This window comes from Symphalangus syndactylus, chromosome 23 (assembly GCF_028878055.3).
Source record: "Symphalangus syndactylus isolate Jambi chromosome 23, NHGRI_mSymSyn1-v2.1_pri, whole genome shotgun sequence".
Taxonomy (NCBI): Eukaryota; Metazoa; Chordata; class Mammalia; order Primates; family Hylobatidae; genus Symphalangus; species Symphalangus syndactylus.
The window spans coordinates 25478809-25550521 of NC_072445.2; the positions used below are offsets into that span (position 1 = coordinate 25478809).

The window sequence follows — 71713 nt, forward strand, 5'->3', positions numbered from 1 at the left end:
GCTTAAAACTGCACACATTTCTCTTACAGTTCACTGGGCCAAAATCAAAGTGTCAGCCAGAATTTGCATCCTCTGGAGGCTCTAGGAGAGAATCACGGTTTGCCTTTTCCAGCTTCCAAAGCTGCAGTCTTTGCATTCCTTGGCTTGTAGTCCCTTCCTCCATCTTCAAAGCCACCTCTGTAGCACCTGTTTCCATCCTCACATTGCCTTATGTCTCTGTAGTCAAATCTCTCCTGCCTCCCTCTCATGCAGAATCTAGTGATTACATTCAGGGCCCACCCACATAATTCAGAATAATCTTCCCATCTCAAAATCCTTGATTAATTACATCTGCAAAGTCTCTCTGGCCATATAAGGAAATATTCGCAGGTTCCAAAGACTAGGACATAAATATCTTTGGTGAACGTTATTCAGCCTAGCACATCATGCAGGAAAGATTTTTATTTTTTTATTTTTTTTGAGACAGAGTCTTGCTCTGTCGCCCAGGCTGGAGTGCAGTGGCGCGATGATCTCAACTCACTGCAAGCTCTGCCTCCTGGGTTCACACCATTCTCCTGCCTCAGCCTATCAAGTAGCTAGGACTACAGGCACCTGCCACCATGCCTGGCTAACTTTTTGTATTTTTAGTAGAGACGGGGTTTCACCGTGTTAGCCAGGATGGTCTCGATCTCCTGACCTCATGATCCGCCCACCTCAGCCTCCCAAAGTGCTGGGATTACAGGCTTGAGCCACCATGCTCAGCCAAAAAATTTTCAAAGAAGAAAATCAGATACACCTGGGGCTGTAACACAACCGAACATTCTCTTGATTATGTAGAGAACGGTATCTAAGGTTATCATTATGAACATCAATTCATCACCATATTCTAACATAAATTCATGACCATATTCTATTCATATTCTATTCTAACACAGCAATGCTTGTTAATACAGAGTGCTGATAAATAACTGAAACCAGAGGCTCAGCTCTATTTTACTTCAGAATAAATTATGAAGTGTGGGCTTGTTTTTCATTCAGTATCTTGGGGCAAACAGTAGAATCTGAAAATCTGCATTTCCAGGAGGCAAGCATTTTTCTGCCTTGCATAAAATATGTCTTGAAGCTCCTTATTTTTTTCTGAAAAATGCATGTATGTGGGCCCTTTAATTATGCAGATGTAAAGAGACACTTGAAAAGCCATGGTTCCTGGGGACTAAATTGCTCTTTGTAAAAGGTGATATAAAAGGTCATATATACTGTAGGCAGAGTTGCATTTCTTCAGACTATGCCCTTTGTAGAAAAGTGTCTTTCTAACTAATGATATATACTGGGCTGTTGTGTACTGTTGCTGCTTATTATATAGAGGTGTATATTTTCATGCTTTTCATTTTAGTTGTTGAGATAGCCAAAATTGCAGCAAAGATATAAAGGCACAACTTTGAACTCCTGCTGGATGATAAAACAAAAAATACAATTGGGTTAGATATAATCCAGCTTCCTTAGACACAAATATCAAGCTAAGTGAACATTTAGAAAATGTAGGCCAGGTGTGGTGGCTCATGCCTGTAATCCCAACACTTTGGGAGGCCAAGCTAGGAAGAATGTACAAGGCCAGGAGTTCAAGACCAGCCTAAGCCAAATAGTGAGACTTTGTCTCTACGAAAATAAATAATCAACCCATTGTGGTGGTGCACACCTGTAATCCTATCTACTCAGGCTGAAGCAGGAAGATCGCTAGAGCCCAGGAGCTCAAGGCTGCTGTGAGCTGTGATTGGGCCACTGCATTCCAGCCTGGGCAATAGGGCAAGACTTTGTCTCTAGAACAAAAAGAAAGAAAAGAAAATGTAATAATATTGGGCTATGGCAGTCTAAAATAATTGTTCTTGGAACCTCATGTGATTACTAGTGCCATGTAATAAATCATCCCAAAATTATATTATGTAAAACCAAAGCCATTTTATTTTGATCACAAAAATTCAGGAAGAGTTCAGCTGGGCAATTCTCTTCAGATCACGTAAGCAGGCAAGCATCATAGGCATGTAGGCTGTGTAGTAGTAGCACAGGGTCCTGCACTTAAAAGGGCCCCACAGTTGTTTTAATGTTCTGCTTGACAGTCTTAATTTTTTTAACAATAGGACCCACACTTTAAGTTTTGCACCGGAATCCACAGATGATGTAGCTTGGCCTACTCATGATGTTGCATTCAGATATTGGCTGGAGTTTCATCAGCTGAAGTCTCAGCTAGGCTGGATGTCCAAGATGGACTCTTCACATGGCTGGCAATGGATAGGGGCTATTGGCTGGGAGCTCCTATGAGACTGCCAACCAGAGCACCTACAAGTGGCCTTTCCTGGAGGGAAAAGGTAGTTGGACTTCTTGCATGGCAGTTGGCTTCCCGACAGTGAACATTTGAAGGGAATAACGTGGAAGCCACATAGACTTTTATGACTTCGGCTTGGAAATCATGGAGCCTGACAGATGTTACCAGGCCTCTATCTGCAGGTGGCTGAGTGGGGCAGGAATTGATGTCTAAAACCAGACAGTTGGTCAAAGTGGTGAACAATTTCAGGAAAAGTTTAGAGGAAATGAGGATGTTGCTTAAAGCTTCCCAGAAAACCCTGGGGACAAGGGCTTGGCAAAGGACTGGACTTCCCATAGGGAAGCAAGATGAGGGCCATTATAATTCGAGATATTGGTGGAAGCTGGCCAACCCAAGGATCTATTGGTTAGCTTTCTAATGAGCTTACCACAAAGCTTAAAATGTCGTAATTGTATGACTAAGCAAATATTGTAGCTTGCTCTCCCTGACCATTCACAGAAAAAGTGATCCTCAGAAAAGATGCCATGGTTTAGAGCCTCTCACAAAGGAAAGTGATTTGTGGCGGATCTCCCACAAAAGGCAATGGAGCTTGGTGATGAAATGCAGAAGTCTACCATCATATCACTATTATAACCTTAAGAAAGATACTATCTCAATCTGTGCAGCAATTTTCTCATATGTAAAATGGGCCTATTTAATATTTCCTACCTCACAGAGTTATGATGATGATTAATTAAGTGCATGCATGTGAAGTTAGAAGTGTGTTTTCTATTGTAACCAGTGAGCAAGTGTTAGCTTTTATCACAAAGCATTCTAGTACTAATGAGAATCATGGAGAATCCCTTGGTACTCATCTACTGTATAGTAGGAGTAATTATATCATTGCTTCACCCAGCAAAACTCATTTCCATATGGCAAGAACCACAATTCATTCCAATTCTTCAACCAAAATCATAGTTCTTAATAGATCTCACAAAGCTCAGCAACATAGATCCGAACAGAAAGATCTGTTTTCTTTTATATTTAGTTCTATTTCCTCTGTACTTTGAAATACAGTAGCCAGAAGTTTGGCATCCCATATGTAGCACACTCAATATCAAAAGGCAGAAGCAAACCTTGCTTTCTTAATGGATCCCACTTGGGGTTTGAGGTGACCGCAGAAGACAAACAGACTTTTGACAAGTGGTCTGTGGGAAGTCTGAGCATTTTTTCCCTTAGAGGTTGAGAAGCCCAGGAATGTGAGATCCGCGGATGCCTGGGACCCTGGGGAACTCTTGCCTGATGGATTAGTATCTTCAGAATACTAAGCACTTTTCCATGAGCACGGTGTCCCTTACAAGGGGGACAGTCACACTCAGATCCCACTCCAACGTTCAGCCTACACGCCCCATCCAAGCAGTGCCTCCCAGAGCTGATTTCTGTCAAAGCCATGAGAATGTGGTTGTGGGAAATGGTTACAGGGCTTCTGGTGTTGTCACCACTATAAACAAAGTCTGGTCCTCACCTCAGGCCATACAAAGGGCTGCGGTGTGTCACCGATAGATAGCACGTAACAAAACCACGGAGGTAAGCCAGTGGAATCAGAAGGCTCTGAATATGTTCACAGCCACAACCCCAGAACAACTCATAAACTCATTTTTGTCTAATGCATTGATTTCTTTGGCTTTGAAAACAAGAATTTAAAGGTGGAAACATTCATTCACAGGCTCTGCAGAACCACTAAGACTAAAACAGCTCACTGGAACTGGGAACTGCCCTAAATGCTTTACATGTATTATTTCTTTTAATCCACTTTACAATCCTATGAGACAGACATTATCACCCCACTTTATAGTTGAGGAAACGAAGACTCAGAGAAATTAACTAATTTGCCCCAAGGTAGGCTATAGATATGAAAACACACACACGTACAGAATTTTGATATTCAAGGCAACTATCCATATGCAAAGACATAAACTCTTCTGTTTGTATTATATAGTTTATAATTTTAAAAAGTAATTAAAACAGTTACAAGCATTATTTAACTTTTTAAAGTTAATAGTTATTCTTTTATTTTTGGAGCTAAAGGTCCAAAAATAAAAGAATAACTAAATAAATTCTGGTTCATCAACTTAAAAGAATTACACAGCTACTAAAAATCATTGTGAATACTTTATGGAAACATTGGAAATACATAGAGTATAATGTGAAGTTAAAAATTACCAAATACAAATTGCATGTATCTTACAGTTACAGCCTTATAAAATATATATCTGTGAGGCAAATGAGCAGAAGAGAAAGAAAAATATTAACGTGATCTATTATTGTGGTAGAATAATAGATGGATTTTATCTTTCTTAATAATACACTCAACAATACACCTACCATGCCAGTAACTATTCCAAGAACCTTATAGATTATTATTCTATTCTCTCAATAACTTTATGAAGTAGGCACTATTATCATCGCTATTTTACATTTGAGGAAAAAGAGACACAGAGAGGCTAGGTAACATGACCCAAATCATTAGCAACTAGTACAGCTAGGAAGGTCCAGAACTGATATTTTAACCTGGCATCTGGCTCCAACGTCCACAACGTCCACACTACATCATTATGCCATGCTCTCTGATGTCGCCATGACATCTGTACCATTTAAGAGAAGAAATCAACATTTTGCCAGCAAGAACATCTTGATGCTCAAATCGTGATCATTTTTTATCTTAGTTTTGAAATATGTTCTTCTTCACTACTGAACAAAATTCTCAAAATCAGTACCCACTGAACTGGCAGAGAGCCAGAAATAGGTCACAATTTTTAAAGCACACAGTTATCTAGCTGAACATGTATCACTCCTAAAACTTATTGAGCTAAAAATATTTTTCTTCCAATTTATACCAGTGGAGTGGGATACGATAGACATTTGGGTCCAGGGGGAATTTTTTAACGAATTGAATCTATAGCTTTCTTTTTTTTTTGAGACAGAGTCTCGCTCTGTCGCCCAGGCTGGAGTGCAGTGGTGCAATCTCGGCTCACTGCAAGCTCCGCCTCCCGGGTTCACGCCATTCTCCTGCCTCAGCCTCTCCGAGTAGCTGGGACTACAGGCGCCCGCCACCACGCCCGCCTAATTTTTTTGTATTTTTAGTAGAGACGGAGTTTCACCGTGGTCTCATCTCCTGACCTCGTGATCCGCCCGCCTCGGCCTCCCAAAGTGCTGGGATTACAAGCGTGAGCCACCACGCCCGGCCCCTAAATCTATAGCTTTCTTAACTTTTCACAGATGCAAAATTGATTTATACACAGGATCTATATACTAATATATACCTGCACTATATATACTATACTATATTAATATATGTATAGAAATTAAAGAAAGCAAATTTGAAAACCATGAGGAACAATATAACTGTGTTTTTTTTTCTTTTATGAATGTCTAATCTGCCAGCAAACTGTGGTATTTAGACATAAAAGTGGGTTCTGAGTTTCTTTGGGCCAAGCAAAATGGGAACCCTAAGTCCTCCTGTGCCTCTTGAAATAATGACTACCAGTTACCAAGCCTACTATGACCTGGTTACTGTATTAAGTAATTTACCTTTTTTTTAATTTCGATTGCTTGACACAGAGCTCTTTAAAATAGATATTATATTTCATTTAACGTATGAAGAAGCTGAATCTCAGAAGGACAAAATCGACTAAATTCATACAAGCAGAAAATGGTAGAACCAGGATTCAAAGCCAAAAGCTGTCTACATATTAAATGCATATTTTCTACCTCTCCTTTTATGGAAGAGAGTGGGGGAAGAAAAACCAACTTTCTCTTTTTCTCACTGTAACTTACAAGTAAAATTCCTCACACAGAGCTTTATATATATAGGTGACTTTTATCCAAATTTGGGGAGGTAGGGAACGGGAAAGGAAGAGAGAAACAGAGACAGAGAAAGAATATGTTGTTTTTTTTCCCCTTAGCCAAGCATTCATCAAAAAGAACTGGATGTTGAAAGAAAAGACTATATGCTTTCAAGTTTCCATGTGGAAAGAAAGGTTTCTCTCTCCACACATTATGAAGCAATGGTGTACTTGAACACCTAAACTGCTCAACTTCAGCCACTTCTCCTACAGGAAAAACAAAGGCGCTCCCAGAAAGCTGAGCGCAGAGCAGAAGAACACAGTCTACTCACTCTGCCTCAGCAGTGGCTTCCAGTCACCAAATAAATTACCCATAAAGCAGTCATTTCTTTCCTTTCAACGTATACTGAGGAATCTGGGGACAACTGGACACAGTTCGCCACCTTGTGAGCAGGAGAAGACATGCAGTTTCCTGAAGGACAGCCATCCCTCAGTGCAGAAGCCACAAAGGGAAGCTTTGTGACTCAGGGCCCCAGGCTCCAGAGCACCACATACGATGTATTTAGAGATGTGCAGTGCGGGGTTATTTCTGCACTCTCTCCCAGGGCCAGCCTGAGGCCACATAGAGAAATGACTGAAATGGGTCTTTATTGCACATACTACAGCATTGCTGCAAAACCCTTATCAAAGTCATGAACTTGGAGTCTATGAACCTATTTCTGCTACTAACTACCAAGTGACTTTGAGCAAGTCGCCTAATTCCTGTGGGCCACGTTTGCAAATGAGAAAGGTTGACCAGGTGATCTATAGGGGCTCATCCAGCTCTAAAAATGTGAGTGTTCTGTCGGAGTGAAATTGCTTTCTCTCTGATCTTCTCACTGGCCTTCAGATTTCTGATCTCTTTTGCGCTCTATCACCAAAGTTATCTTGTGAAATATAGCTATACTCCTGTCGTTCCTGAGTGGCCCATTTGCCCACTGTTCTTTGTCTACTACCAAGTGAATTCATTCATTTATTCATTAAAGAAATATTTGTTATGTGTTCCCCACCGTGTCCCCATGTCCACACTATCCCGAGCACATAGAACTACTTCCAGTCCCCCAGCATACCAGGTTTTTCTGTATCTCTTGACTTTGCTCATGCTGCTACATTTGCTTGGAATGCCTTTCCCACATCTTCCTCCAAACCAATTCATATTTATCTCAGTGCAAAAGTCATCTTGTTTCTGAAACTTTCCAGGAATTTCCTATGTTTTCCTAACATTTCATACCTTGATTACAGTATTTGGCACACTGCCTTGAAAGTACATGTGTAGATGTGTAATGAAATATGAAATAATGTCTTTTTTTTTTTGAGGCAAAGTCTTACTGTCACCGAGGGTGGAGTGCAATGATGAGATCATAGCTCACTGCAGCCTCCAACTTCTAGCTCAAGTGATCCTCCCATCTCAGTCTCCCAAGTAACTAGGACTACAAGTGTGCGCCACCATGTCTGGCTAATTGTGTGTGTGTGTGTGCGTGTGTGCGTGCGTGCGTGTGTGTGTGTGTGTGTGTAGAGAGAGAGAGAGAGATGGGGTCTCTCTGTGTTGATTAGAGTGGTCTTGAACTCCTGGTCTCAAGCAAATCTCCCTCCTTGGCCTCCCAAAGTGTTGGGATTACAGACATGAGCCACCACACTGGGCTGAGATAATATCTTGATACACTCAGTGGTGCAATTCTTTTCTCCCTGAAATTTCCTTTATACTTCCCCCACTACTCAGACAGAGGGTTTTTCACATGCACTACCCTTAGGGTACAGCTATTACTGCTCAGATGAACAGAAAATTTTCTTCACACAGATGTGAGCATCACAATGAACTTGTGAAATTCAGAGCAAAATTGTGAAGCTGATAGCTGTGAGAGGAAGGTATTTTACATGTTAAGAACCTGAACATTTTAAGTACACAAGTCAATGTTTATATCCTAAGCACAAGATTCTGGAGCAAAGAGATAGATAAAGAGCTAGCCTCCCCAACCACTCCCATTCCACACCCACCAACAGACTAAACAGTTCAAAATGGGAACCGGGCTCCTGCTGACTGCCCATCCTCAAGCCAAGTCCTAGGTGAGAGTGAGAACTTACAGCCCACTTTCTCTCTGGTACCTGGCAGGCAGCAGCATTGCAGATGTGCTCTGAGTTAGTGGCATGGTGGAAATAAAGAAGAAATTGTAGTGTGCAACGGAAGCACCAGAAGACCTCTGAGTTTCCTCAGAGTGGCATGGAGATCAGAATCTGGAAGCTTGTGTGCCCCTAAGATGTGAAAGAGATGGACAAAAGACAAAGAGTGACCCCTAAAGGGCCCAGAAGTCAGAGGAGGAAACAAAGTGGCCACTATGGCCCTTATGACCAGGGGCTCTTTGGATGGCCTCTATCAACACATGGCCCTTCCATATGCATTTCTTACTTTTCTTTGTGTCTCCACTGGCTAGCACCGTGGCCAAGAAGTACTTGCTTTGTAAAATAATGTAGTCGGGATAATGACGCAGTAAAGTGTCACTAGGGAACCTGAGTTCTGTTTGCACCATTTTCCTTAACTCTCTATGTAACCAACCTCCAAGCACCATTAATAACAAAACAACTCTAACACTGGTGCTCTGATGAGGAAATATGAAAAACAAACGATCGGCATATAGAATTCCAAAATGTGCAGGGCTACACAGTCTGTGAGTACAAGCTGGGATTGCAAACAAACACCTGAAGTATTTTTAAATTATTAATACTTTATTATATTAGCACTGAATATATTAATTTTTCTCCTAACATTTTAGATATCAAATATAAAGTGTAGTACATACACACATACATTGTGAATATTTTCTGTTTCCATCCATGCAGGTCTTATTAAGAGTCCTGTGAAGTGGAGGGAACTGGGGGTCAGACAGGACTTGTTGCAGAGCACTGGGTAAGGAGTGGCATTTCTACAGCTTCTTCAGCTGAGTGGATGTGCACCTCTTACTGCACATGGTGGATGACAGGGGTGACGCAGGTGCAGCCCACAGTCACCAGCACCTTCTCCAACTGGAAAGAAACAGAGCAGCCTTGGTGCTTCCTCCGGAGGACCAGGGTCTCTTGCTGAATGGGAACAGAATTCATGGAGATATCTTCCTTTCCTTGAGCATTGATGCAGCCCAAGTTCCTACACTGGGCCTGTACAACTTCCGAGGGGTACCGGTTGGGGTCCCAAGTGACACTGCAGGAGGAGCAAGCCAAAGCACAATGGTGAGGCATGGGGGAGGAAGACAGCGAATGAGGGCCCCACAGCACCGGGTGTTCACCTGCAGGGAGGCAGTTCTGCAGGGCGGTGGCACAGGCTCTGGAGCCACACAGCCTGGAAGCATACACCAGCCTCTGGCAGTGGCTTACCTTTGTAAGCCTCAGTCTCCTCAACTATAAGATGCGGATTTTCATATACCATTTTCTTATGCAACTGTTGAGAATGCTCAGTGATACGAGTACATATAAAATACCCCACTGTACAAATGTTAGCATTCAATTAACATTAGATCTTTCATTGGCATTATTATTATTATTATTCTTTATTCTCTGCCTGGAGATTGAACGTCACTCGTCAGTCTTCCATCACTAGTCGGTCTACAGAGCCTGCTGCTTGGAAAGGAAAGCCACAGTCCCAGAAGTCTGTGAATCTCAGACCTTCTCTCCATTTCTCCTTTAATAGGCCCCTCTGCCTGGAGGCATAAAGACCACAACATTTATCCTGCCAGCTTGCCATTGTACATATTCCACTTGTAGTGTGACACAACTCCCACCAGCTTACTTGAGGGTGTGTGTCCACTGTCTGAACCCTGAAGGATGGGCAGTGAGCCAAGGACACCATGCACAGCCAAGGAGCAGGCCACTGAGAACCCAAACATCTCAGAGAGTATCTGAGAACCTACCAAGGAAAACAGTCCCACTGGACACACACAGTAGGCAAAGAGCCAGAAAATTCTCTTAAGAGCAGCTTAGAGATGGGAGGCGGAGTGGATCTCTAGATCTGTCCTGCTGTGGCCCTAGGGTGCCCCATATGTAAGTCTTAATAAACTCATCCACTCGCTAAGCTGGACTTGTCCAAGTCATTCTTTGGTCTCTCCACATCTTCCCAGTTTGAGGCAGGGGGCACTACAGTCCCAAGGTTTTCTCATAACACACTCACATGAGAAGCTACGTGACAACCCCAGAAGCACTTCAGTTGTCCCTGGAATCTATTTTTATACTTACATTTGGAGAGTATGAGGGAGTGCTTGGTGTTCCAAGAACCTGTATCTTAATGCCAGATTACAAGACTGTACCCTGAAGGTCTCCACCTAACATCCCATTTCCCAGACTGGCCTTTCTCCTCCACTCATTCCCACTCCTTAAAGGATAATGTCTAACCTGAGTGAATCTCTTAAACCGACTTTTCTGTTTCCCATTTATCCTCATGAGGAGATAATTATGCAATCTGCTTTAAAGAACCCTCTCTTCCAACACAGGAAAATTTGTGAATTCTATCCTAGAACTACATGAAGCAGAAAAAGGTACAAAGTCTATGAGAATGTGGAACCAAAATATTAGGTGATATTTTTGAACACAAAGGTGAACCTAGTTCAAAACAAGAAAGATATGAGCTCCCAGGTAAAGTGAAATTTTCATTGTTAAGAGGATTTTCCCTTTTACTTTTTCTATATATTCTACATTTTCTACTTTATGATTAGAATGAATTAACATATTTTTCCAAAGAATGTGAAGATCAGTCTCGTTTGCACTTACGTGTAATTCCAGGGGGAGGTGGAGCGGCTCTCGATGTTACGTGACATGGAAACACGCTGGTTTTCATTGATGATGCCAATGTCAAGCTTCATACTACCTCCTGGCACAGGCGGGCAACTCTCAGGCTTTTGGAAAAAAGTATGTCCTATTTTGGGGATTTTCCGAGCTGCCGCCTCACTCAGAAAGGCAAGCCCCAATATCGACAGCAGCAAGTACTTGACCTGGAAAATAGAAGATGCTGCAATCAGTTAGAGACTCGCCTCACCTACTAGCAAGAGATGCATGGTCTGGCGGAACTCAGCATTCCTGTCCTTTTATGGGATCAGGGCTTCTCTCTGCACCTCAGTTCCTCACCTGGAAATGGGAACACTCACACCTAAAGGTATCAAGGTGCCAAACTGAGAACTAAACGCATTAGCCTAGCTAGTAACTGAAGCCCTCCGTAGTCTAAAAGCTCCCAAACAGTGAGACAGAAAGATGCTAGGGTCTGAGATTGAGTTAAAATCCTATCCTGGCTTCCTTGCTGAGCCTCTAGTTTCTCTTCCTTCCAACTGGATAATAATGCTAACTTTATAAGACTACTAATGAGATTAAATAGAATGTTCTATATAAAACACCTATAAATCTGTATAACAAAAATAGAGGCTTAATAAACGATAGCTCTTGTTTTTATTTCCAACTTGATATCCCATGAATCTCCCACAAAATCCTTCTTCGGAGCCACCCCTCTACCTAGAATACACTGCCTAGAATACCCTGTCTGTCAAAATCCTACCCTTCCATTAAGGCCCAGCTCAGATGTGATCTCCTCTAAGAACAGTCTCTAAAATGGTTCAATCAGAAGTATGTTTATTATCCTTAAACTATAAAGCTTTGATCATCTAGCACTCAAGCAGCATTTTTTAATTGTCTGGAAATGTAGTATTTGTGTTCCTGTCAGATCTACACCCATTAGATTGTAAGTTCCTGCATATTACACATGTTCCATAAACACTTCTGGAATGAATGAAAGAGTGAGTGAGTGAATGAATGAACAAAATGATACAGCTAAATTGAACTATTTAGTTAAGCTCACTGCATTAAGAAAAACATTATGCAAAACCAACGATAGCAAAGTTCCAATTATCCATGCTAATTGAAAGAAACCGGGGCACTAATGATGCACAACAACAGAGAATATGGAAACTATTTCTCTTTAGCTCTGGAGCATTTTTTTTATACTTACGTTGAAATGCCAGTTTATCTGGTGTTATACGCATGTGCAAAGAATGAAAATGCACTAAGACCTAATGAAAAGAAAAGCTAAAAATCTTGCCAGATTCCCTTTGTCACAACCATGCTTTGCTCACCCACCATTGCCACTGACCCTTACTGGGGATGAGCAAGGCCCATCACCAACTCTCAACATAATACAGAAGAAGAGCTGAAGGCCAGGTGTGGTGGCTCACGCCTGTAATCCCAGCATTTTGGGAGGGCGAGGCAGGCGGATCACCTGAAGTCGGGAGTTCAGGACCAGCCTGGCCAACATGGTGAAACCTCGTCTCTACTAAAAATATAAAAATTAGCCAGGCATGGTGGTGCACGCTTGTAATCCCAGCTACTTGGGAGGCTGAGGCAGGAGAATCCTTTGAACCCAGGAGGTGGAGGTTGCAGTGAGCTGAAATCGCACCACTGCACTCCAGCCTGGGCGACAGTGTGAGACTCCTTCTTGGGAAAAAAAAAAAAAAGAGCTGAAGATAAGCTATTTTTATTCTCTAGGCTTAGCATTGTTCAGGCTCACACCTTCTATGAGTTAAGGTAGGGAAGGTGATTAGACATGTTGGTTTCATAGGCCCTCCTTTTCATATTTTGCAGATACTAGAGACAAAAAACAATAAGAGTAAACAAAAAGGTCATAGTGTCCATTTGCCACACTGAGTATTTGCCATACTGAGGAAGCTGATACTAAAAAGAAGCTGAAAGCAAGGTTGACCCAGAAAAGTCAGAATGAGGCTGATTTGCCTTTAGATAATCAGCAATCAGCTTTCATCCCCCACAGTCGTTCATTCATTCAACAACTAGTTCTTGACTTTATAGTGTGGTAGCTCAGGGCATGGGCTTCAGAGTCAGAAGTCCAGGGTCTGTAACTCAATTCCAGGACTCTTAGAAGCTATGATTCTGTTTCCTCAAAAAAAAATAAATAAATATGTGAAGATTAAATGAGATGATCCATATAAATCATGAAGAACACTGGCAGCATATTATTAAGTATCCAGTACTGGCGACTCTTGCTAACTCTATATTGCGCTACACAGTGGACTAGATAGATGTGGAATTTACACTTATATACCTTCTGTCTTGACAAACTGCTATGGCGTTTGTTTGTTTGTTTGTATGTTTGTTTGTTTGTTTTGATGGAGTCTCACTCTGTCGCCCAGGCTGGAGTACAGTGGCACAATCTCGGCTTACTGCAATGTCCGCCTCCCAGGTTCAAGTGATTCTCCTGCCTCAGCTTTCCAAGTAGCTGGGATTACATACGTGTGCCACCACACCTGCTAATTTTTTGTATTTTTAGTAGAGACAGGGTTTCATCATGTGGTCAGCCTGGTCTTGAACTCCTGACCTCAAGTGATCTGCCCACCTCGGCCTCCCAAAATGCTGGGATTACCGCACCTGGCCTGCTATGACTTTTTTTTTTTTAAAGATGCCAACTTATATTAGAGGGTCTTAGATAACTTCCCAAGCCTACCAATCACATCTTTAGGGTTCTTAAGTAAATTCCTCCTTTGTGTTTTCTCTTTCCTCTTCTGTGTCATACTCACTGAATCACTATTAATTTTCATTATGAAAACTTTTAAATACATACATTGGAGTTATATGATTTAGCAATAATTACCATGCTTCTAACAAGTCATTATTACATTTGCTTATATATTCTTAGAGTATATTAGAAAATTCTTTCACATCTCTTTAAACACTGGATTTTCACAACTACCTGGTGAGGTAATCAGAGCTAGTATTAATTATCCCAATTAGACAGGTGAAAGAGTTCTGTCCCAGAGGGAATAAATAACTTGATTGGGTTCACCAGCCTATGAGTACCAGTCTGGGGACTCAAGCCTAGGTGTCAGTAGTCAGTGCTATTGTCATTGAAGGTCATTTTTATTATTACCAACATTAATCTTAGTTTTGTCTCATTAGAAGAGCCAAGTATTTTAAGTAATGTGACAGCTGTACTAGCTGTGCATAAGTGTTGTAGGTCACATAGCTCGTTATCAGGAAATCAGATGATGTCTGCAAATTACTCCAATTTGCTCCACAAAGCTTTTGATCTGAAACTGTAGATTTTAGCGGTTATGTAATACAGAGCAGGAGCTCTGAACCAGGCTGTTGCTGGTTCTTAAGAATGATTTAAACAGCACCTCTCACAGAAATCCAGAGCATGACTTGAACTCTTATATGCCACCTATAAAGCAGATGAATAGATATCGCTCTCAGTCTGTAGAATAGAGGACAGAGGCAAGGAAAAGCACCAGGTGAAGGTGAACTGTAACAGGACACCAACCTTCTCAGCCTAGCTTTGCACCTCACTCTAATGTGAGCCCACCTGAGCAACCTGAACATCCATCCTCTATACTCACCAGCAATGTGTGAACGCATGTAAGCATGCACCTGGCCAACCTCTAGGTCCATGAGAATTTGCCTCAACTACTTATTGAGGATGTCCTATCTGCCTGCACCTCTCAACTTCTAATCCTATTCCAATGCTCCTTGCACTCTTAGGTTTCTTGCTGACAACCCAACAGATTTCTTTAAGGAAACTAGAAATAGAAATAGCTATGGAGCACAAAGCTACCCAACAGAATTGCTTGGATACAATGGCTTTAAATTCAGAAATCTTGCCTCTGATCCATTCAAAGAGAAGCATACTGTATGTGGAGACAGAAAGCTTAGATTGGTGTACCAGTTCTTGTGCTTACAGTATCCAGCAATGTTAAATAAATAGCTTATTTGAGCTTTTGTTCATCTGTATAAAGTGGAAAGTATTCCCATCTACTTCAGTGGATTGATCAGAATTTCCAGGATAATAATAACAATATTAATATGAACAGTTAACACTTACTGAATGCTTTCTCTATCATTATCAGTCCTTGTTTATTAGAATGGCCAAATTAACTGAAAATTAAGCATACACAAATCTGCCAGTACAGAGTATAGACTCATTTATTCTCAAAGACATTAATTAATCCTCCCAATAAATGCCATGAGAAAGATGCCATTGTTATCCCCACCGTAAAGTTGAGGAAACGGAGGCACAGAGAAGATAAATAACTTACCCAAAAATCCTACATTTAGCAAGCAGTGGAGCCAGGTCTGCCTGACATCAAAGCCTATGCCCCTAAATATGGCACTTTTCTGAGCTACATGTAATCTTTAAAATAACACATAAATATAAAATAAAACATACCGTTGCTATATGCCATGAACCTTTTATGATATTCAAGCTCTTTTAAGTTGTATGGCTTGTAAAAGGAGAAAAAAGGGAAATTATCTAAGCTAGTAATATGATGCAGGATTTCCTAACCCCTGTTTTCGTGTACCTCTATAGTAAATTCTTCCCAGGCCTTATCTGACTAATGCCAGGCAAGATTCCAGACCTGCTGGGGCTAGATTTTCATTGCATTAACATCTCTCTTTCCTCCAAGAAGAATGAGATGGTGTAAAATAAATAAACAGCAATCAGAGACATGGGAAATTTCCCTTCTCTAGGAGCTGTCCAAAGTCAACACTGGGTGATTTCATTTCTTCCATCCAGGGCACTCCTGTAGTCTCAGGGGAATCATTAAACCTCTTGAGGCCCCAGTTTCCTTCGTTAAAATGTATATGTACATAATCCCTAAAGGGCTGGCCAAGCTCCCACCATAAGAATTTCAGGCCAACCTGACTCTATAACGGATGGCCACAGGAGAGAACATGCTAGTTGTCTGTGATGCTAAGGACTGCACACACTAACACCACCTGGGCAAAAGCCATTGGGTGAGGAGCTGCATTTTTTTTTTCTTTGAGACAGAGTCTCGCTATGTCACCCAGGCTGGAGTGCAGTGGCATGATCTTGGCTCGCTGCAACCTCCGCCTCCCAGGTTCAAGCCATTCTCCTGCCTCAGCCTCCGGAGTAGCTGGGATTACAGGCAACTGCCCCACGCCCAGCTAATTTTTGTATTTTTAGTAGAGACAGGGTTTCAAGTTAGTCAGGCTGGTCTCAAACCCCTGACCTCAAGTGATCCACCCACCTCAGCCTTCCAAAGTGCTGGGATTACAGGCGTGAGCCACCAGGCTTGACCTAATTTTTGTATTTTTAGTAGAGACAGGGTTTCGCTATGTTGGTCAGGCTGGTCTCGAACTCCTGAACTCATGTGATCCGCCTGCCTTGGCCTCCTAAAGTGCTGGGATTACAGGCATGAGCCACCACGCCTGGCCAGGAGCTGCACTTTTATGCCATTATAACTTTTCTAGTTATTTTTTTCTTTTTCTCCACCAGACAGGAGTGAAAATTAAAGTCATCTCTGTTTTTTAAAGAAGTAATTCCAAAAAGACCCCAATCAAACCTAATTCCTTAGGATTCTGTTTTCTGAAATCCTAGGCATGACTGTCCTTAAACCAGAACGATTGCTGCTACTCACCATGGTTGGGCCATGCAGGGTCTTCACTGTCATGTTGTGCTGGTGGCTTGCTTTGTGCAGGAAGCTCTTTCTGTGAATGTATCTTCCTGTGTATGCCTGTGTTCTATCAATGAGAGTACCTGTTAGTTTTATAGCTATCATTGCCCCTGTTTTGATTGACCTGCTTACTGTCTTTAAGTTGTGGTTGACCCAGAGTTACTGACGAATGCAGGGGTTTTTTTTTATTCCATTTCCCGAAGGGGAACAAAAGGGGGACCCTAAAGAAAAGGATGACAGGAAAAGGACCAAATTTTTCTTTCCTTCTACCCTACTTCCACCCCCATTGCCCACAAATCAGAGCAAAATTTTTAATTTACTACAGAGATGAACCAAGTTAGAAATTGTTGTCAAATCTTTTTTGTTCTTCCACCAATTGCCAACACCCTTGTCACGGACCATATGTTCTACTTTCTAGTCATGCAATATGAATCGTGATTTAAATGGGAGAAAACTCATCCTTACAGGAGGCTTGGTACTAAACTATCTTTATCTCCATTTTATGAATGGGAAAACAAAACTAAAGAAATGAATGACATCAGTGAAAAAATTCAGAAATGATATACCCTGGTAGTTTTGTTATCTCCCAGAACTAATTATTTTTTAACCGCATGGTTAGACTCCTACTGGTGCTTAATAAATAATTATTATTCATTGTGTTGAGAAAACAAACTGTTTTCCTCTGCTCTCACACCACAACCAGCAACACAAAAGATTTCCATGACCATATATGTGGGGATTCATCTACATCAACAAGCAAGAAATCAATTCTTCATCCAATGCCAGCTAAGCATCTTCTAATCCAATTCAATTCTGACGCTATCTCCAGGTAGGTAGAGTCAGATCCCACAGGCTGAGGGCTCAGTCCCACAAAACCACTCCCACTTTAAGCACCAATCACAGGTCCAAGCCTCTGGGACTTCTGACCGACTGGCCTCAAGTTCAGGTTCCCACAACCCCTTGAGTTTGATTAGGCTTGTTAGAACAGCTCACAAAACTTAGGGAACACTAATTTATATTTACCAGTATATTCTAAAGGATATTTTTAAGGATACAAGTCAGATAAAAAGGTACATAGGGCAAGGTTTGAAAGGGTCGCAAGCACAGAAGTGTTCCTTCCCATGGAGCTGGGGTGCACCACCCTCCCAGCACAGGGATGAGTAACTGTTTACCTTTCTTAGAACTTCCACGCAGTGGTCCAAAGGCTCTTTGTATCCCATCCTCTTGGGCCTTTTATGGAGTCTTCATTGGGCAGACATGATTACAACATGGAAAACTGTAAACAAATGTGATTGGATAAAAAGGGTATAACCTGATATTAATAGGTTGAATGAGGAAACTCAGCCAGGCCTGTCTGTTCAGATTCTTCTTGGCCTCTCTGAGCAGCCTTCCTTCCTCCTGGGTAGAGGGAAGGACCTTTCCTGAATTGAGGGTCTTATGGCCTACGATTAGACAAGGTGAATCAAAGAATTTCTTTATGACCAGCTCCAAGACAAAAGGTGTGGGGGTGATGTTAGATGACAGGATATTTTCCGTTTCTATGGTCTTGGGGAGAAAACGTGGGCAGGAGAAGTTCAGAGAGGGAGATTCTTTTTTCTGAGGCCTATTTCTTAGGCCTAAAGCACCCCAACATTACAATAAAAGACAGTCTTTTTCACCTTTATTGCTCTGAAGCTGTCTGAAGCTGCTTCAGGAACCAAAGACAAAAAAGCTAAATACCCTAACAAAAGATATGCTTATTATTTTTATCACTTAGGATACAATGAGGCTATGGGAGCTATGAACCAGGAGCCATGGACAAATATACATATACGTAAAATCACATTTATACAACACTTAAATGCCCATTACTTTGGCTATCTCTAAGAATGATTTTTTTTAACCAAAATTAATTAGCAAGTAGAAGCCTTTAAATGCAAGATTGGCAGCCCTGGCGCTGCAGCTAGGGCAGCAGAGCCAGGACGGCCCAGTAACTGACAGACTGAGGGACAGGCAGACTGACCATAGCCTACCAGCCAAAGCCCATCAGCCCGCTCAAGAACCTGCTGGCCAGCGGCTTTAGTGGCACGTGCCTGGTGTTCATGGGGCACCCTCTGGACACTGTCAAGGTCCAACTGCAGACACAGCCACGGAGTTTGCCTAGACAGCCTCCCATATACTGTGGGACTTTGACTCTCTCCCAAAGACTCTTAGAAGGGGCATCACAGGGCTGTATCAGGGAATGGCTGCCCTTATCATCGGTGTCACCCCCATGTTTGCTGTGTGCTTCTCTGGGTTTGGTTTGAGGAAGCAACTATGACAGAAACACCCAGAGGATGTGCTCGGCTATCCCCAGCTGTTTGCAGCTGGGATGTTATCTGGTACATTCACCACAGGCATTGTGACCCCTGGAGAACCCATCAAGTGCTTGTTACACTTTCAGCCTTCTTCAGGGGAAACCAAGTACACTGGAACCTTGGATTGTGCAAAGAAGTTGTGCCAGGAGTTTCAGATCCGAGGCATCTACAAAGGGACCGTGCTTACCCTTATGTGAGATGTTCCAGCTGGCAGAACGTATTTCATGACATATGAATGGCTAAAAAATATCTTCACTCCAGAAGGAAAGCAGGCCCGTGAGCTCAGTGTGCCTTGAATCCTGGCGGCTGGGTGCATTGCAGGGATCTTCAATTGGGCTATGGCAGTCCCCCAAGATGTGCTCAAGTCTCCCTTTCAGACTGCACCTCCTGGGAAACATCCTAACGGTTTTGGAGATGTGCTGAGGGAGCTGATCTGGGATGAAGGAATCACATCCTTGTCTAAAGGGTCTGATGCAGTGATGACCCGAGCCTTCCGAGCCAGTGCGGCCTGTTTCCTTGGCCTTGAAGTTGCCATGAAGTTTCTTAATTGGGCCACCCCCAACTTGTGAGGCAGAAGGCTGCTCAAGACTTCTGGATGCTGGAACTGTCGCTGAGAAGGAAGAGTAGTGGGCAGAACTAAGCAGACTTGGAGAGTGAGGGGAGGAGACGGTGGGATCAGAGCTCTGCGCATGGACTTGGTGAGACTATTGCCTTAATGACATCCTCTACCTTGTATAACTTGGTGTGCCATTTCGCAACTTGAATTCATTCTTGTCAATGTAAGGGACCTTAAGAGGATTTGGAGATCTAGTAGTTTCTAGACCAGATACTACCTGTGGCAAGAATACTGCCTACCAGTTGATGGTTGGCCCTACCACACCCAAAGTGTTTCTCATTAAAGAGGTAATCTCAGCTTCTCACTGGAGGCACTTTGGATGTTTTCAACCAGCTGACCAGGGGCTGAGATTGTCTTCAATCCCTAGCCAGGAACACTCACTTGATTTCCAGGGTACCACCTAATCCTGGGCTGCACATGGGGATTTGGACTTGAGCCCCACATCTGTGTCCAAGCGGACTGGGCATATATGCCCAGGAAGAGATAACCTATTAGCTGTTGGATTTTGCCTTTTTTTTTTTTTTTTACACAAGTAATCAAAAGTAAAACTAGAGTAGAATAGCCTCATTTCCCAAGAATAGGTGAAAAACTTTCCTTTCTACACAGTGAGGACAGGCCCAGCCTGCTGGGATAAGTGAGAAAACCCAGGGTGAAGGAAGGCTCTTTCTGCATACTCTTTTCTCATGAGAGCGCCATATTTTAACAAGAAACAATAAATGTTCTTTCTAATTTTTGAAGGAAAAAAAGAAGCCTTTAATGCTCTGACATGAAATTTAAATGATCTGCAAAAAGTTAATTTGTCTCAGTTCAGTTCAGCTTGTCAAACATTTGTTCAACACATTCTATATGTCAGGCATTGTGCCCTAGAGATACACAGACATTCCCCACAGAACAGTAACTTATCTTTTTTTACATCCATTAAGATTGGGTAAAATTATACATCATTTTTCACAAGGCAGGACACATTCTAGCAGGGCAAAGTTATTTTCCTCTAGCATAACATGTTCGAACAACTCTTTGTCATTTTCTTCACATGAAGAAAATGAAGAGAAAGTTGTTTTTAGGTTCATTGGAAGGCCCTCCAAAACTGATCAAAATTCTGTGATTACAGGCCTTCCATCCACCCTGCTCCCCTCCATGCCTGTGCAGTCCTCTGCACCTCTCTCTGGAACAACCAGAAGTGTAACTTCTACAAAAAGATCTCCTCAAATCACCCTTTCAGGCATTGTTCCCTTCCTCAACCTCTTGTGCCAATACTTGTGTATCTCGCCCTCACGTACATGTTTTAGGATAGTTCCCTGGGGTCTTCATATATCTCGGTAACTTTACCCTGCTTCCCAATAATCTCTACCAGCCTCCTTCTCCAAATATACATCCTCAAATATACAATCTAGATTAAACAGTGTATTCTATGCAAAGACAGACTCAAGTCCCCTGGCCAACCCCTTCTAGCCAGACTGAACCCCCTAAGCCCACCTTATGGAGAATTTTCAAGGCCTCCCTGGGAGTGACCTTCCATGTGCACAGTGAAGCTAGCTCCATGAAATCAAGAGCCATGTTTTCATCTTTGCTTGTATCACTCATGCTCCCAAAGCAACATGTGCAATAGACCTTTAAATGTGTACTAAATTGAGTGGATTGAGTCACTCACTTTCTTCAGTGATCTCTTTTCCATTCAGAGCTGTACCTCAATGCATAGAAGAATATACCAGCTCTCTTGAAAGAAAGAATGAATAAATCAGTTGGAACCAAGAGTACCTAATTCAAAACAAGAGGATTTGCTAGATTGCAGGGGAGAACAAAATGGTTCTTCATGTAAGCAGGAGGCAACACTGATCTTTGGTCACAGTTTTCCCCCTTGGGGTAAAAACAACTGTCTTATCAGGATGCCACACTGGTAACTGGCTACCACTGAGTTCAAACTAAATCAACAGATCCAGATTCTTATCTAACATTCATTGAGCACTTCCCATAATGTAAATCATGTGCTAATACCAGGGACACAATAACGAACATATGATGGGCAGATGGCTGACTGTGGTGGAACCCTTCACTGACTGGCTCTATACCACTCATGATCTAACCTGTCACCAGCTTTAAGAGTTTCAATAATGCATTGGAGCCATTATTCAACACACTGACAGTGAGATGACTACAGTCAACTCCAAGAGCCCACAAAGAGATACCAAAAGACTCTGTTGTCTTAGCAATGAGTTACACACAGCCTCAAATGTGGTAAAATATTATAGTTCGTCAAACATCCAAATCAGCAAGATGTTTTCATGACCTCATATGTGCTTGAAGCCATGATACATTTTGTTGGGGCTACTAGCACAGGCAATAGACTATATTATTAGTCTCTACCTTAATGAGCTTAAAATAGTCATGGAAAAAAGTGAACACGCACATATAAACCAGTAAGATAATAACATGAGATTGCTGGGAATAATGATAAAATAAATGTATACATTTAGTTTAACAAATCCAACTTTTAAAAGGTTTTATTCTCATTTTAAAAAGGGGTATCTAGCCAAGTGTGGTGACTCACACCTGTAATCCCAACACTTTGGGAGGCCAAGGAGGGCAGATCACTTGAGGCCAGGAGTTTGAGACCAGCCTGGGCAACATGGCAAAACCCTCTACAAAAAATACAAAACTTAGCTGGGTGTAGTGGTGCACACCTATAGTCCCAGCTAATTGGAAGGCTGGGGCCAGAGGATCACTTGAGCCCAGCTACTCGGGAGGTTGAGGCTGCAGTGAGCAAAGATTGTGCCACTGCACTCCAGCCTGGGTTACAGAGTGAGACCCTCTCTCAAAAAGAAAAAGAAAAAAAGTGCATCTAATCAAGATATACTACTGCAACATGACAGTATATCTGCAGTTACAGAAATTTATGCCTTGAAGTAAAGTGCTATCATAACAAAAAGCATGAAACAGTGGTCAGGTAGCAGGCCATAATGGCAATAAAATTGTAGGCTGGATAGATGATAATCCATGCTCTACAATGGCAAAACATTTAGTTAAACTATTGCCTGCAATAACTTGAGAGGCAGATCTTGTACCTAATAAACTTGAAGCTCTAGAGAAAGAGATTAGAAAACAGAATGTTAGTTGCATGTGTTTGGATACTGTTGTCTGCATTTGGCAAAGTAACACATGAAAGAGATGAGCTCAGGAAAGAGTTGGCAGGTTGATAAACAAAAATGAAAGGAAATGAAGACAGTTCGGAAATTCAGAACCCTAATTACCCAGGCGTGGCAGTGGGTGCCTGTAATCCCAGCTACTGTGGAGGCTGAAGCAGGAGAATCACTTGAGCCTGGAGGCAAAGGTGAGCCAAGATTACGGCACTGCATTCCAGCCTGGGCAACAGAACAAGACTCTGTCTCAAAAAAAAAAAAAAAGGAAAGAAATTAAGAAATTCAGAGCCCTGTAAGGTTGCAATAGAAGATTGAAAAAGCCTTTGAAAGAGAAATGCACAACAAAACCTTTCAACCAAGTAAATTACCTAAGGGCAAGAATTAGAATGAAGCATCTGGAAAAAAATGTTTAATTGGACAAAAGGACTCAATTAAAAGTGTAAAAGTATAGTTCTAGTAATCTGCCATCAAATCAAGACAGAGTTATAGGAATGAAGAAACAAAGAAATAGAAATGTTCTAGGAATTATGCCTCAAAAAGAATTGACTTAGATTAGAAGTTCACTAAGTTTTTGAGAGAGCTCTAGAAATTAATCAGGAACCAATCCTCAGTCCCCCAACCATCAAGGAACAAGAACTAAAGCTCTAAGAAAGGTATATTCACCAACACCATGTCAGATGTGACCAAAGAGATTACAGGGAGAAAAAGTAAATTTTTTAAACCTTCCAAGAAGTGGAAGGGACCACAGAGTAAAAAGGAAGTGAGCCTCTCCCAAAAAGCAGAAAACTACAGACCCCACAAACTCTACATCATTCGTGGGTTTTTTTTTTTCCTTTTAATGCAAAAGATTTCCAGTTTCAGATTTTTTTTGAACCTACTAATTCAATGTTTCCTATTTGTTTGAGTCAAATATTCAAAACCATTATGCACTTTCTAGAATCTCCACAAAATCACAATTCATAGAAACTAACCCTTCTTTTTAAATGTAACGATTAGGTATGAGTGCGGTGGCTCACGCCTGTAAACCCAGCACTTTGGAAGGCCGAGGCGGGTAGATAGCTTGACCTCAGGAGTTGGAGACCAGCCTGGGCAACATGGTGAGACTTCGTCTCTACAAAAAAAATACAAAAATAGCCAGGCATGGTGGTGCACACCTGTAGTCCCAGCTACTCAGGAGGTTGAGATGAGGGGATCACTTTAGCTAGGAGGTCAAGGCTCCAGTGAGCAGTGATCGTGCCACTGCACGCCAGCCTGGACAACAGATCGAGATCCTATCTCAAACAAAAGAAAAGAAATGATCATTTGTCAGATGAAAACGCTGTGCTAGGGTCTTCACATGCCAATATTTGTGAAAGTAGAAATTACTTGGGGTATAGGTAAACAGAACATAAAAAACACAGAAGTCTTCCTTTCCCTTCTGTCTCTGTAGTTGTCTCTCATTCATTCTCTCTCTTTCTCAAAGCATGTAATTTCTGATCTTCTGATGAAAAAAAAGCCAGGAGAGACAGCAGTGAGAGAAGGGGATCAGAGGCAAAAGCTGAGAAAAGAAAAGTAAGGAGAAAAAAAGACTTCAGAAAGGAGTTTCCCCAGAGTGCTGTGTGAGGATCCTGGACGGAATACAGTTTAAGTGGCTGGACAAAGTTCCAGATCGCATGAGGGACCTCTCAATTCTGAATCTATTCTGTAGACCTGTGAAGGCTTTTGCATTCAAGTTTTATCTACTTGTTAGCAGAAACATCATTTATTAAACACTCACTCTGTACCAGTCTCTGTGCTGGGTAACAGGAAGAAAAAGGTGCTACCAAAAAAAAAAAAAAAAATTGCCATAACAGTTTTCTCCTTCCAAGAGAGCTGTGAATTTTATATCAGACCAGATGGCACTTCTGTCTTGAAGAGAACTTACCTTTTTGGAAGTGCAAAGACAGAGCCTATTCCAGGGTAAAGACAGGGAAATTGCTACACATAAAAAATAATATGGTCAGGCACAGTGGCTCATGCCTATAATCCCAGCACTTTGGGAGGCTGAGGTGGGAGGATCACTTGAGGCTAGGAGTTCAAGACCAGCCTGGGCAACACAGAGAGGCCTCTGTCTCTACATAAAATAAAATAAAATAAAATGCTGAGAATGGTGGTGTGTGCCTGTAGCCCCAGCTACTTGAGGGGCTGAGGTGGGAGAATCACTTGAGCCTAGGCAGTCAGGGCTTCAGTGAGCCATGACCCTGCCACTGCTCTCCAGCCTGGGTGACAGAGCAAGATCTTGTCTTCAAAATAATTATAATACTAGGAATTTTAGTTAACCCTAGAGAGAAGAGAAATGAGGAGAGCTGCCAGCCAGAAACTCCTAGTATCTGAGATGACCAGGGAACTAAGAGTCATGAGCCTTACATTCAAATTGTTTCAATGTGTATGTTGTGCTTTAATTCTTTAATTAATTCATTAATTCTCTTCCATTATTTACATGTCTAAGGTAAACCTCTTTATATACAAAACAGGTTTATGATGTCTACATGGAGCATATTATATATATACATATATATATATATAGAGAGAGAGAGAGAGAGAGAGGACAACAGCCTCAGGAGGGGAGGCAGCACGTATGGATAGAGCAAGATTTAGAATGAGAAAGTTGGCTCTTTCTTACCCCTCAATCCTGCAATCTAGGAGAATCTTACTGCTCAAAGTTTGGTCCTGGGAACAGCGGCATCTAGCTTGTTAGCACCTGGGGGCTTGTTAAAATTGGAGACTCTCCAGCCCCCATCCCAAACCTACTCATCAGGCTGCATTTTCACAAGGTGCCTAAATGATTCATATCACATAAAAGCCTGGGATGTACCTCGTTAGGGAACATTAGGGAAGGTGCTGAACTTCCCATAAAATTGCAGTGAGGTTCACGGAACACATGACATTTTCTGAAACAGAAATTGAGACTCAAGTATCCTTGAAAGGCCATTGAGATTTGAAAAAAAAAAAAAAAAAAAAAAGACGTCTTAAATCTCAGAGCTTCACTCCCTCGTAGCTAAGAACCATACCTATCTTCCTACTTTGGAAGGTTCTTTGGCAAGCGTGGGGATGAAGAGAATAATGGGAAACTGAGGCTGTTCTTTGTCAACGTTCGGCGGCAGCCTCCGTGGGCGTGGTCTGTCCTTGCAACCGCGGGCTGGCAGCAACTCCTCAGGGTTCCGTGCAGACTTCACTTACTCAGCAAGCAAGCTGATTTCCTGCGTTGAGGTGGATGGAATTAATCAACATGCTGCCAGATATGCAATGCCTGGGGAAAGCCCAGCTGAGCATCTGTCAAACGCTGTCACATTTTCCTGGCTTCCTCCCACCAAAATTTCTCCTCAGCTTGATGAATCTGGGATCAGCAACTTTTGCTCCTGTCCTTTCCCCGAGTCGTCATACTGACAACCAATAGAGTTTGGGGATGTTGGGTGGGGATGACAAGCCTGGGCCCAGAAAGATGACCTTTCACTCCATTCTTGCCCAGGATTACATTCCCAAGCCTTTAGGCATTGGCCCAAATCTCATGCCTGCCCTTCAACCTCATTTATTAAAGCAAATTCTTTCCCAAACCCTCCATATGCGACACACTCAATTTTCTGCTTTTGCTCCACAAAATAGTTTGAATTTCTGAGTCTTCACCCTCTCCAGGCTAGTGTCTTGTTCCTGGAATACCATTTCAGTTCTGCTCACCTGGGTTCTATCCAACCTCAATATCCACGTCCTCAGACCCAAAACCCACTCGTGTCTTTCCTTCTTCCAAACTCTCATCATACTTTCATGACATTTCATTTAGCAATTAACTAGAGACAACGAGAGACAACTTTTTAACTGTCTACTTGAATGGCTATTTGTACGTGCTTTGGCTATTTGTATGTGCTTTGGCTTTTTACATTTTAAAGTGTTTATTCCTAATCTGCTCTCTGGATCTTAAACTTGTTGAAGGAGACAACTGTGACTTCTTTCTGCCTTTTGCCCTTCCCACCATTCTCACACCCCTAGCAAATTATTCTACCCATAGCTGTAGATATTTATTCACTTGATTTAATTTGATGTTAATACTAGCTTATTTCTTCTTCTACCTAATTTCTTGCTACCTTCAATTTCTAATATATCAGTACTCACAAAGTTGTCAACAAAATGATTAAAGTCGGAATGTTCTAGAGGAGAGAAAACTTACACCACATATTTTCAAAACTTTAGAAATTTTTCAAAAGGGAAAGAGATTGGACTGTCTCTAGAACACCAAAGCTTGATGAACATCTAGTAGTGACGTTCCAGAGTGGAGTTATGCATGGAGGGGTTGTTTGGATTGGACCACCTCCAAGGTCCCTTCCAAATTTGTGATCCTATGGAAATTCAACAAAAAAAATGGTATTTCATTTAAAGATACAATTTCAGTCTTGGAAGTAGGGGCGTGTGTGCCTGTGTGTGCACGCGCGCATGCGCGTACACAGATGCACACATGTATATGGGGTGGGGTAATATAACTTCTGCCCTCTTCAGTTTTTTCCTCTTTCTGTGGAAAACAATCACATGACTCCAAATGCTAAAAATTCCAAGTGTCATAACTGTATGTTTCCCATGAAGATCCGGATTGAGAAGAGAATAAGAGGCAGCAGAGATCCAGTGAGAGCACTGAAACAACCACACTTCTGAGAAATGTGTTACTTTCACTCCTGCACGGATCTGACTCAGAATGACGATTCTCAGGTTCTCCTAATTTCAGTTGAAATGCTGTGGAAGGACACAATGAAATGGGTTTCCTGTGAGGGACAGTTCATCTGTGCAGAGGTAAGGGCTTGAAGGATGTATGAAGGGCAAAGGAGAAAAAAAATGAACATGGGGAGGTACCTGGGGAGGAAAAGTGGAACCTGCCTGCTCTTCCTCTGTCTGCCCTCCAGGCTCCAGAGCAGAAGGCAGGAGCTCCTAAGTTAGCAGGTCTCATTCCACTGCTCTCTCTAATGCTTTTGGCCCTGAGAGGGACTGGGGACAGGGTAGTGTCAAAGGAAGGTGGATGAGAAAGGACACCAAGGAAAAAATAAAGACTGAAAAGGTTCTTGGCTATGCAGAGCCCAGCCCTTGTTTAAGCTGGAGAGAATGCTTCGTGTAGATTGCACATTTATGTCGATTATGCAGATTTTGCGTTAAACAACTCACTAGCAACTTTGTTATCCTGTGACATCTCTGATACCTTACAGGTCATCCCTAGACCTGGAAACCCGTTAGTTTAGCCACTAAGTCAGGCAAGACATCTCCTTATCTTTGATATCTGCACCTATCATAGATTTCAGGAGCCACACAGGTCTTCAGAAACAATCTGGTGCAACCCACTCAGCTGATGATGGGGATTGAATGGCTTTCCTACAGATAGCCAGTGGTGGAGAAGCTTGGCATGGACCCAGGCCTCTTGACTCCCTCTAGACTCTGTCTACAAATAAAGGGATCCCTCTCTCCAGCTCTTTCAGGGCCATTTTTCCCTGGTCTAACACTATCAGCTCTTTAACAATGTGCTGACAAAGGAGGGAAATTATTATAATAGGAATAGCCCTGAGCTCTGCCTCCTGTCAGATCAGTAGGGCATTAGATTCTCATAGGAGAGGGAATCCTATTTTGAACTGCATGTGTGAGGGATCTAGGTTGTGCGCTCCTTATGATAATCTAATGCCTGATGACCTGAGGTGGAATGGTTTCACCCCAAAACCATCTGCTCTCCAGCCCCACATTCACCCTTCGACTGGGAAAAACTGTCTTCCATGAAACCAGTCCCTGGCACCAAAAAAGTTGAGGGGTTGTCAGAGGACCAAACTTATAAAGCAAGCAGCACCTTCTAAGTGATACCTAGGACTTGGGGTTAAGATACCTGAGCAATTCTGTTCTCTAAAAATGAGAAATGAAATTAGTCTTTGGACTTTTTATTCTAAACACTTTTTAGCCTTTATACACTATCTTTTATATATTTATCTTTGTATGAGGAAGATTTTTTTTTTTGAGATGGAGTTTCACTCTTCTTGCCCAGGCTGGAGTGCAATGGCACAATCTCAGTTCACTGCAACCTCTGCCTCCCTGGTTCAAGCGATGCTCCTGACTCAGCCCCCAAAGTAGCTGGGATTACAGGCATGTCACCACGCCCAGCTAATTTGTTTTGTATTTAGTAGAGATGGGGTTTCACCATGTTGGTCTGGCTGGTCTCAAACGCCTGACCTCAGGTGATCCACCCACCTCGGCCTCCCAAAACGCTGGGATTATAGGCATGAGCCACCGCACCCAGCCTGTATTAGGAAGATTAATGGAAACAAGATCAGACGAGGTCATTTCAATAATAGTGGGTTTTTTCTTTTTCTTTTTGAGACAAAATCTCGCTCTGTTGCCCAGGCTGGAGTGCAGTGGCACGATCTCAGCTCACTGCAACCTCTGCCTCCTGAGTTCAGGCAATCCTCCAGCCTCAGCCTCCCAAGAAGCTGGGACTACAGGCACGTGCCACCACACTGGCTAATTTTTTGTATTTTTAGTAGAGACAGGGTTCACCATCTTGCCCAGGCTGGTCACAAACTCCTGAGCTGAGGCAATCCACCCACCCCAGCCTTTCAAAGTGCTGGGATTACAGGCATGAGCCACCGCCCCCAGCCAATGATAGTTCTTAAGATGCAATATTCCACCAACTTTTCACCTCAGGTTCTCAAAGCTTATACAGTGGTAAAAGTTGCCTTTTCTGCACTTTCTCTGTTAATAATAGGAAGACTTCATAAACCACTTCCATAACTCTGAACTGCAGATATTACTGAAAGTATTACGTCATGAGAAGTCTATGTGCAAGATCTTAAAAATAAACTTCAAATCTCAACCAGACTAAATGTGGCAATTTTTAAAAGGTAGGGATGGGATTGAGGATTACACCCAGTGTCAGCAAAGACGCAGGACAATAAAAGCATCCTCATACATACATGTGGTATATAAATCAGCAAGTTAGTGAGGCATACCTAAAACTTTAATAATGCTCCTATTTTTGGTCCAGCAATTATACATCTAGGAAATTGTCCTACGTAAAATAAGCATGTGCACCAAAATTTGGCAACATGGTTTTTCATCACAGCATAATTTGTAATCTGAAAAACTGATAACAAATATCCAGCTACAGGTATCTGAAAAAACATACCAGATAAGTTTTCTGTGGGTGACTAGATCATAAGTATCTTTTATTTATTTCTTATGGTTATTTATAGTGTTTCACCAATGAAAAGATCCTAGTTTTGTAACAGGAAAAAAAAATATTTGAGTTGTTCTTCGTTTAAGAATGTTAACAGGCTCCAGCAGGGCAGTTTCCTGGTAAATAGAGTGACTACACTAGCACAAGCTTTGTGAGACAATATGAAATAGCAAACTCCAGTCACTGCCGAACAGGCCCCTTTGCTCTCACGGCAAATCCCTGAGATGGCTCAGACGGCATCACCAGCTAGGGATGGTCTTCCACTTCATCATCACCAGCTAGGGATGGTCTTCCACTTCATCATCACCAGCTAGAGATGGTCTTCCACTTCATCATCACCAGCTAGGGATGGTCTTCCACTTCATCATCACCAGCTAGGGATGGTCTTCCACTTCATCATCACCAGCTAGGGATGGTCTTCCACTTCATCACCACCAGCTAGGGATGGTCTTCCACTTCATCATCACCAGCTAGGGATGGTCTTCCACTTCATCTCTGAATGCCGGTACCCACATACCTCGCCTCGTCACACTAGAATTCTGTCATCCCATCCACGAGATTCACTCATAGATATAGCTCTGACCCCAGAGCACTCCCAGCCCTTTGAAGGGAGCACACAGTATTCTGGTTAGAACATAGTAGTTGGCTGGGTGCGGTGGCTCACGTCTATAATCCCAACACTTTGGGAGGCCAAGGTGGGTGGATCACCTGAGGTTGGGAGTTCATGACCAGCCTCACCAACGTAGAGAAACCCCGTCTCTATTAAAAATACAAAATTAGCCAGGCGTGGTGGCGCATGCCTGTAATCCCAGCTAGTTGGGAGGCTGAGGCAGGAAAATCACTTGAACCCAGGAGGCAGAGGTTGTGGCGAGCAGAGATCGCACCATTGCACTCCAGCCTGAACAGCAAGAGCAAAACTCTGTCTCAAAAAAAAAAAAAAAAAAACCATAGTTAAGAATCAAGAGTGCCAGTAGGATCTCCACATTCTAGCTCTGAGACCCTGGGCAAATTATCTCATCTTTCTAGGCCTATTTCCTTCTCTATAAAATTGAGATAATAAAATCCACGTCACGGGGTGGAAGATTTAATTATTATAATTTATATGGTGCCTAGTATATAGCAGCAGGGCCATCGCTTCTCATCTGCCCCAGTCATGGGTACATAAAGTTGTGCCTGGGAGCCAAAGTTTGGTTGGGAGTTTAGAACCTATATACATCATCCCTGGTAAACCAATTTTCTCGGCTTTTTATTCTCCATTAGGGTTAAATGTGACCTGTGAACATTTGCCTTTCTCCTGCAATCAGATTTTCAAACATGACTTTAAATTCAGTTTCAAAAACATTTTTTGTCCCTAAATTCCTAAACCAGTTTGTTAATCTCAAGTGCCTAATCTGAAACTTGCTTATACAACTGGATATTCTATGAAGTGTCACTCTTAAAATTGGTTTTAAGATTCACCAAAAATGAGTTATAGTAGTTAGGGTAGTAAGGTAATTTTTGTTCTCTAGCTTCCTGAATATTCCATGTTATATTCGTAGTAATAGTTTCTTTAAATAGGCCAGGTGCAGTGACTCATGCCTGTAATGCCAGCACTTTGGGAGGCTGAGGTTGGAGGATTGTTTGAGGCCAGGAATTCCAGACCAGCCCAGGCAACACAGAGACCCCATCTCTACAAAAAGATTTAAAAATTAGCCAGGCGTGGTAGTCCCAGCTGTCTGGGAGGCTGAGGTGGAAAGATTGCCTAAGCCCAGGAGTTTGAGGCTGCAGTGAGCCGTGTTTGCACCATTGCACTCCAGCCTGGACAACAGAGCAAGACTGTCTCAAACAGAAAAAAAAACAACCACACACTTTTGTTTTTGGAGGTTTTTATCAGGTTTTATTGTGGTTCCTATTCAGGACTACATGCACTAAAATTACTAGAAAAGCAGCACACATGAGCAAGATTACAGGAGCTGACCTTTCTATTGCAAGGTTAAATAGTGGTACTTCAAGCTAGGAAGGTTTAGCTTGCCACAAAATGTACCTGCTGGGAGAACTATTATCAGAATGGTAAATCTCAGCAGAGGCTAATATCCTCCCACAGGCTGTGGGAAAATACTTAGAACTTAATAGTAAAAATATTCACGAAAAGACTGAAGAGAATGAGCTAGAATTACACGCTGGTTAATAACGGACCAGCCAGAATCCAAGACACATCACTAAGGCACCAGACTTGAAAAAGAAAGTAAACCAGGTTTACTTTTCAGGAATTTAAAGTGGAGTTAAAATTAATTTTGTTCTAAAGTATTTCTAGGATGGCCAGGTGCGGCGGCTCATGCCTGTAATCCCAGCACTTTGGAGGCCAAGGCGAGCAGATCACCTGAGGTCAGGAGCTCCGGACCAGGCTGGCCAACATGGTGAAACCCCCATCTCTACTAAAAATACAAAAAGTAGCCAGACATGGTGGCAAGCGCCTGTAATCCCAGTTACTTGGGAGGCTGAGGCAGGAGAATCAGTTGAACCCAAGAGCCAAGATCACGCCACTACACTCCAGTCTGGGCGACGAAGTGAGACTGTGTCAAAAAAAAAAAAAAAGTCTTCTAGAAATTCAATAAAATCTCTTGAAATAATTGGCAACAACCTGGGACACTACCCACAAAATAAGGAAGCATAGAAATCACTGTCCCTAAAAGGCATATTTAACATGGTGACCAACAACCCATTCTGACCTGCCTCTCCAAGCAGTCCAACCCAAGTTTTATCAAGTGGTGCCAGTGCTAACGTCTTGTGGGTGGAACTGGCACTGAATGTAAAGAAAATCATGGCCAGGCATGGTGGTTCATGCCTATAATCCCAACACTTTGGGAGGCTGAGGTGGGAAGCTCACTTGAGCTCAGGAGTTCAAGACCAGCCTGGGCAACACCAACACCGTCCTTACAAAAAATGTAAAAATTAGCCGGGCAGAGTGATGTGCACCTGTGGTCCCAGCCGCTCAGGTGGCTCAAGAAGGAAGATCACTTGAGCCCAGGTTGAGGCTGCAGTGAGCCATGTTTGCACCACTGCACTCCAGCTTGGGCTACAGAGCAAGACTCTATCTCAATTTCAAAAAGAAAGAAAGAAAAGAAAATGACATGCATTACCAGAAGGGACCTCAGAAATCATGTAGTTCAACCACCTTCTTTTCCAGATGTAGAAACCATGCACTTTCCTCTAAGTGGCCAGCCTAGCTTGGCATGTTAACTCTGGTACCTAGTGTCAGAAAAGGAGCTCAGATGCACATGCTTTTGCTTACCAGTGCAGGGCTCATGTCACCCTGCCAACCTTTTGGCTCTCAGGTGAGATTTCCTATGCAACAAGTTTAACACTCCACCCTCCCCACTTCCCTACATGTACACAGCAGACGTGGCATTACCTGGCTCTTGAGGAAGGGGGAAGGAAAGCATGGCAAGGAAGGGCAAGAGCTTGCACAGAGCTTGTTAGGGCTGAGCACCTGAGGCAGCCAGCACACAGGTGACTCTTGCACTTGCCATATTCTACCGACCAAACCCTCCAGGCAGAGCTCACTTCACAAGCTCAGAATCATTAGGACAACTGGTGTAGTCTGAAATCTCCTCAGGAGACATGAGAAAGAGAGGGCTGGCAGATTCACTGGTTTCTGTGAACCTTTCTCCTCTTTATCTCCCTTGATGTTTTCCTACCAGCCGGCCCAGTTGTGAGGTAACACTGTCCTCAGGAGAAAGCTGAAAAACGCATTGCCGAGCTAGCACCGAGAGGGTCCTCTCAAGGGGAAGTGCTTGCCTCAGAGCCACACTGACCAGAATGTGGGAACCATCAGAGAGTGGAAAGGCAGGGAAGGGATGAGAGTTCAGGAATGCAGCCAGGGTGAAATCATTGTAAATGGTTTTGATTAAAGGATCACGTTTCATAAACGTTTGTCAAAATGAATCACTTTGTTTTAATGGGCCCTCAAACTTGCAGTAATCAAACCACTGCCATGAAGTAGTAATACGCCAGGCGGGAACCCGCCATCTGCTTTCCCAATTATGTCTCACAAGCACCCCACAAGGCAGGAATCATCCCCGTTTTACAGCTGAAATAAAGAGTAGCATAAAACTTACCTGAAGATATTTGGTAAATGGCGGAGAAGAGATTCAATCTCAACAATCCTTACCAAATTGTCCTTTTTGAAAATCACCCTTTCATTTTGCCACTTCATTTATCCAGGGGAGTTAAGGAATAAGGTGCCATTTTTCAAGATACAACAACTTACTTCTCTAAGCTCCCCAAATTATTTTAACTACAGTATTTCAGACCACAAACCTAAATGTAAACAGACTTCTCTTTTGGAATGAAGCACATAGATAATTCAGTGGTTTTCTCTGGTCAATCTGGGTCACCACTGCAATCTCTGCAGGGTGGCAACGGCAATACCCTCGGGGGTGACTGGCCTTGAGACATGTCAGCCCACCTGAGCAGCCTCTTTCAGGTCCCCACAGTAGGTCCTGCAGTGGATCACCTGTCAACAAGCAAGAACCTATCCTGGAAAAGCTTACCAGCTCTTTTCTGTTCTTGTAAGCTGGGAACTACACACACAAGTTTCTTAAAACTCAATGTAAAGGTTGAATCATGCTATTTTAATACAATTAATATCTATTGTGGCTGCTATATAGTCTTCTACCTACTATTCTTTTGACTAGCTTGAAGAGTGATGAAATGGTCAGCAAAGTAAACCTGATATTACAGCTATTATCACAATGGTAGGTGCACATATCCCCCCACTCTGTGCCTCAGTTTCCTCAGATGTGAAGGACAGACTAAGAGTCCTACTGACAGAATGTTTGCCTTTCTAGAACAAATCACTTGAGGAGATCCCTAAGAACTCCTAGAACTGTTCTTCATAGCTGTACCCCATCAGTCGCACCTGACATCCTCATGGTCCTCCCTGGATTCCTATATCTCTGTGTGTGCCCTCATTTGGTATATAATCATACTTAATTTTTTTTTTAATAAAGACAGGGTCTTGCCATGTTGCCCAGGCTGGCCTTAAACTCCTGGACTCAAGCAATCCGCCTGCCTCAGCCTCCCAAAGTGCTGAGATTACAGCCATGAGCCACTATGCCGAGCTGTATACTTGATATTTTGAAATTTTCACCAACATATTGACATATCCCCAGCCTAGAGGCCTCAGAGCAGAAAGCGCCACTTTTGCACCCACTGCTGTACCTAGCACAACTTCTGATTCATTGCCAATGCTCAACAAATGGCAAATTCCTCCTTCTGGTACCACTGCACTCTCCTTTGAAACTGTGCTCTCTAGACTACTTCCAACAAGACTTGGATCTCGCATCTGTGAGGGGAAAAAAAAAAAAAAGTCACAGATAAAACAGAATTCCCCAACAATTCTGTACTACTCCCTTTAAGAGAAAAATCCCTTTGTCCTAACGAACCAAAGAATATCTCCTGCTTTGTGGTAAAGGATCACCCCTCAGCAAAAACGAAGAAAGTACCTCAGCAATCTTGCAGCCAAGAACTGGCACAACTTCAGAGCCACATCTGCCACCAGAAAGCAGCTTCCAATCCATGTGACCGAGGCCCCCCATAAAGTCACATGATTAAGTAACTTGAAAAATTCTTCAGAAGCTATTCAAACCATGTAACGGTAGGACAGAAGTCCCGCCCTGGCCCCATCACAAGCTTTTGTGCAAACAGGCTAACCTACCCCAAAAAGTGGACACCCAGGTAGTTTCAAAAGCATCCTGTAGGCTGGGCACAGTGGCTCACGCCTATAATCTCAGTTTAGGAGGCCGAGATGGGAGAATCACTTGAGTCCAGGAGTTCAAGGCCAGCCTGGGCAACAGAGAGACCTCATCTCTACTAAAAACTAAAAATAAAAACTTAGCTGGGCATGATGGCACGTGTCTGTGGTCTCAGTTACTCGGGAGGCTGAGGCAGGAGGATCACTTGAGCCCAGGAGGTCGAGGCTGTCGTGAGCTGTGATTGTACCACTGCACTCTAGTCTGGGCACAAAGCGAGACCCTGTCTCAAAAAAAAAAAAAAAAAAAAAAAGATCCTGTAACAAGATCTCATTATGGGCAAGAACTCCCAGGATTTTGAGGCATCTGACATATCAGGTATTCTATCTTTATGAAGGGTAAGTTTAGATTCAGGCAAAAAGCGCCAGGCAGAGGGGCAATTCTTCTCCTGAACTTTTACTCACTGGCCTCCCGTGGCCATTTAGCTATTTTAAACTGGCGGGGTTTGGTCTATACTATCAATTTTGACTGATAAATGCTGGTGCTGCTGAGGAAGAAAACTGCCTCTAGAGAAGACATGACCCACAGAGAGCTCACAGAAGGCTGCTGCCACCTTGTGGTAGGATGCTGCAAATGCGAGAGCAGCAAACTGCACGATTGCTCTCAAGGAAAACAATTCAATGTTATGTATAAAAAACACACTATGATTATTAAGACCATGTGTACAAAATGGCTACGTTTATTCAACATCTCAGATATTCATCTGGATATTGGGTTTGTTTTGTGGTACAATACATATTCACCTTAACTGGTGCTACTGCAAAGAAAGCTTTCTTGACCTGCATGACGTGCCTCAGAGCTTCTCTCCACCAGTTAGAACCACCCAAAGCCTAGTCTAGACCAAAGTGCTCTGGAGGAAAAAAAAAAAACAAAAACAGCAAAAAGAAAACAGTTGTGCCCCCAAAAGTACTCAGAAGTCATGTTATTTACAGTTGGGTTTGTGTGGGATGGGAAGTAGGGCGGATGAGCCAGTGCTTTTGCAATGAAGATGCAATAGTCATTGTCCTCTCCCACTGTCTCCTCTTTCCTCACCCCATGGCAGCTTTCACGACCCATTCCCAAAGGGTCCACCAAGTCCTGAACTCAGCTTCATTACCAACATTCCTCGCCTTCAGTTCAATTCAACACTGTTAGGGGAGTCGAGGCAAAGACTCGGGTCAGGGAGAGGGTGGGAAACACAGAACACACTCTCGGCACAACCCAAGTTCAGAGACGAGGCCTCCTCAGATGAGGAAGATGATGCCCTCAGACACCATGACTTGATTGTCATCCTGCATCTTGCTCAGAGCAGCCTGGATCTCAACTGAAGAGAAGGGCTCTTTGCTGTCCCGGTTGATGGATTCTGTGAGGCGATTCATGCCGATTGACTGCGCATGAGCTTCCCGGAACACATCCAAGAGGGCCACCTTGAATGCCTTCAACCTGCCCCAGACAGGAGAAAGGGGGAAGAGGAGTAAACAAACCCAAATGCTCTCAGGAAAGAGCTATACTAGGAAAATCCATAGTATTAACACAGTAGAAGCGTCCTCTCAATATTCTTTCTCACACACACATCTGCCTCTGATGGCAGCGCTACCCTTGAGGAGCCCCCTTTAAAGCTAAACTATTGTACTAGCGTGTGGGAAATTGGCATTCCCATTCACTGTGAAATAGTAACCCAGTCAGTGTCAATGGGGGACAATTTAGCAGCACTTACTAAAGCCTTAAAAGCGTATATCCTTTGGCCCATGGAGCCCATTTCTAGGAACTCACAGCTATACTTGCATGAGTGCACACTGATAAATTTAATACTGTTTTACTGTCAACAGGGAACAACCCAAATGTCTATCATCAGAGAATTTCGTTAAATTTTTACCCATCCATACCATGGAAACCCTGCAGTCATTAAAAAGAATGAGATTAAACAAGCACAGTGGCTTATGCCTGTAATCCCAGCCCTTTGGGAGGCCCAGGTAGAAGGACTGCTTGAGGCCAGGAGTCCAAGACCAGCCTGGGCAACATGGTAAGACCCCGTCTCTACAAAAAGTAAAAAATAAACACTGTAAAAAAGTAAAAAATAAACACCGCACTCCGGTCTCAAAAAAAAAAAAAAGAAGTGAGATCTATACGAGCTGATTCAAGAAGCATTTTAAGATATGGTTGAATGGTTGTCCTTGAGGGATAGAGTTACAATTGACTTTAATTTTTTTTCTAAATACTTTTCAATGTTTTTCAAATTTTTTTCAGTAAATACATTGTGTTATGTGTTTGAAGTATAAAAAGAAAAAACATAAAACTTGGCTATGGAGTTTCTTTGTGTCCAGTAAACAAAATTCATAGATAAAAATGTTTCCTAAAACCCTGGTGGTAAAAATTCATCATTTCAAAAACAAATGGCCAAAATGTATCTATCCCACCAAGAAGAATCTGAGGTTACAGTATGACATAAGTTTTATCCTTATCGTAAAACTCTTCTCTCTCAGAAAGAGCGAATTATTAATTTAAACAACTGAAGATTCTGGGTAAAGGACATCCAGTTCTTCATGCTTTTCTCATAACTTTTCACTAAGTTTGAAATTAAATGAGAATATAAAATGTTAAAAGCCGCAGGCCTCTAGTTTTGAGTTCTATCGATGACCAGCAGTTTCCTACTCTCTCCAAGGGAACAAAGTCCCTTCCTCAGTGATACACAGAATTCTTGAAGGGGCAGGAGCAACATCGTACTCACCTGGATTCACTCAACTCCACTTTCTGGGATTCCTTGGTCTCCTGTGCATCTGCCGTCTTTGGAGTGTGTACTTCAGAGGGTTGATGGTTGTAGAGATGGGGAAGATGAGCAAGGTGAAGCCATTTCCACAAACACTAGAGAAATCATCTCCACTCCCAATCCCTCACTCAGCCTGCTGAACAATCCTGTTTCATAGGGTTCTTGTGGGGCCAGGCAGAACAATTAGGATAAAGGGAAATCTTCATCGGATGATGAGGGAATTTAGTCAGGCGGGAGACCCTCAACATACATATTATCTGAAATGCTTATACCAGGTAAAACAGCACAGCACAGTTCATCAAGGAGGCGTACACAATATAGCAAAGCTTTTTCCAAAGTTTCCCCTGAAGCTCTCTTGGGACTAACCTCTTGGACATAGGCCCCAAGCAGGGAGCCAAACAAACAAGAGTCCACAAGAAAATAAAGTGCACAGAGCAACTGGAAAAGTCCAAGAGTCACAGGAACAACCTCTTTCATCAGTAAGTGGCGCTCACTCACCTTGAGGCATTTCCTCCTCTGTGTCACTGAAGTCATAGGGGTCGTATGAATCCCCATCTTTGGCATCTGGCTGGCGAGTCTTCCTTCTAAAATACCCACAGCAGTTAAGAGAGAGAAAGAGTTTGGAGACAGAAAGGCAAGGGAGCCCCATCTTGTGCCTCTAACTACGGAGAAAAGGAAAACAGAACCACTAAGTCAAAGTGAAGCACTAGGCTTAGCCCTTTGCAAACTGCTGCTTGTTCTAAACGAGACCAAGTCCCCAGACTAGTACACAAACAGGCGCTGCTTCCCAATGCTCTTTTCCACATCACTCGCCCTTATAAATTCAACCATAAGCATGAAGGTTTTTCTCTTAGAATTTTGAAGTATATATTCAAAACCCTCAGTGGTTGGGATGCTGTTCCTACTATTTAGCATTTCTTCAGTAGAGGGGTCAAAAGCACAAGAGAAGGACTCGCTCTCCTTCTCTTTTACCCAGGTTATCTTTTTTTTTTTTTTTTTTTTGAGACGGACAGAGTTTCACTCTGTCACCCAGGCTGGAGTGCAGTGGTGTGATCTCCGCTCACTGCAAGCTCTGCCTCCTGGGTTCACGCCATTCTCCTACCTCAGCCTCCCAAGTAGCTGGGACTACAGGTGCCTGCCACCACGCCAGGCTAATTTTTTGTATTTTTAGTAGAGACGGGTTTTCACTGTTAGCCAGGATGGTCTTGATCTCCTGACCTCGTGATCCGCCTGCCTCAGCCTCCCAAAGTGCTGGGATTACAGGCGTGAGCCACCGCGCCCGGCCTACCCAGGTTATCTTCATCCTCAAACCCTGCAGGTCTAGGAACACCCTCCATGAACAACCTGACATCAATAAGCACCGCTGGTTCCACCTTCTACCCTCTACTCCTCTCCCCAGTCCCACTGGAACTTATTACTTTTTTTTTTTTTTTTTTTTTTTTGAGATGGGATCTCTCTCGTCGCCCAGGCTGGAATGTGGTGGCACGATCCTGGTTCACTGCAACCTCTGCCTCCCAGGCTCAAGCAATCCTCTGACCTCAGCCTACCGAGCAGCTGGGACCACAGGTGTCCGCCACCATGCCCGGCTAATTTTTCTATTTTTTGTAGAGACAGAGTTTTGCCATATTTCCCAGGCTGGTCTCAAACTCCTGGACTCAAGTGACCCACCTGCCTTGGCCTCCCAAATTGCTGGGATTACAGGCATGCGCCACCAACTTTTTGGCCACCAATTTTTTAATCTCATTTGCTTGCCCCACCTTACCTCTTCCTCTTCTGCTCCTGGTCCTCTTGGCTTTTCTCCTCTTCATCTTCTGTCTCTGCTTCATCCTCACTTCGCTTCTTACGTTTCTTCTCCTTCTCCAGAACCTAAGACCAAGGCAAGTGTGGCTGGGCTAGAGGGGTCACTGATGCAGGGGAACTTCATCAAGAACTCCCAGTCCCTTCTGCATCATAAGCAGGAATGACTTCCATGTTTCCAATGGTTTACCTAGCTCCTCTTGTCCCTAAGTCCCAGGACCAGGGGCAGAAGTAGAGACTGCTACCCATCTTTTTAAAATGCTGGGAAGTATGTTAAATGCTGTTCATATAGTAGGTACTTAATAAATGTTTCCTGAATAAAGAAACGAATGTCTCCCCATAATGGTTAAGTGAAAAACAATCCATTTCCTTATAAATCAGGTGTCTAATTGAAATTCAAGACAACCCTTAACCTAGAAAAAAGCGAGGAAGTTTATCAGACTCACAACTCAACCCTTAACATAGCAAAAAGCGAGGAAGAGTTTATCAGACTCACAACTGAACCCTTAACCTAGCAAAAAGCAAGGAAGAGTTTATCAGACTCACAACTCAACCCCAAAAGGCTAAAATTCACCAGACTGGGGCGGGAGTGGGCAACTAGGAAAAGGGAGTCTAGGCTTTGAGGCTCGATATCTAAAATGACAGAGATGCAATGCCACAAACAGAAATAGAGAAACAGGATGAGTGGCAAGTTTGAGAGTCCAACTTTAAACATGAGCTTCTGAGGTGCCAATGGGACATTTGAAGAGACTACCAAGAGGAAAGGTATAGAGGGACAAGGAAGATTACCAAGGTAGCTCTTTTGAAAATACCTTTTTTTAAGATGCAAAAGAAGTAGGGGTAGACAGAGAAGCAGCTAACTGAAAGTACTGCACATCAACTAAACCAGAATCTCTAGGAACCCTGGAATCAGCATTTTAAAGCTTTCCATCTGATTCTCCGGTGCAGTCAGGGTTGAGAATCACGGAGTGTTTCAGAGGAAAGAGTGAGGCAGACTGATCACTAGAAGACAAATACTGCTTTCTGTTGACAATCCAAATGTAGCTGTCAGCCACGGAAGGCTGGGAAGCCCATGCATCTGTAATATATTCAGGAGAGCCTTTCATGCCCAGGCATCTGAATCCTCACCTTCTTAAAGTAAGCATACTGGACCAACTCCACAGCTTCCTCTGCATCCTGCAGGTCCACAGTCTTGCTCATGCGGGCCTTCGCATGGGCTGTGGCCAGTCGAATCAGAGTTTCCAGTGTTCGGGCTGTAACTGGAGATGTCTAGGGAAGAAAAGGGAGGATCGCTTATCCCACGTCTTTTAGGCATGCCCATCAATCCTACTGCACAGAAAGGGAAATGACACTACCAGAAAAGCCCCAGGAGGCCCAAGTAGAGAATTCAGAGCTCTGTGTTCTCTATAGATACCATATAAAAATGAGAAAGATGGGCCGGGCACGGTGGCTCGCGCCTGTAATCCCAGCACTTTGGGAGGCCGGGGCGGGTGGATCACGAGGTCAGGAGATGGAGACCATCCTGGCTAACACAGTGAAACCCCGTCTCTACTAAAAATACCAAAAATTAGCCGGGCGAGATGGCGGGCGCCTGTACTCCCAGCTACTCGGGAGGCTGAGGCAGGAGAATGGCGTGAACCCCGGGGGCGCGGAGCCTGCAGTGAGCCGAGATCGCGCCACTGCACTCCAGCCTGGGCGACAGCGAAACTCTGCCTCAAAAAAAAAAAAAAAAAAAAAAAAAAAAAAAAAAAAAAAAAAGCCGGGCGCGGTGGCTCACGCTTGTAATCCCAGCACTTTGGGAGGCTGAGGCGGGCGGATCACGAGGTCAGGAGATCGAGACCACGGTGAAACCCCGTCTCTACTAAAAATACAAAAAAAAAAAAAAAAAATTAGCCGGGCGTGGTGGCGGGCGCCTGTAGTCCCAGCTACTCGGAGAGGCTGAGGCAGGAGAATGGCGTGAACCCGGGAGGTGGAGCTTGCAGTGAGCCGAGATTGCGCCACTGTACTCCAGCCTGGGAGACAGAGCGAGACTCCATCTCAAAAAAAAAAAAAAAAAAAAAATGAGAAAGATGATAGCAATGATCAAGGAAATATACACAAGAGTGTTGCAGGAAGGAGGAGCAAGTGAACAGGGAAGAAAATTAGGCATCTAACAACTGGAAAGATAAAAGGCTACAACGTAGAAAAGAGAAGGGAGAAAAATCATCAGTGATTGCAGGCCTGCAATGCAACAGGAAGTTTGCCTTTATATATATTCTATCATTTCACCCTCTTAATAACTTGGAGAAGTTTTATACATGAAGGAAATGGGACTCAAAGACCTTCAAGGAGATTTTCCAAAGTCACACTAAAAGAGGGATAGGAAAGAAGTACTCTGAGGACAAATATGTAACTTGAGTAAACTCAGTCCGGAGAAGGAGAACTCTTGACACATTCCTAACAAATGTTTCTCACAGGGGCCAGTGAATAACAAACCGGGGTGCTTTTATCTTTTAAAATGCTATTGTCTGAATGGCCTTCTTGACCTAATCAATCAGAATGAATTGGAAATGAACAAATCAGAAATCTCAGTGTTTAGGACTAGATATGTGTACAAGTTTCAGGTGATTCTGATGTGTCCAATCCTCTCATTTTATGGATAAGGAAGCTGACCTGACAGGTGAAAGGATTTGTCCACAGTCCAAAAGCTAGCTGCAGAGCTGGGATCAGACATGAAACTACTTCCAGGCCGGACGTGGTGGCTCACATCTGTAATCCTAGCACTTTGGGAGGCCAAGGCAGGCGGATCACAAGGTCAGGAGTTTGAGACTAGCCTCACCAACATGGTGAAACCCCGTCTCTATTAAAAATACAAAAAAAAATTAGCCCGGTATGGTGGCACGTGCCTGTAATCCCAGCTACTCAGGAGGCTGAGGCAGGAGAATTGCTTGAACTCGGGAGGCAGAGGTTGCAGTGAGCCAAGATCATGCCACTGCACTCTAGCCTGGGCGACAGAGCGAGACTCCATCTCAAAAAAAAAAAAAAAAAGAAACTACTTCCTTCTGTCAGACCTCCCGGGTCTCCCATTAATGACCCATCACTGACGTATCCTGGTCACTTCTTGTTTCAAGTTTCCTAAATTACCATGTATATCCACAATGACATTCAAAAATAAATACATTCACATTTAAATTCATTCATCAAATCTTGTAATAATTTAGAAAGCTACTGGAGTTTGGAAGTCATACACTCCATGACAAGTTCTAATTCTTGAACCACCTAAAAAGCTGGTGAAATCCTGGCCTGCACTAGCAGACCTCCTAGAGAATCCAAATTCTCTTGGAATTCACTTACAGACCCCACACTAAGACAACTAAAATAGTGTATGATGTTCATTCAGTTCTAGGTTCAATGAGAGGGCCTGGGACACAGCAGAAGTTCGCATGTGGAAAGGAACAGTTAAAAAGAAAGTAAGCTGTTTAATGAGGAAGACAGGTGATACACAATCTCCAGAAAACAAGACTAACACCCACAGGTAAAAGTTGTGGGGAAATAGGTTTAAGCTTAACAAATATTCTAAAATTTCAAAACAGTAATGTTCTGAGCATGCTGTCACTGGGAGTATTAAAAAGTCCCGGCCAGGCGCTGTGGCTCATGCCTATAATCCTAGCACTTTGGGAGGCCGAGGTGGGCGGATCACGAGGTCAGGAGATTGAGACCAGCCTGGCCAACACAGTGAAACCCCGTCTCTACTAAAAATACAAAATTAGCCGGGCAGGGTGGCACGCACCTGTAGTCCCACCTACCCGGGAGGCTGAGGCAGGAGAATAGCTGGAACCCGGGAGGCGGAGGTTGCAGTGAGCCGCGACCATGCCACTGCACTCCAGCCTGGGCAACAGAGCAAGACTCCATCTCAAAAAAAAAAAAAAGTCCCAGCAGGGATTTGAGAAGACAGAGTGGGTGAGGCTGGAGTAGATGATCTGGGATCATGTCTAATCCAAGAATCTATGTCTATGTAACACAATAAGAGTTCTGGACTTGGGTCTTTCTGCTGTAAAATCCTATGTGAACTACACTGCCCCTAAAAGATTTAGACAACTTTGGGCCAGGCGTGGTGGCTCACGTCTGTAATTCCAGCACTTTGGGAGGCCAAGCCGGGCGGATCACCTGAGGTAGGAAGTTCCAGAGCAGCCTGACCAACATGGAGAAACCTGGTCTCTATTAAAAACACAAAATTAGCCGGGCGTAGTGGCACATGCCTGTAATCCCAGCTACTCAGGAGGCTGAGGCAGGAGAATCGCTTGAACCGGGGAGGCGGAGATTGCAGTGAGCTGAGATCGCGCCACTGCACTCCAGCCTAGCCAACAAGAGTGAAACTCCGTCTCGCCAAAACAAAACAAAACAAAAAAAAGATTTAGACAAATTCATGGACACCCATATTAGGTTACCAGAAATTGCTTTGAATAACCATCATGGTTGCCTGTTAGTCATTTTTTCAAAGTCCAGTCCAAATATCATACTCTCTGGGAATCCTTCCTTGATATTCATACCCCTTCAGGGAAGTCAAAAAGAAAATTAACAGTTTCTTCGTCTATACTCAGCCTTTCACATTCATTCCTTTGTAAGTACCACACTGGGGTAAATATTTATAAATATGTACGGATGTCTTTCTATCTACCTTTGTGCTTCCCCTTCCTGGATCTGAGCTCTTTGAAAAGAGTGTTTATTAATTTTACACTGCTTGTAAGAGGAGAGACTAGGTCACTTCCCAGAAGTCACTCCTATGTTTGCTGAATGAATCACAGCTTCTGGAGGCCAATGTCATTTTAACTAATGAGAGACATGTTATCTCTGGGGTCCTTATTTCATTTTCCTTTATAAAAGGAAATGATTAAAATTGTATAACAGGAAGCCCTTCAGACCAGGAAAAAAGTCACTAAGTTAAAATGCTTTCAAAGCTCCCAGATAGCAGGGACTCCTGCCCAGCCATATACCTAAGGGACCCCAGGCCCAGGCTCCCCCAGGCACTCACCCTGGCGGTGTCCGAGCTCATGCTATCCTGGCTGCGCAGGCGTGAATACTCTTCTGCAATGTAAGTGGCCGACTCCTGTGTCAGGACAGGCTTGATGATTTTGGCCACATGGATGTACTTCTTCATGAATGCTGCACTCACCATCTTCTCCCTGGAGCCACACACAGTGAATTCCATCTCCCTGCCACACCTTACCACCTGCCCGGATTAGTGGCTTTGCCTCTCAGAAAAGCCAGGGTCAAAACAGACAAAGCCTAGAACCCATTATCATAACTCCCATTTATATGGAACATATACAAGACTCTTTCACATATTTTTATTTAATTATTGCAGATATTATTTGTAAGTTAGGTAGTTTAGGTAGAAAGTTTAGGTATTATTTGCTCTACTTTGTAGGTGGGAAAACTACAGCTCAGAGAAGCTAAATAGACTCCAAATTCTGACTCCAAATTCTACATTCTTAAACCAACAGCTTTGAAGATTATGCTATGCTTCTTACTGCATCATGGCCAAAAATAGAGGTGTAAGATCCCACATTTCATGCTTTGAGCACCTGATCACACGTCTCCTTCACCCAAGTCTACCTACAAAGTCTCAAATGTTTGCTATCTGCTGACCCTTCATCACAAATGGCTACATGACACTTGCCATCTTTCATGTACGAGGCACACCCACCATCAGTTAGGCATATCATCAAAACTCTATTTTAAGAAAAGACCTGAACCTGGGCTGAATCACCCAAACATTTACAAGGCAACTGGCCAGGATAAAGGATATATTGTGGACCCAGAAAAGAAGAAAATTACAAAATTAGTCCACATGGTTATGACTCCAGGCATGGCTTTGATCTGGGCACATAATGCCTTAGCTAAGCTTAGATATACACATGTTCTAATATAACACAAATTTCAGGTTCCCTTGAGGAAGAGTTATGAGAATGCTCACTTTTTCTTCTTGGTCCCATGTAGAAGGTTGTCATGCTTCTCATAAATCTGGGTGTCCTGCTGGTCTTCCTGGCTAAAGTTGGGATCATCTGTGGCCAGGATATCCACAGCACTACCCAAGGGCATAGCTGGTATACCCAAGTTAGGAGAAAGGACAGTAATAAAGAGTTTAACCCAGGGGAAATTGCTTCTTCTATAGCACAAGAAGGGGAGACACCAAGATTCATAAAGGGCCCAAAAAGAATCAGACACATGGAACCCACAAATAAAGATGGTGGAACTGCCTGGCCCACAGAAGATGCTCAGTTATCCCCAGACCCAGAAATGGACAAAAGACACACCTTAGGATAACCTCCAGTAAGCAAGAAGGGCAGGTGGCTAAACAGTTGAGGGCTCTTCAACATCAACCCAGACACGGAAACACCTACCACCACCTGGGTTGGGCCTGAGAAACTACCATCTGTTTAGCCCCTTTCCATTAGTTACTCTTATCATTCTTATGGCCTCACCATCACCATCCTGCTCCCCAGGTGCTCTGTAACGGTGCATCCGAAGGACATGGTCTGAGATCTCCCGATCCTGCTCAGGATCCATCTGATCCAGCATGATGAAGAGCAAGTCAAATCGAGACAGCAGTGAGTCCTGTAGTCCAATGTTCTCCATTGGAGTCTTATACTGGTCATACTGGGGAATGCGAAGACAACAGAAGTGGACATGACATCAATAGGAAGAAAGAACAACAAGGCTGCTGCAGTTCTGGGAGTGGGAATGGAAGGCTTGACCTCAAAGAGCAAAACAGACAAAAAGCAGTGAAAAAGTGAAGTATTTTAAAGCCATTAAACAATGTAAATCATCTCTTCTACCTGCAACCATTCTTTAACTGAGCTTCCTAGGAAGCCCCACTTCCTACTACAGGAACCTCTAACAGGCTGAATGTAGGTCTCAAAACGAGGCCCCTGCTTCCCAAACCTTATTCTGCTCTTCTCATTCCCAAGGCAGGACCTGACTCTGAAAGATGATCCCTTTCCCCTACCTGTCATAAAGACAGGGCAAGTTGGTTAGGCTACAAGCACTTAGAACTTTTTGGAGTCCCTTACTCAGAAGATACGAGTAAAACCTCAACTAAAATGGTCAATGATCTATAAATCATAACATCTTAGAAACTGGCCAGGCACATCCACTCACACCTGTAATCCCAGCACTTTGGGAGTCTGAGGCAGGTGGATTGCTTGAGCCCAGGAGTTCGAGACCAGCCTGGACAACATGCAAAACCCTGTCCCTCTAAAAATTAAAAAAAGAAAAAAAAAATCTGTCAGGCATGGTGGTGCGCATCTGTAGTCCAAGCTACTCAAGAGGCTGAGGCGGGAGGATCACCTGAGCCCAGGGAGGTCGAGGCTGCAGTGAGCCAGGATCACTCCACTGCACTCCAGCTTGGGTGGCAGGGTAAGACTATGTCTCAGAAAAAAAAAAAGAATCAAGGGAGTTTTTCCTTGGGATTCAAAAACCCCAATACTCTCCTTTCAATTCTGGGCCTACTGGACTGATACCTACCCATCCACATACACTTCACAGTCAGAGAACGTAACAACCTTTAGGTAATAATGATTTTGACCATGTTCACGTTTCAGGTCCTGCCATTTTTCTTATATTTCCCGATCACTCTTGAGAATGACATAAACATACATTATCATTTATTTTATTTCATTTTACTTTTAAAGATGAGGTCTCACTATATTGCCCAGGTTGGTCTCAAACTCCTGGGCTCAAGTGATCCTCCCACCTCAGCCTCCCAAAGTGCTAGGATTACAGGCGTGAGACACTGCACCCAGCCCTACCATTAATTTTAAAACCTATGGTTTTCAACCTTGGCTACACATTAAAACCAAACCGGCCGGATGCAGTGGCTCACGCTTGTAATCCCAGCACTTTGGGAGGCCGAGGCGGGCGATCACGAAGTCAGGAGATCGAGACCATCCTGGCTAACACGGTGAAACCCCGTCTCTACTAAAAATACAAAAAAATTAGCCGGGCGTGGTGGCGGGCGCCTGTAGTCCCAGCTACTCGGAGAGGCTGAGGCAGGAGAATGGCGTGAACCCGGGAGGCGGAGCTTGTAGTGAGCTGAGATGGCGCCACTGCACTCCAGCCTGGGCGACAGAGCGAGACTCCGTCTCAAAAAATAAAAAAACCAAACCTGTGGAGCCTCTCTAAACCATAGCTACCAAGAGCTCCAACTCAAGAGATTTCACTTCAGAAACTGAGCTGGGGACCATGCAACTGTATGTATTAAAAAACACCATCGCCAACAAGGTGTTCCCATACACTGTGGGATTGATTATAAACTGCCAGGACACAGCATGAGCTCTGGGCTCAAATCCTGGCTCTGCGATTTTCAAGTCTGTGGTCTTGAGCAAGTTACATAATCTTTTGTACCTCCATTTTCTCATCTGTAAAATAAAGATAACTACACATTGTGAGGTAGTTACTGATAGGATAAAAGGAGTTGGTAAATACAAAGCATTTATGAGCATTCATTAATAGAAGTATTAATATGGTACAATCTTTAAAGAGGGTAATTTTGCAATCTCTACCAAAAGAAAAATGCACATAACTCTTAATCCAGTAATTCCCTTGCTAGGTATTTATACCACAGATATATTCCCAAATCTATCCACACACTTAAAGGGATGGCCACTACAGCTTCATTCAAAATAGGGAGGAAAAAAAGGAAACCACTAAATACCCATCAGATGGAGACTAGTTAAATACATCCCTATGATGGAATACTAGAAATCTATTTTTTTTAAAAGGAAAAACTCACCAAACCCCAGACACAGACAAATATAAAAGATTATACCTAGCACATCACAGTCATGATAAAAACAAAGAGATAATTCTTAACAAGGAAATAGTGTATTTGCTGGTACATGCTTAAATTTTTGTTTCCTGAAACACTTCAAAGCTGTTATTTCTTGGCAAAGTGACAGGAGAGAGAAGCAAGTCTTTTCGTTTTCATACTATATCCCTGTTCTGTTTAGAAATTCTCCCGCCACATGCATGTAGTCTTTTTATTTAATGGACTGTTAAATATGTTAAATGGACTGTTTAACTGTACTGTTAAAAAGTTACTTTTAAATAAGGAACTTTCCAGGCGATTCTGCTGTGCAGGAATGGGTGAGAAACACTGCTCTAAACAAAGGACAACAAGAAAATGGCCTTACTTTTAGTCTTTGGCCTATTATTCCCCTGGGTCACCTAGAATACACTTCTCAGCCCAGTTAGTCAGCAAAACCAAATGAAGGTGAGGACAATGGTTGGGGCCTGATTCCACTTACTCTGCCGTAGACGGGGTTGGCAGCTGCCAAAACACTGCAGCGGGCATTCAGCCGAGCATGGATGCCAGCCTTGGCAATGGTCACTCGACCCTGCTCCATCACTTCATGGATGGCTGTGCGATCCATGTCAGACATTTTGTCAAATTCATCAATGCAAACCACGCCTCGGTCAGCCAGGACCATGGCCCCTGCTTCCAGACGGCGCTCTCCTGGGAAGTGAGGAGGTAAAAATACGTGCTACAGTCTAGGTTATAGGGGCCAGAAGGGAAGGATTTCAATCTCCTTCCTAGGAATCTCTCACTTTGCACGTGAGAATGTGGCAATGGTGTGTTGGCTCCGAGAAACTTAGAGGAAACCCTGGTGGGTCACCTTTTCAGCTCCAATCTAAATATTATCTCTTTGTCCCACTTTGACCCCTAAGTAAGTAGCTTCTCACAAATTTCCTTTATAGATTCTCTCTTCGGCCTCATCCTCAAGTAATATCCCAACCTCTGCCTTCTCTTCACTGGTCTCCAAATCCCTTCCTCTAGTTCATAAAACAGTATAATCTTCACTTTTATTTCCTTTCTAATGTGCTAAGACTTAATCTTTTAAATCAAAAACATTCCTGTAAATAGATGAACACCAAAGACTTAAATAATTCACCCACCATTGCTAAATACTCAGTCCTCTATAATCTGGCCCCAACTAACCTATCAACTGTATCTTCAGAACACAAGCCAGGGCACACAAAGGATCTATGCTCAGTCTCTCTGCTGGGCCTTTGCCAAGGACCCTTATACCCTTACCTGTTTCCTGGTCTGTGGTGACAGCAGCCGTCAGACCCACTCCAGAGGAGCCCCGGCCAGTGGTGGGGATAGCTCGGGGTGCAGTGCAAAGCACGTATCGCAGAAGCTGAGACTTGGCAACGGATGGGTCTCCTGTAGGGTGGGGGCAGTGATGACTCTCTAGCAAACTCCCCAGCACCCCCAGCAAGTTCTGCCTTTCTAGCACAGCTCTTGACACAACAGAGTCATACGGTAAGTGGATTTTAATATTTTTCCTTCACTTTTCCCTTCACCACTCATGGAAGAATATTTTATATACTATAAATCAGGAATTCCAGACATGATTTAAAAAAAAAAAAAAAGATTCATTTTAGCCTTTTGTCCTTTGATAGGACTGAAATACTGCTAAGTACAGAATACACAATCTTATATATTATAGGTCTCCACGACCACTCCATAAGAACAACAGTCTAAAGCAAATCCCCAACATCATACCTATTAGAAGAATATTGACGTCCCCACGGATGTGGCTGCCATTTTCTAGGTCTCGTTCCACCCCTCCCAAGAGCAAGCAGAGGATTGCTTTCTTGACATAGTCATGCCCATGGATACTAGGGGCCAATGACCTGGCCAGCTGGTCAAAGATATCCTACAGGAGAAATAACCAATGGCAAGCCTAGTGAGATTCAATGGGACTTTGTGGAGCTCCACTTTATATACTTTGGCCTATAAAAAACACTTGAAGAGGGCCAGGTGCAGTGGCTCACGCCTGTAATCCTAGCACTTTGGGAGGCCGAGGCAGGCAGATCACAAGGTCAGGAGTTCGAGACCAGCCTGGCCAACATGGTGAAACTCCATCTCTACTAAAAATACAAAAAATTAGCCAGGCGTGGTGGTATGCGCCTGTAATCCCAGCTACTTGGGAGGCTGAGGCAGGAGCATCGCTTAAACCCAAGAGCTGGAGGTTGCAGTGGGCAGAGATCGCACCATTGCGCTCCAGCCTGGGTGACACAGCAAGATTCCGTCTCGAAAAAAAGAAAAGAAAATACTTGAAGAAACATACAAACAGGTATATATTGTTCCTAACTGCAAAAACTTCTAAGACAAATCACATTATCAGGCCATTATCAGAGTAGGCACAGAGGCAGCCTGGCTTCCAAAACTTGTTTAGAGGTTTAATCTTTAAGGGAAAAAAGTATTCCCAGGTTCAAAACATTGTAGGTTTAGTAAGAACACGTACTGTGCTTGAACAGTAACCTTTGTCATCACACATTCATATACGTAGTTCAATTCTAAATGTGGATATACATCCTATCTTGATAAGAAAAACAAGTTGGAGAACTAAAACAAAGAAAAAATGTTTAAGTAGTAATGCATCACTAATGTCTTCAGTAATAAATAGACTTATTGGTACACCGATAAGTTAACACCTATCCTAATATTCGTACTAGGCTCATTTAGCAGCCCAGCAGGTAGCAGGTATTAAAATTCTGTTTAACAACAACAGAATTATTAAAGAACAAACAGCAAAAACACCCTTCACTTATTGATTGAGACAAAAACAGAAAAAGCTAACACCAAACACTTCAGAGAAAAAAACCTCAACCCTTCCTTCTGATCTAGTACAAAAATAGCCATGCACCAAAACACAACTCTTAGAAATCCATTCCCACCCTCAAATTTCTAAAGGATGCCCAGACCTTGGATCGGGTTTTACTGAACTTCTTGATCTTGGCTATATCCTCAGCAGAGAAAGAGGGCTGAGCATCCTTGCTCATCTGCTTAACATTACAGGCAATCAGGACAGTCCTGGGACAAAGGGAATAAAGAGGAAACCCGTTATATTCAATTCCTAACATCAGTAGTTAGTACCCCTAGCAGGAGTAAGCCTTTTTAGGCTACCAAACTAGACCAGCCAATCAGAGTTGGCGGGGAGGGGGCAGGTAGCTGTTGTGAATCAAACAACTGGTTCTGTCTGTGATCCAAATATGCTGATCATGCCCCACCTCTGGAATTGACCCACAGAACTTCAGACAGAACTGTGTATGGGGATGAAGCGTAATTAAATGAGAAACTCCCAGGAAAGCCATGAGGCTGTAATCATTGTCACCGATAACTCTCATTTTTGGCATATGATGGTAAGTATCACCAGCTTTATCTGATAGAAAAGAGGTATTGAAGGTATCCTGTCTCCCAGGCAGGTAGAGTGCTCCACCTATCGGATATAACTCTCTGGAATACGGCAAACTGGAGAAAGGATATTACCAGAAATGGAAGCTGTCAACAGCATTCCATACACTTTAAGGCAGACCCTTTACCTGAAGGTCCCAGAGGTGTAGCCTCCCTTCTTTCCAGGAAGGCAACGGTAGGTTCCCACCACCTGAACCCGGTCACCAGGCTTCGCTTTATCCACCAAGTCATCATCCAGAATGACGTCCACAGAGCGGGGGAGCTGGCCGGCCGGGGCCTTCTCCGGCATCTCCTGGATGGTGATGGTCTGGTGATCCTTGTAGACAGAAAGGCCATATTCCGTCTCAAGGGGATTGTTCTCCTCATCCTAGAAAAAGGCACACAGAGGGACAGCGTGATCTCCGTCCTGTCTTAAAAATGCCACACTCACCTGTCATGGCAAATAAGATGACTTCATAAAATTTTATTATTCAGGAAGAAAAAAAGCCAAGTACCTTCTCTAGCTTTTTGTGTTCCCGTCTGTTTTAGTAACAACCATCGAATGCAAGGGGCAAACCACAGTCTGAATGGACTATGGTTATATTAACATCCAAATTAAGATTCTTACTTCCCCTCTAAAGCTGAATATATGCTTACATCTGAAGCAGTTTTTCCACTCCCAGGTAATACCCAACAGAAACATTCACTCAAAACCATGCATTGTAATGCTCATAGCAGCATTATGCCTAATAGTCAAAAATTTTAAAGTATAAAAATGCCATCAATAGTGTAATGGTTAAATAAACACGGTATATTCACAGAAATGAATACTATACAGCAATGAAAATGTATGAAACACACCTATACATAACATGGATAAATCTCCTCAACACAGTGTTGAGCATATGACGCCCAAAAGGATTTAAATAAAATAGAAAAACAGCCGAAAGTAATCCATACTGTTAGACATCAGGACAGTGGTTATCCCTCAAGAGGGACTTCTGAGTGCTAATAGTTCCTCATTTGGAGCTGGTTACACAGGTATACTCAGCTTGTAAAAATTCATCAAGCTATATACTTATGTGAGCTTTCCGCTACGTATATTAAAGTTTTACTTCCTTCGCATTTGAATTTTCTAAAAACACAGTTGTCACTTACTGAGTGTTTGCTATGTGCCAGGCACTGTGCTATTACTTCACAAAATTATCTCATGTAATTATCACAACTTTGTAAAGAAGGTATTTTTACACATCATGGACAAGGAAACGAGGAGACTAGGAGACATTAAGTAAGTTCCCCCAGGTCACACAGTTAAGTAGCAGAGTCTTGACTTGATACAGGTGTTAACTCCAAAGCCCACACTCTTAAGCATCATCATAGACAACCTCCAGAAGATCTGGTCCAATGTATTTCACTTCTCAAGTTAAGAAGCTTGGCCACAGTAATCAACAGAAGAGTACTTCCCAAGTACTTCCTGAAGAGGAAATTCTAAAAAAGTGGAGAACTTAAGGTCCAAAGAAGACAACAGAATGACTTAGAAAATACAACTGGCATGAACTAAAGAGACACAGGTCCTAGTCCTTAAGGCTGTCACCAACTGGGTCCATAAGCAAATTGTTTAACTTCTCTGATCTCAGCACTTCATCTGGAGGTAGACTAAATGATGCTAAAGTATGTTTAAGTTATAATTCTAAGATACTCATTCTTGTTTTTGTTTGTATGTTTCATTTCTCCACCACTGTGAAGACTGATGACGAGGACTGGGTCTTATTTATATCCTTGTCCTCCATAGCGCCTAATAGTGCTTTGAATACAGTAGTCCTCAATTAAAATTTGATGAGGGGAGGAGAGGAATTCTTTGATAGAATGAGTTCAGACATCAAGTAATCAATATTAATGATCTTTTGTCTCCAGAGGAAAGCCCTGCATTATCCTCAATCCAGATCAATCTGAACACCAGGAAGAAAGCATTTTCCTATGCCAACCTGCTCCCAAACCCACAGGGAAATATTTGTAAAGACTGCATAACAGTCTAGCATTATTTTTCTACTTTTTAAAAAGCAGATTACAAAATTGCATTATAACATTGTTAAAACATCTATGTAGATGACTTCTTTTGATTATTCCATAATTTTCTAAAATGAACAAGTGTTTTCTTAAAAAAATAATCAGAGTTGTGGCTGGGCATGGTGGTTCATGTCTGTAATCTCAATACTTTGGAAGATGGAAGCAGGAGGATCACTTGAGGCCAGGACTTCAAGTCCAGCCTGGGCAACATAGCAAGACCCTGTCTCTAGAAAAAAGTGAAAAAAAATTAGCGGACCTGGTGGTGCATGCCTATAATCCCAGGTACTCAGGAGGCTAAGGTGAGAAGATTCCTTGAGTCCAGGAGTTTCAGGCTGCAGTGTTCTAAAAATGGCACCACTGCACTCCAGCCTGAGAGACAGATCCTGTCTCTAAAAAAAAAAAATAAGAATTGTGAAGCCAGGTGGCGTAGCACATGCCTGCAATCCCAACTACTTGGGAGGATCACTTAAGCCCAGGAGTTTGCAAATTTAGTGCACCATGATTGCACCTGTGAATAGCCACCGCACTCCAACCTAGGAAACACAAGAGAACCTCATCTTTAAAAATAAATAAATAAATAAGAATTGTGGGATTTTCATATTAAAACTCTCGCCTGCAATCAATCTTTCCTTTGGATTAATCCTTATTTTTCACCCTTTACAGAAAAAAGACTTCAGATATTACACAATTCCTTGCCTTAAAACAGGTATCTTTGATTCCAACCTCCAAGACAGCTCAACTGATTTATCCCCCTTACCTTGGTAGGATAGACAGAGCTGGAGGGAAAGGCCACCAGGGTGGTGAGATCAGAATAACGTCGCTCTATGGTCTTCTTAGTAGCAGGACAGTAGTGGACACTGCGGACGACTTTGGGACGAACTAGAGAACCTAGGAATGGAAAATGTGCATATATAAACTCACCCAACTAGACAATGATACAGGTGGAACCCAAACCTATGTAAGCCCATGATGACTCCAAATACTGTGTTTTTTTGACTAGGTTATGATATTTCAGTATTACCTTTTATTCACTTTTTTATTTATATATAGACCACCACCATATCCATGTAAAATTTTAAGTACCACCGATCCCAACTAATAAACGGGTGGAGTTAGGGGTTGGAATGAGAGATTGCCAGGAACCAAGACTCCTCCAGCTCTCAGCAGAATTCATCATTCTACTAACACATGTGATTACTCAAGGTCCCCCAACATTGTACACCCTGAGCCCCTCCAAGTTTTACCATATAATTCCAATGCTCCACCTCTTTGAAGCCACAGGCTACCCAGATCTACTTTGCCTCTCCTGCTTTCCCCATCTCCCTGTCTATTCATTTCCTTAGTGGGCCCCCTTTAACCCACTTACATTTAGTGACAATGCCCTCCACACAGACCACACAGCTGAGGAAGCAGGAGGTAAGAGTCCGCGGAGAGACGTGCTTGGAGCCAAAGCTGCCTTCCAGTCCTACGTAGAACTCCTCATACTGCTTGGCATAGGTAGCATCAATGGAGGCCACAAAATCCTTTAAGGCCCGCTGGAAGGCAACCAGCTCCTCAAAGGCATTGTTCAGAAGCCTGTACATAAGCAAGAGAAAGAAAAATTAGACAGGGCAGAACTCAAAAAAATGGATCCTCAAAACAGCAGACATTCTTAGATCATTAAAAACAATGAGAAAATCCAGCTTCTGCTTTCTCCTATAAGTCTCAGTAAAATACCATCCTATAAGACTCAGTAAAATACCAGAACTAAGGACCAACTTTAATTCAACTTATCAAAGATTAAAAAATCATATTCAGCTAAACACTGGAAGGAGGGGCATTTGGGAGGAAAATGCCAACTACCTACATTTTGAAAAAAAAAAAAAAAAAAAAAAAAAGGTGCAGGTGAGCTATGAGGGCTTCTAGATCAATCCTGTTTCATACAAGTCCTCTCCTGAGAGGCTGTTCCAATCCGGCCAAGAGGGAAGGGAGCCATTCTCACTGACAGCCAGTTCCAATCCGGCCAAGAGGGAAGGGAGCCATTCTCACTGACAGCCAGTATATCCCCTGGCCACTCACCGGTTAGCCCTCTTCTCGTTTTTCCTACGCAGGTCATTCACATTGACAATCAGCCGGTATTGGTTGTCACTGATCAGCTCCCGAACTTTGCTCTGATAAATTCCCTGGTCTTCCTGCAAAACAGCCACCAAATATCAACACAGCCACAAATTCAAAAACGATGTTTCTAAACAGAAGTAGTTCTCACAGCCAGATAGCTAAGTCAATCTCTGCAGCAGAGCTAAATCCCCAGTATGTATGTGCTCACCAATTTCTCTCTTTCATTCACTATCTTTAGATTCGAAATAACACCCTAAGAGGGGACTGTAAGAATTATAATGACTTCCTCAAGGTCCATGCTGTTATTCCCATCATCATGGACAACTTTTCTGCATGCTGTAATTTCTGTCTTTAGTGGAGAATTAAAATGAGCTCATGAGAAGTCTAAATGGACAGTAAGTGCAAACTTTGTTAAAATGTTAAGTTAAATCTAGCAATGTGAATGTTAAAGGTAACAACGTGAATAGATGGATATGTTGTTTCACTGTAGTAATCATTTCACCATGTATATCAAAACGTGTACTTCAAATAGATACAATAAAAATGTAAATTAAACAGACTCTTAATAGTCATATTAAAATGGCTTTTAAGAATTATGTAAAAAGTAATATTTTTCCCAATCATCTCTGTAATACGGAAAGGGTTCTCATAGCTCGACCTAAAGGAATAGAGAATCTCAGCTATTTGGTCACATCATCAACCCTTCAAGATGGTTTTTCAACATTCTATGGCTTTAAGTCTTGGGTTGCACACAAAATCCCCTTGGCCTGCACACAAAACACTTTAATCTGCATCTTAGTTGGTATTGAAAAAGAATGCAGGCCGGGCACGGTGGTTCACGCCTGTAATCCCAGCACTTTGGGAGACCGAGGCGGGCGGATCACAAGGTCAGGAGATCGAGACCATCCTGTGAATAGTGAAACTCCGTCTCTACTAAAAATACAAAAAAATTACCCGGGCATGGTGGCAGGCGCCTGTAGTCCCAGCTACTCGGGAGGCTGAGGTGGGAGAATGGCGTGAACCCAGGAGGCGGAGCTTGCAGTGAGCCGAGATTGCGCCACTGCACTCTAGTCTGGGCTACAGAGCGAGACTCCATCTCAAAAAAAAAAAAAAAAAAAAAAAACATGCAGCCGAATTAGGGAGTCTTTTCCCCCGGGTAGAAAGTCAGTCCCTAAAATCTGAGCACTCTGCAATGCGGCTGGTCACTATAGCCCTAGAGCAGCCCCTCCCCCACAGTCTCCCCAAATCAAGAGAGAGCAGTGAAATGCAAAAGGCCGAAGTGGGCTTTGCCAATCTGCTTGCACTTAATGGGAACCTGTCGCCTTTCGCGCGCCTGGACCATCGCTTGTACTTAGGAGAAAGTTGGCTTCCTAAGAGTTCACTTATCGAACACAAACTAGCGAGTCTGGCGTTGAGAAGTTACAAGATTGGGGCGGGAGGCTCGGGCCCGGCAGGCTCCGCTGCGGCACACGGTCTGGAGGTCTGCAGGGCCTCTGGCTTCCCGGCCGGGCCGCGTCCGCAGGGGCTCCAAGCGCTAGAGCCCGCGCGCCGGCGCCTCCCTCACCTCGTCGTCCAGGAAGTCCAGGTAATCTCTCTGAGCCTCCCGCAGCTCCACATCGTCCAGCACCACGGTACCCGCCATGCCCGCTGCCAAAGAACTACCTCCACCGAAGTAGCGCGGAGGTTCCCAGGGTGACTCCACCCCGGCGCGAAAAGTTCCGAACTTTTCCCGCCACTAAAGGTTACCTCGAGGAAGAGGCGGGGACCTTGGGAGCATATAAACATTATGATTGGCTGAGTTCTCTGAGGCCAGAATAGCGACTGTCCAATCAAAAGCTTCTTCTTCTTCGGGTTTTCCGCTGGGCGCCCCGCGGTGGCGGGAAACGTACCATCCGGGATTCTCTGTTCCTCCCCTCCCCCCGCCTCCCTCACTGACGAGCAAACTGACCAATAGGGCTGAGAGGAGGCTCACAGAGGCTGGTCATTGGGCAGCTGGAGGGGACAGGCTGGCGAGAGGGAAAGCGCTGCGTTCTGGGAGTTGTAGTGTTCTCCCTCCTTTCCGGATGTTTTGCAGAGTTTTTCAAGCTGCAGAACTTTTGACCCCATGCAACGACCAAATTCAGGCCGGCGGTAGGACTTTCCTTGAAAGTAGACTAAACGTCAGAGGATGGTGCTTTATAACGCAGGGAGATGAAAACATAAAAGCAAATCATTTTTAAGATACATCCAAATCAGAACTGCCCTCAAGTGGCATCCTAGTGTAAAAGTGGATTTTGAGAATCTATAGGATAGAATATAGAACTATAGTATCTTAGGGAAAGATTAGTGAAAAACTCATTTGCTATCTGATATCGTTGCCTGACGAACTCCATAAAGACATCGCCGCAGAGAAGGATGAAGTGGAAAAAAAAAATCTGTGATTACCCTGCCCTCTAGAGACTTCATCGTGTGTTACACAAATTCTGGAAACCGTTACTACTCCATCTTACTTAGTAACGGCTAAATTAAAGGCGGTAAATTAAAGGTTGTCTGGTCTTATAAAAAGATCACAGGATCCTTTTAAGTAACTTAGCTTACTGAACGATCAGCACAAGAGGGGGAAAAGTGTTTCATGCCACTTTGATTAAATATCAATCAGTAACTAAAAGCAAATCTGAAACTATAATGATTAAAAAATCATTGCACGTCCAAATTTGTATGTTTGTTTTCAGTCCGTCGTGGCTGGCTTTTTGTTATATTTTTAGTTTTATTTTGAGATATAATGTATATACAGTAAAATGCACAAATCTTAAGTGTACAGCTCAGTAAATTTTTACCTGTGCTTACACCCATGTAACCACTCTGCACAATAAAGAGCAGGTCCATTGCCCCAGCATGTGTTTTTAATTTTACTGAGCAAGAAGCTGAAATACTAGATCGCCCAACATCAGACATTTGATAACTCTTTATCTGAAATTTCAGCCAACCATTAGCTTATGTTTTAAAGTCTTCAGGACTCACTATGTACTGATAAATATTCTAAGAATAATCTGCCTAAACAAAATATATATGCCATCTATTTGTGTGGGTATATGTATTTCTAGTTATTATTCAGTTTATAGTTACTATATGTTTTGTGCCATCCTAGTGGACGGATAAATCGATCCTTAGCCAAAGCAAAAATCCTGTCATTTGACTGCTTGCTTTTGTGTTTATTAACGGGCAAAAAAAAAAAAAAGAAAATTCTAGAATAAAGATACTGTTTGCAGTTATATAGCAAGAGGTAATTACTGATTTACTTAAGACTTTTTACTCATAACTTTTATTTTATGAATTTATTGGACAGAATACTGAGATATCCTCTGCTCTGGAAACAATTTGAAATTAACACTAAAAGCACCGGGAAGCTTAGTTCAAACTAGCAAAGAAGTCGAGTCATTTGTAGTAGAAAGTCCAAAAGAGTGGAAATCTGAAAACCATATCTTTGATTCTCACACTTTTTTCTGGGCTTGTTTCCTTATATACAGTATAAAATGAAGAAACTGAATTCGAATATCTCTGATAATCTGTCTTACTCTAACATTCCATGAGCTAATGGCAAATTTGGAAACTATGTAAAGACAATTCGGCCGGGCGCGGTGGCTCACGCTTGTAATCCCAGCACTTTGGGAGGCCGAGGCGGGAGGATCACGAGGTCAGGAGATCGAGACCGCGGTGAAACCCCGTCTCTACTAAAAATACAAAAAATTAGCCGGGCGTGGTGGCGGGCGCCTGTAGTCCCAGCTACTCGGGGGGCTGAGGCAGGAGAATGGCGTGAACCCGGGAGGCGGAGCTTGCAGTGAGCCGAGATTGCGCCACTGCACTCCAGCCTGGGCGACAGAGCGAGACTCCGTCTGAAAAAAAAAAAAAAGAAGACAATTCTATTTAATGAATTAATCATGCCATGGTCTTTGATAGACTTGATTTGTCCCAATATAACCATCTTCAGCTGGGAAAGACACACCGATATTTAATTGATGTTTCTCCCTTCTTTCATTAGGGCATGAAATCTTTAAGCAGAGAAAATGTGTTTCCTTTGTTATCCACGACACCTGCAAACTGTCCAAAGTCAATCAGGTTGTTGCTACAGAAAAATTAGGGGCATTTGTACATATCTCATAAAAAGTCCAGCTGAGCTTAGCCCATGGTCCTCCTCTATCCTGATTCAAAATTAAAAAGCACATATAAGCTAATAAAGTAGTGTATCTACAGTTTCCATACTTGGGTCACATTCCTGCTTTCCTCCATTTCAATTTTCTTTCCACCCTTGACTTTAATGGACTCAAGCCCATCTCCAAGGCTGCCTAAACGCTAGGGGGCTCCCTGGAGAGCAGAGTATACAGGAAGAGAATGGAAAGAAAACAAGATTGCAAAGAGATTGCAAAATAGATGTAATACTGCCATTTTTCTATGTCCGCAGGGTCCAAAAAATACCCAAAGACACAATACAAATCCATAATAAATATTATTACATGAAATTATATATACCTTTGTTCAAACTAATGAACATTATATGTTGCAAAACATTTCAAATAATACCCTGTAATTAATGACTTGTTTAGGCACTCAGGAAAGTGCCATAATTCATTAGTAGTCCTTTGACATTTACTGAAAGGCCACCAAAGCTTGGAGGTGAGTAAATCTATGCCTCCAGGTGTCACAGCAGCTCAAGGAATCATCTGCAGGCACAGGCTTGCCCTAACCTCACAGTTCTGCAGTGTGAAGTCAGAATCTTCAGATGCTATAGCATCTAGAGTTTCAAGCACCAAGACAGGCAGATTTGGTTACTCTTTCTGGCTGCTCTGTATATTACCTGTGCGACTAGGCAAGTTACTTAACCACTCTGTGCCTCAGTTTCTTCACCTTTCAAATTAGGTTAGTAGTATCTAACTCAAATAAAGGTTTAAGTATCCAGTGAAGTCATAACAGATGTAAACTACTGAAAAAAGTGCCTGGTATGTAGTAAGCATTAAATAAATATTAACTGTTGGTAGTGGTGGTGAATGGTAGTTGGAGAGGAGTCAAGGGATAGGAGAAGGGGAGGAAGCACTGTAGTGCATTCTGAAACAATCCAGACAACCAAATTCAAGCCCCCTTCCCACTTCCACCAAAAAACTTACAATACAACCAACCCAGACACTTCCTTGAGTGGGACCTTTTTCTGCTGGAAGTCCAATTGGCTAAAAAAAATAACATAGGCAGGGTATTGTTTGGCTCGGATTCTGACAGTGTTGGAAGCCATCAGATGCATTTACTCCATGCTCAAGGAACATTGTGGAATGCCAAATGGACTCCTTTAGAAGACTCTTTTAAAAGAGTCTGATTAGCCGGCACGGTGGCTCACACTAATAATCCTAGCAATTTGGGAGGCCCAGGCAGGTGGATCACTTGAAGTCAGGAGTTCGAGACCAGCCTGGCCAACATAGTGAAACCCTGTCTCTACCAAAAATACAAAAAAATTAGCTGGGCATGGTGGCCGGCACCTGTAATCCCAGCTACTTGGAAGACTGAGGCAGGATAATCGCTTGAACCCAGGAGGCAGAGGTTGCAATAAGCCAAGATCACGCCATTGCACTCCAGCCTGGGTGACAAAAGTGAAACTCTGTCTCAAAAAATAAATAAATAAATAAATAAATAAAAGAGTCTGATCACCTTTCTTGTCTCCCTTTTGCACTCTTCTGTTGCTTCCTGGAGTCCTTCCGGTTAGATATGCTAAAAAGAGCCGGAAAATCCAGGAGCCAGATAGAGAACATCAGTGATCCTGATTTTCCCATTAAATATAACAACACAGTTGGCTTGCCAACAATTAGTGATTCATTGGTATTTGCCAAGGTTAATTTCAGTAATCTGATTTCTTAGTCCATAAGAAGTCATCCCCATTCTTTTTTTTTTTTTTTTTTTTTTTTTTGACGAAGTCTCGCCCTGTCGCCCAGACTGGAGTGCAGCGGTGCGATCTCGGCTCACTGCCACCTCTACCTCTTGGGTTCAAGCAATTCACCTGCCTCAGCCTCCCAAGTAGCTGGGATTACAGGCAGGTGCCACCATGCCCAGCCAATTTTTTAGTAGAGACGGCGTTTCACCATGTTGGTCAGGCTTGAACTCCTGACCTCATGATCCACTCACCTCGGCCTCTCAAAGTGCTGGAATTACAGGTGTGAGCCACTGCACCTGGCTGAGTCCCCATTCTTAATTGTACAAGTATTTACTGATGCTCTGAAGAGCTTTGTTTCAATGCTTAGAGCCACAGATTTGCAGAAGGAAATGACTAAAAACAAATTGAGTGAATATGAATATAGCCTATGAAATGCTCTAATAATAACTCCATGCTGTAAATCTGTCTAGATTTGTTGTAAGCATGCATTTTTAAAGATACAGTCCCTTAATGTAATAAAATGATGTACATTGGCATGGTAGGGGAAAAAAGAAATAAAAAGAAATTAATGTTTTTTAAAATGATGAAGAGCTTTAGCCATACCAAACAATCAAATATTAGTTAAGCATCTGTAATCTGTATACCTAATTCTGTCCTGGAACAAAGACTTTTAGATCAGCGCTGCTCGATAGAAATATAATGCAACACACATACATAATTCTAAATTTTGTAGTAGCCACATTTTAAAAAGTAAAAAAGAAACAGTTGAAATTAATTTAGTAATATATTTAACCTAACATATCCAAAATATTACCATTTCAACACGTAATCAATATTAAAAAGTGTTGAGAATTTTTTCTTTTTTTTGACAGGATCTTGCTCTATCACCCAGGTTGGAGTGCAGTTCTTCAATCACAGCTCACTGCAGCCTCAACATCCCAGGCTCAAGCAATGCCTCAGGCTCCCAAGTAGCTCGGACCACAGGCATGTGCCACCATGCCCGGCTAATTCAATTTTTTGTAGAGATGGGGTCTCGCTATGTTGCTCAGGCTGGTCTCGAACTCCTGGCCTCAAGCAATTCCCCCACCTAGGCCTCCCAAAGTGCTGGGATTACTTTTACTTTTTTTTTTTTTCCTTTTTACTGTCTTAAAAATCCCGTGTGTACTACCCCCATCTCAATTCAGACTAGCCATATTTCAAGTGTTTCATCACTACATGTGGATACTGACTGCTACATTAGACAGAAAGCTTTAGAGTATAAAAAATCTCTCTTGAACGGCCGGGTGCGGTGGCTCAAGCCTGTAATCCCAGCACTTTGGGAGGTCGAGGCGGGCGGATCACGAGGTCAGGAGATCGAGACCATCCTAGCTAACACGGTGAAACCCCGTCTCTACTAAAAAATACAAAAAAAATTAGCCGGGCATGTTGGCGGGTGCCTGTAGTCCCAGCTACCGGGGAGGCTGAGGCAGGAGAATGGCGTGAACCCGGGAGGCGGAGCTTGCAGTGAGCCGAGATGCGCCACTGCACTCCAGCCTGGGGGACAGAGCGAGACTCCGTCTCAAAAAAAAAAAAAATCTCTCTTGAAATAGTTTATCATTCAGCTTGAAATAATACTAACCATTCATTGAGCATGTACTGTGTGCCAGACACTTTGCTAAGCACTTTATAAACCATAAAATCTCATTTAATTTTTACCTCACCTTGTGAAGTTGTCATTTTTAATCCTCATTTTACAAGTGAGAATACTAAAGTTTAAAAGATCTCAGAATTCTGTACTAGCAAGAGGCAGGGGTAGGATTTGAACCCAGATCTTTATTACTATATCAAATAGCATTTAAGAACAAATGAGGGCTGGTCACGGTGGCTACGCCTATAATCCCAACACTTTGAGAGGCCAAGGCAGGTGGATCACCTGAGGTCAAGAGTTCAAGACCAGCCTGGCTAACATGGCAAAACCTCATCTCTACAAAAAATTAGCCAGGCATGGTGGTGTGCACCTGTAGTCCCAGCTACTCCGGAGGCTGAGGAAGGAAAATTGCTTGAACCTGAGAGGCAGAAGTTGCAGTGAGCCAAGATTGCACCACTGCACTCCAGACTGGGCAACAGAGTGAGATTCTGTCTCAAAAAACAAAAAAACAAATGAATATGTTAATGTTCAAGTGTAGAATCTGATCCTTTACACTCAGTAGAATTTACTTCAATATTAAGTGAACAGGTATTTCTTATTTTAAAATATTTTAATTGAGTTAAAAATACGTGATATAGGTGTAGTATAAAGCATCGTATTTATTAAAAATAATATATAAATTTTCATTGATTGAGGGAAGGCTAATGAGAGGAGGGAGTATTTGACTTGAGGATCAAAAGTGGGCAATATTGCCTCTAGAGAGATGTGGCAGCAAGGACATTTTCAGTAAAGGCAGACATGGCCAAGCCCTTAGGAGATACTAATGTGACTAGAATGAAGGGTCCACAGGAAAGGTGAGTACAGGGTATGACTGAAAGCAGCTGGGTACATTGGGCCTGACTCTAGAGGTCACAGCCAACAGAATAAGTACACAGTGCCTGATTTAGTAGGAAAAAGGGAGCCATTGATGGCTTTTGAGCAAAGGAGAGACTTTCAAGGTTGTGCTTTAGGAACATTAATCTGGCCAGAGCATGTGTAGAATTAATTATTTCAATCAAATAAAAGGAAATGAGGCTAGGGCAGGGCTCAGTGGCTCATGCCTGTAATTCCAGCACTTTGGGAGGCCGAGGTGGGCGGATCACCTGAGGTCAGGAGTTTGAGACCAGCCTGGCCAACATGGTGAAACCCTGTATCTACTAAAAATACCAAAAATTAGCCGGGTATAGTGGCGCACGCCTGGAATCCTAGCTACTCAGTAGGCTGAGACAGGAGAATCACTTGAACCCAGAAGGCGGAGGTTGCAGTGAGCCAAGGTTGTGCCATTGCACTCCAGCCTAGGCAACAAGAGCGAAACTCCGTCTCAAAAAAAAAAAAAGCAAACAACAAAAAAAAAGAGAAATGAGGCCAGGAAAAGATGTTCAAAAAGGGATCAGAAAGGAAAGGATGAGGGCAAGACATTTCAGAGGGAAAACTGACAGGTAGAAAAGCTATTTGGATAGAAGCAGGAATGAGGGAAAAGGAGAGTGATATGGTTTGGCTGTGTCCCCATCCCCGAATTTCATCTTGAATTGTAACTCCCATAATTCCCACGTGTTGTGGGAGGCACCTGGTGGGAGATAACTGAATTATGGGGGCAGTTTCCCCCATATTGTTCTGGTGGTAGTGAATAAGTCTCACGAAATCTGATGGCTTTATAAGGGATTTCAGCTTTCGCTTAGTTCTCATTTCTCCCTTGTCTGCTACCATGTAAGATGTGCCTTTCACCTTCCACCATGATTGTGAGGCCTCCCAGCCACATGGAACTGTGAAGCCTTTAAAGTTCTTTTTCTTTGTAAATTACCCAGTCTTGGGTATGTCTTTATCAGCAGTATGAAAACAGGCTAATATAGAGGGATAAAAATTATATGTAGGTAGCATAAATTAGACACAGTGCCTCAAGGGCTTACAGAAAGCATAGAAATGTTAAAGATCTTTATTTAGATCTTTAGTTAGAATGAACAGTTGTTTTATAGTTAACACAAAGGAAAAGAAATTTCAGAGACAGTCAAGTCTCCCAAAACATCAGTAGTCAAAAGAAGAATTCAACCTTGACATTTAGTTTCAAAACTTTGTCTGGCGCCGGACGCGGTGGCTCACGCCTGTAATCCCAGGACTTTGGGAGGCCAAGGTGGGCGGATCACGAGGTCAGCAGATCGAGACCATCCTGGCTAACACAGTGAAACTCCGTCTCCACTAAAAAATACAAAAAGCAATTAGCCAGGCATGGTGGCGGGCGCCTGTAGTCCCAGCTACTCGGGAGGCTGAGGCAGGAGAATGGCGTGAAACCGGGAGGCGGAGCTTGCGGTGAGCCGAGATGGCGCCACTGCACTCCAGCCTGGGCAACACAGCGAGACTCCATCTCAAAAAAAAAAACTTTGTCTGGGACAGTATAGAAAAGGAAGGGAAGTTATATTTTGTTGAATTTTAAAACAAAGTACCATATACAAAGTATGTCTCAATAAGGGAAAGTATACATAAAGTATGCCTTAACCAAGTTTACTCTAAAAACCTAAGCGAAGGAAATAAATAAAATTATAAAAGCCTCATGACTGCATCTGGTTAGAAAGGGGGCTAGAGAACCAATGCTCCTTGAAATGAGTTGAATATTTCTTTTAATTGGTTCCATGTTATTTGCCTCAGAAACTATAGCTCCTATCCACAGCATTCACACCATCAGTGTGATAGGCTGATAGAAGCCAGGGCTTGGGACAACTGCATCTCATTGTATCCTTTACTCACAGAACATTTGACAACACAGGAGCAAAACCTGAAAGATGCTTGCGAGGCACTGTGAGATACAAGCTGCAGAAATGGTTGTATTGATCAATCACTTGCCCTTCAGAGAAATATAATAAAATCACCTCTCCTATCCCTCACCTCAGGTCATACCCACAGTTCCCTTCCAGCATCTTACTACATTCTTCCAGGTCAATTTCAGGAATCTTTAGATAAAAAGAAACACAGTCCTTTGTTACTGTTCTTCCAGCCCTCCTGTATTCTGCTGGTTTTAGAGAGTGTAGAAAAGCTGTTGGAACTCTAATTTTATATTTTATGTACTATATGGATCAAAACAAAAATATCTGAGAAGCTTAGAGATCTAATGTTCACCTCTTTTTCCCAGCCTTTCACTGGATTCTTTGATGAGCCTCCAAAAAATATCTCTGATCTGAAACCAAACCCAGATGGAAATTTTTCCTGGCCTCTGTCCATCTGGTCAGCCACCTGTTTCTCTCTATGTTAATACAGGAAGGGGATATGAGAAAACTGAAGGTGTTGGCTCAGAGCCTGTAGAGGTCTGGAGAAAGTGGCTTTTAAAATAATCATTCTTTATTCACTGGCATGCTTCAGTGCCACCTTCATTACTTGGAAATGCAAAGTACTCCAACAATATTTATTTAAAAAATAAATGAATGTCAGAGTACATACTAAAATTTCAGAGCTGGAAGTCACCTTACAGGCCATTTAGTCTAAAGCTCCATTTCATAGTTTAGATAACTAAGGTCCAGAAAAATCGATTACACTCTAAAATTAACATATTTAAAATGAAATGTTTTTTAAAAGTAGAGAAATACTCAGGACAGAACAAGACCCTCAAAGAAAAGTAGATTTGAGCAAATCATACTTTTAGGATTCAAAAATACATTATTGAAAGACTAAATTAATGGACTGGTTGAAAGCAGAGCATACTTATTTGAAAAGAGATAAACTAGGAGATGGAGCTGAGGAAATTGCTCATGAGATGGCAGAGTGGGGGAAATGGAGATATAATATGAAAAATAATTTAATATTCTTTGCTTAGGATTTACATTTTATATCCCTATAAATGCAAAAAACAATGGTAAGCAAATAAATTGGTAAACACGAAGGTAAATCTAAGAAAGTCTTGACTCTAAAAATCAGTACTAATAATAATGACTAGAAGGCCGGGTGCAGTGGCTCACACCTATAATCCCAGCACTTTGGGAGGCCGAGGTGGGTGGATCACGAGGTCAGGAGATTGAGACCATCCTGGCTAACACGGTGAAACCCTGTCTCTATTAAAAATAACAAAAAAAAATTAGCCGGGCATGGTGGCAGGCGCCTGTAGTCCCAGCTACTCGGGAGGCTGAGGCAGGAGAATGGCGTGAACCCAGCAGGCAGAGCTTGCAGTGAGCCCAGATCACCCCACTGCACTCCAGCCTGGGTGACCGAGTGAGAACCTGTCTCAAAAATAAATAAATAAATAAATAATAATGACTAGGCAGAGAGTTAAAAACTAGATGTAAATAACTAGGATTGTCTTGCAGTATTTTTTTTTTCAATGATGGAAAAGTTCTGTATCTGCTATGTCCAATCTGGTAGCCATTAGCCACATGTAACTATTGTACATTTGAAATGTGACTACGCAACTAAGGAAAATAATGTTTAATTTTATCTAACACTGATTAAATTTAAATAGCCACATATGGCTAGTAGCTATTGTATTAGCACAGCTTTAGACAATAATAACATGGCAAGTGAGTAGAGCCAATCAAAGTTAAAAATCTAAGGTCTTTGTACTATTTGGGAGGAGAATGCAGATTTTGAAGGCAGTTGTTTGTGTTAAAAATTTAAGGATAAAGGCTAGAAAAATAAAAATAGAATGTATCATTTCTAAAGTAATAGAGGAAAAGGAAACAAAGAAAACACTATAAATAAAAAGAAGATAGTAAGAGAGGTGGAAAAAATAAAAGAAAAGCATGGTAAGTAGAAAGCACAAGAAATACGATGGAAATAAATAAGCAATGAACTAGTTTATTTTTTGGTAGAATACAGAAGTTTAATGGAGCTACCATATGAGAACCCTGGGTGAAAATATCAGGTAACAAAAGATATACACAGTATTAGGCCTTTTTATATAAAGTTTCAAAGCATACAAACTTACTATTTATTTTGCTAACACAAAAATATAGCAAAATATAACAATATTCCTGGGATGGATGACACAAACCCACTCATGGAAGAGGGACAAAAGAAGGGCACGTCTTTGCTTGAGTATAAACATGTTATTTAAAAAAATACTTGAAGCAAAATGTTAACATATACAAAACCTGGGTAGTGAGTGTGAGTTTCAAACTATTTTCTGTTTGAAACTGATAATAGTTTCAAGCTATTATCTTTTATAAATAAAAATTAAAATTCAAAAGGAACACATTAGGCCAAACCATCCAAATACTTTCCTCTTTTCTTTGTGTTGAGTTATTTCTATCTGACTGGTTTAGATCTTAGGAATTAAACTTGGTTTCTTGTTGATTAGGAAAGTTCTGTCCACAAAATAATAATCTAACATTATTATTAATGCCCTCCCCACAGCAGAGGACTAAGGAGCTGGATATCCCATTTCCACAAGGAAGTTCTGTTTCCTTAGAATAGGGTGATGTGATTTAGATGTTTGTCCCCTCCAAATCTCCTATTGAAATGTAATCCCCAGGCCGGGTGCAGTGCTCATGCCTGTAATCCTAGCACTTTGGGGGGCCAAGGCAAGTGGATCACTTGAGGTCAGGAGCTCGAGACCAGCCTGGGCAACATAGTGAAACCCTATCTCTACTAAAAATACAAAAATTAGCCAGGCGTGGTGGCATGTGCCTGTAATCCCAGCAACTCGGGAGGCTGAGGCAGGAGAATCACTTGAACACGGGAGGCAGAGGTTGCGGTGAGCCAAGAATGTGCCATTGCACTCCAGCCTGGATGACAGAGCAAGATTCCATCTCAAAAAAAAAAAAGAAGAAAGAAAGAAAAGAAAAGAAAAAAGAAATGTAATCCCCAGTGTTGGAGGTTGGAGGTGGGGCCTGGTAGGAGGTGTTTGGATCAAGAGGGCAGATCCTTCACCAAATGGCTTAGCACCATACTTCTGGTGATAAGTGAGTTCTTGCTGTGATCTGGTTGTTTAAAGTGTGTGGCACTTCCTGTCTCTCTCTCTTGCTCCCACTCTCATCATGTGATGTGCCTGCTCCCCCTTTACCTTCTGCCATGATTGTAAGCTTCCTAAGGCCCTCACCAGAAGCCAAGTGGACATTTGTGCCGTGCTCATACAACCTGCAGAAGCATGAGCAAATTAAACCTCTTTTCTTTATAAATTACCCAGTCTCAGGTACTCTTTGATAGCAACTCAAAAATGGACTAAAACATGGGGTTAGCAAAACCTTCCCATGCCCCCAGTGGATACCTGAAATGGCAGATAGTACAAACCCTATATATACTACATTTCTTGCTATGCATATGATTATGTTTAATTTATAGATTAGGTTCAGTAAGAGATTAAAAACAATAATTAATAATAAAATAGAAAATTATGATATACCAGCATCACTACTCTTACATTTTGGGCCAGCATTAAATTTAATAAGGGTTGTTGTAGGGAAATGTGGGGATCCTTGGTTCTTGTCTTCTTGACAAAAAGAATTCAGCCAAGAGACCAGTTAGTGAAGCAAGCAAAAATGGTTTATTATGGAAATAAAAGTACACTGTAAGAGAGGAGTGGGCTGACCTGGCTGGGAACAGCCCCGAGAGTTCTGCAATGCAGTTTTTATGATGTTGGACTTTTTGTTTAAGTTCTGGCCTCTGTCTCAAGCCTTTGTCTTTGTCTAGTTTCCTGGCTTCTGTCTTAAGTCTCTGCCTTTGTCCCCATCTGGTTTCCTGACCAGCCTTGTGGGACCCTCCCTTACTGTTGGTTAATGCGCATGATTGGGGCCCAGTGATCCATATGAATCCTACCTAATGGCAGTGTGTGTCATAACCACCACCGCAGGAAGGTCAAATCTGTATTTATTGCTCCTGTGTATCTCTTAGGAATTCCCCTTTTGCCCTTTTTCCCCTCCTATTAGCATGTAGCTAGCGACATTCTGACAGTTTAACCACAGAATGAACGATTACTGGGCCTTTTTTTTTTTTTTTTGACAGAGTCTCTCTCTGTCGTGCCCAGGCTGGAGTGCAGTGGCGCAATCTCGGCTCACTGCAACCTCTGCCTCCCGGGTTCAAGCGATTCTCCTGCCTCACCCTCCCGAGTAGCTGGGACAACAGGCGCCCACCACCACCATGCCCAGCTAATTTTTGTGTTTTTAGTAGAGACGGGGTTTCACCATGTTGGCCAGGATGGTCTCGATCTCTTGATCTTGTGATCCACCCGCCTCTGCCTCATAAAGTGCTGGGATTACAGGCGTGAGCCACTGCGCCTGGCATAATTTTTTGTATTTTTAGTAGAGACGGGGTTTCACCATGTTGGTCAGGCTGGTCTTGAACTCCTGACCTCAGGTGATCCACCCACCTCAGCCTCCCAAAGTGCTGGGATTACAGGCGATTACTGGGCATCTTAAGGGGCGTTTCAGTGTATTCCTTTCTGCATACCTTGAGGAAGTACCATTTCTCAGTGTCCCCTTCTTGAGGCGACATTCCTTTCGATATTTCCCCTCCTCTCCGCTCATACTTAGCATGCATGTTTCAGGCAGTCTCTGAGGTGCTAGATTTTCCAGCGCTTCCTCCTCCAGGGGCTCCCTCTCATGCTCACGTCTAACTAT

General features: G+C 42.8%; 2 protein-coding genes and 1 pseudogene across 8 annotated transcripts; 1 reads left to right on the forward strand and 2 right to left on the reverse strand.

The window, feature by feature from the left end:
• Positions 1-8906: 8906 nt before the first annotated feature.
• On the reverse strand, positions 8907-36228 carry IL17F (interleukin 17F). The gene is made up of 6 exons (XM_055264459.2): positions 35106-36228; positions 25726-25914; positions 17780-17883; positions 16572-16674; positions 10912-11132; positions 8907-9352 (listed from the first exon to the last, which is right to left on the reverse strand). The coding sequence occupies exons 4-6, from the start codon at positions 16602-16604 to the stop codon at positions 9115-9117; spliced, it is 492 nt and encodes a 163-aa protein (XP_055120434.1). The 5' UTR covers positions 16605-16674; positions 17780-17883; positions 25726-25914; positions 35106-36228; the 3' UTR covers positions 8907-9114.
• Positions 18378-19541, forward strand: LOC129473104 (mitochondrial carnitine/acylcarnitine carrier protein-like; annotated as a pseudogene).
• Positions 36229-36356: 128 nt separating the features above from the next.
• MCM3 (minichromosome maintenance complex component 3) lies at positions 36357-58400 on the reverse strand. 7 transcript variants are annotated; one of them, XM_055264445.2, is made up of 18 exons: positions 58190-58372; positions 56587-56699; positions 55895-56103; positions 55286-55416; positions 52611-52849; positions 51993-52101; positions 50788-50941; positions 50314-50445; positions 49526-49734; positions 46703-46877; positions 46195-46321; positions 45250-45400; positions 41367-41507; positions 40204-40307; positions 38940-39025; positions 38403-38472; positions 37561-37711; positions 36357-37117 (listed from the first exon to the last, which is right to left on the reverse strand). In XM_055264445.2, the coding sequence occupies exons 1-18, from the start codon at positions 58265-58267 to the stop codon at positions 36995-36997; spliced, it is 2502 nt and encodes an 833-aa protein (XP_055120420.1). In that variant the 5' UTR covers positions 58268-58372; the 3' UTR covers positions 36357-36994. The 7 variants fall into 7 exon arrangements, with proteins under 7 accessions (XP_055120420.1, XP_055120421.1, XP_055120419.1 ...); XM_055264446.2 differs by having other exon boundaries at positions 52611-52798; positions 58190-58353; XM_055264444.2 differs by lacking the exon at positions 37561-37711 and having other exon boundaries at positions 58190-58400.
• Positions 58401-71713: the final 13313 nt, after the last annotated feature.

Excerpts from the sequence above, each read along its gene's own strand:
- MCM3 (XM_055264445.2), bottom strand. The coding sequence starts at position 58,267 with ATGGCGGGTACCGTGGTGCTGGACGATGTGGAGCTGCGGGAGGCTCAG. Across the intron at positions 52,102-52,610 it reads TACACCTCTGGGACCTTCAG|GACTGTCCTGATTGCCTGTA; the intron begins GTAAAGGGTCTG and ends CCTTTGTCCCAG. Across the intron at positions 50,942-51,992 it reads TCAGTAAAACCCGATCCAAG|GATATCTTTGACCAGCTGGC; the intron begins GTCTGGGCATCC and ends TTTCTCCTGTAG.
- IL17F (XM_055264459.2), bottom strand. The coding sequence starts at position 16,604 with ATGACAGTGAAGACCCTGCATGGCCCAACCATG. Across the intron at positions 11,133-16,571 it reads CCCTGCATGGCCCAACCATG|GTCAAGTACTTGCTGCTGTC; the intron begins GTGAGTAGCAGC and ends TCTATTTTCCAG. Across the intron at positions 9,353-10,911 it reads ACCTCCCCCTGGAATTACAC|TGTCACTTGGGACCCCAACC; the intron begins GTAAGTGCAAAC and ends CTCCTCCTGCAG.